General features: G+C 40.6%; 5 protein-coding genes across 8 annotated transcripts; 3 read left to right on the top strand and 2 right to left on the bottom strand.

Annotated features, from left to right (window-relative positions):
• Window positions 1-4,773: 4,773 nt before the first annotated feature.
• Window positions 4,774-17,059, top strand: slc26a5 (solute carrier family 26 member 5). Of its 2 annotated transcripts, XM_029494842.1 has the most exons (18): window positions 4,774-4,909; window positions 5,566-5,873; window positions 7,076-7,215; window positions 7,466-7,576; window positions 10,012-10,193; window positions 10,503-10,667; window positions 10,993-11,228; window positions 11,511-11,658; window positions 12,094-12,207; window positions 12,293-12,370; window positions 12,604-12,699; window positions 13,163-13,269; window positions 13,384-13,453; window positions 13,546-13,638; window positions 14,708-14,812; window positions 15,046-15,252; window positions 15,337-15,391; window positions 16,248-17,058. In XM_029494842.1, exons 2-18 carry the CDS (start codon window positions 5,716-5,718, stop codon window positions 16,412-16,414), a joined length of 2,232 nt encoding a protein of 743 aa, XP_029350702.1. In that variant the 5' UTR covers window positions 4,774-4,909; window positions 5,566-5,715; the 3' UTR covers window positions 16,415-17,058. The 2 variants fall into 2 exon arrangements, with proteins under 2 accessions (XP_029350702.1, XP_029350703.1); XM_029494843.1 differs by lacking the exon at window positions 10,503-10,667 and having other exon boundaries at window positions 16,248-17,059.
• psmc2 (proteasome 26S subunit, ATPase 2) lies at window positions 16,990-20,728 on the bottom strand. The gene is made up of 12 exons (XM_029494844.1): window positions 20,577-20,728; window positions 20,209-20,246; window positions 20,041-20,122; window positions 19,788-19,887; window positions 19,524-19,655; window positions 19,362-19,434; window positions 19,085-19,180; window positions 18,784-18,948; window positions 18,609-18,696; window positions 18,189-18,391; window positions 17,961-18,057; window positions 16,990-17,277 (listed from the first exon to the last, which is right to left on the bottom strand). The coding sequence occupies exons 1-12, from the start codon at window positions 20,644-20,646 to the stop codon at window positions 17,120-17,122; spliced, it is 1,302 nt and encodes a 433-aa protein (XP_029350704.1). The 5' UTR covers window positions 20,647-20,728; the 3' UTR covers window positions 16,990-17,119.
• A 260-nt stretch (window positions 20,729-20,988) lies between these two features.
• dnajc2 (DnaJ (Hsp40) homolog, subfamily C, member 2) lies at window positions 20,989-27,608 on the top strand. The gene is made up of 16 exons (XM_029495517.1): window positions 20,989-21,180; window positions 21,822-22,012; window positions 22,624-22,699; window positions 22,800-22,898; window positions 22,979-23,201; window positions 23,301-23,366; window positions 23,477-23,568; window positions 23,806-23,927; window positions 24,731-24,880; window positions 24,990-25,078; window positions 25,222-25,291; window positions 25,406-25,587; window positions 26,001-26,101; window positions 26,513-26,623; window positions 27,171-27,331; window positions 27,449-27,608. Exons 1-16 carry the CDS (start codon window positions 21,126-21,128, stop codon window positions 27,515-27,517), a joined length of 1,857 nt encoding a protein of 618 aa, XP_029351377.1. The 5' UTR covers window positions 20,989-21,125; the 3' UTR covers window positions 27,518-27,608.
• Window positions 27,536-34,286, bottom strand: pmpcb (peptidase, mitochondrial processing subunit beta). Its single transcript, XM_029495518.1, has 13 exons — window positions 34,203-34,286; window positions 33,809-33,946; window positions 33,104-33,190; window positions 32,852-32,981; window positions 31,814-32,012; window positions 31,620-31,699; window positions 31,361-31,473; window positions 29,645-29,788; window positions 28,665-28,825; window positions 28,476-28,561; window positions 28,317-28,405; window positions 28,011-28,086; window positions 27,536-27,733 (listed from the first exon to the last, which is right to left on the bottom strand). Exons 1-13 carry the CDS (start codon window positions 34,284-34,286, stop codon window positions 27,669-27,671), a joined length of 1,452 nt encoding a protein of 483 aa, XP_029351378.1. The 3' UTR covers window positions 27,536-27,668.
• A 403-nt stretch (window positions 34,287-34,689) lies between these two features.
• phax (phosphorylated adaptor for RNA export) lies at window positions 34,690-36,383 on the top strand. 3 transcript variants are annotated; one of them, XM_029495394.1, is made up of 2 exons: window positions 34,690-34,804; window positions 35,046-36,383. In XM_029495394.1, exon 2 carries the CDS (start codon window positions 35,053-35,055, stop codon window positions 36,268-36,270), a length of 1,218 nt encoding a protein of 405 aa, XP_029351254.1. In that variant the 5' UTR covers window positions 34,690-34,804; window positions 35,046-35,052; the 3' UTR covers window positions 36,271-36,383. The 3 variants fall into 3 exon arrangements, with proteins under 3 accessions (XP_029351254.1, XP_029351253.1, XP_029351255.1); XM_029495393.1 differs by having other exon boundaries at window positions 34,731-34,920; XM_029495395.1 differs by lacking the exon at window positions 34,690-34,804 and adding an exon at window positions 34,827-34,879.
• Window positions 36,384-60,948: the final 24,565 nt, after the last annotated feature.

Here is a 60,948-nt window from a genome sequence, read left to right as displayed (position 1 = left end):
AATTGTCCATAGGCCTGAGTGTGAGTGGTTGTTCTGTGTCTCTGTGTGTTCCTGTGCAGGGTGTACCCCACCCCTCACCCAGAGTGAGCTGGGATTAGCTAATTAGCCAATCTCAAGAAATAACACACGCCTTGCCATAGAATAGTTGAACAGCCAAGTGTTCGATTACTTTTGGTCCCTTAAAAGGTGGAGAGCACATGTAAAATGTGTTGTAATTCACCTGAATTGGATGTAATACCCTTAAGTTAAAGTTGAAAGTCCACACTTAAAGCACATCTTGATTGTTTGTCCATTGTAGTGTAGTGGTATACAGAGCTGAAATGCTGAAAATTGTGTCAGTGTCCAAATATTTATGGCCCTAATACTCATATAAACGTCATTGCATTATCTTATGTCATATAAAAATAGACCTTCCAATAAGTCATTATTTATCAGAAGTACGTTTTATACATGCAATTGATGATGGGTATTTTTTTAAGTCATAAATGTATATGTTCATGTATTTCAGGGACATGATGATAATATGTCATTACAGACATGGAAATGTAATTCTTGACAAAGGGAAACATGTGTTATATGCCATTACTGTATGGGGTCTTTGCAGCAATAAGTGTGGTGCACTGAAGCTGCATCTGGCATTCAAAATATTGTTAAGGCTTTTGGTCTTTTGTTGGGAACAGTGTTATTCCTTCTACATAAAGGCAGAGGTGGCCTGATGGAACCCTCTATCACATACTTCTCTTTGGTGTTAATTTAGCGCCACCCAAGTGTGGACGTCCATACAACTATCCTGCACTCACTCAGCTGACTCATAACTAACTAACTAAATGAGTAAAGTAGCTTCAGTGTTCTAATATTCTAGAATGGAAGTGTTCCTTCTTCCAATCTCAAGAATTAATTGTGTTGCTGTTTAAAGATAAGAAAACAATTTTTACAATGAGCTTTGAAACGTGAATCATAGTGAGATTGATTTTATAGACTCGGACCTGTTGTCAAAATAATCAGTGATGTCCCAGTCATAAAATTCAATCATAAAATTCCAGTGCACGCTGTTGCCAAGGCCAAACTGTTTTTACATGCGTACACTGTTTTGATAACTTTTCCATTGTGTTCTGCACTTAACCTGACTCCAAAACTGAATCCCCTTTCTTACAATCTGAATCCTACCAATAAGGTTACGTTTGCTAACAGAAAAAGCACTACAAATACTTTAAAGCTCAAACACAGTGAGTTTGTCTCTCTGTGTTCTCCTTTATTTTTGGCTTTAAGAGTCTCTACTTTTATTGTTTTGACCTTGAAAATTGAGAAAATTTATACAGAAACATTTTGGCCGATCCTTCTTTTAGACTGGACCTATAATAGCTCCAGTCTAGACTCAGGTTAAAGTGAGGGTGAGCTCCTTGATCTTTTCCTCCCAAAAAGCTTACTTCATCGTAGTATTACCATTTCCTTCAGAAAGTATACACTGGCCTTAAATTAGGGACAAAAAGATTTTTTTAAATTTGTGCCCATGCTGCCATGTTTGGCACAGATACAAATGTTGTTGCAGAGACATGACAAATGTTGTGTCCCAAATTCAGTTCATTCGTCAAACTTTTTATTACCATTTACTATTTGTTCATTATCCACACTTCCTTAATAATAACAATAGATTAACAATATTTCATGACTGAAACACAATATGAACCCATACATCCATGATCTAGAAGGCTTATCAGTGCAGAGTGATATCTGGCAAGGGCAGGGTACATCCAGGACAGGTCAACAACCTAACACAGGGCCAACAGATAGAGACAAACAGCCATTCAATGAACTTGCTTGTATTTGGACTGTAGGGTGAAGCTGGTGTACCCAGATGGAACCTGCACAGGGGCAACTCGCAAACTCAACACAGAAAGGCCTTAGGTCTGGGGTTCAAACCCAAAACCTTCTTGCTGTGAGGTGACAGTGCTAACCACTACCACCATGCCAGCCAATTCAAAATAGATATGCATGGATAGTAACATCACCACACAGTCTTACCCAACTAAATAAAATCAATTATCTATCAATTCTATACCATAATTGTATATGATGGAATTAGTTTGTTACTTTATACAATGGACTCAATTACTTCTTTAGCAGCACATGTGTGAACATGTCTGTTGTATTACTTAGCAGGTATTATACCAAGAGCAATTTAAGAAAAATAAACAAAGTGAGGAAAAGGAACAGGAAGTGCTCCAGACAATGCTGCAGAATGGTCGGTGTTCGCCCACGGCGCCATAGGAGCTAGAATCATCAATGACTGCTTGTATCATACCAAAGAATTAGGTCAGTAATGGACGTAACTGAAATAATAAAATAAAATAATAAAAAAGACACATTACAAAACTTTAAATGGTTCAAGACTTATTACATACTGCTATTGATGTCTTTATATTGTCGTAAATAGTTTTACCACCGTGATAGCAGGTCTTTGATTTCCAAAACAATTAGTAAGTAACTAGTAAACTATTAATGCCACAAGACGGCAGTCACCAGAATCAAAAGTCCGAAAAACACAACCACCAACCAAATCCATGAGGAAATATGAACTAAATTAGGACTTTGTGGCACAGAGCCATCATGACACAAATGATCTACTTCATGGAAATATAAATAAAATTTCTCACATTCCCATTAAACAAAACAAAACCATAGACTCATGACCAATCATCTGACTCAACCCCTACTTTATCAGATCTTATTTACCTTTGCGTTGTGTTTCCACAGACCCAGTGTTTAGCTGCTAGCGACTGAAACTTAATTTTTTCGCACATGACCTAGGAAAAACTATCACAGTACCAACTGCCCAACAGAAGTCTGGTAAAACAACTCATTAGAAATAGTTTTAGATCGCTGACAGAAGATGCAAGGCAGCAGAGAGAAAGGCAGTGAGCTGAAGCACACAGTTGTGACGGAAAACTGTATCAAAGTTCAACAAGACTTTTTACTACTGATGTTGAGGCTATTGACATCATCCAGCAAACAGCTGGCCTGCCAGTTACATTTTAAGGATGAACTGAATAGACTTTGGTCAAAGATAAAATGTTTTATCTATAACGTGGGACTTCACATTGGAGTTAAGTCAAAATTTCACATAAATTGTTCATATTCTATTTGTCTCTGGCAAACCAGAGATGACCCAACACAACAACAGAAAAGAGAATGACAAGGTGGAACATCTAATTTGTTGTTTATGTTTTCATGTGTCTGTTAATATTTTGGTATTTTTTCCATTTGCTTTACTTATTGTAGTTTCCTTTGTGGAGGACTTTAGTCAGATCAGTCTTTAAAACTGCCCTAGAAAATAAAGTTGCCTTGACTTGATCTCACTGCACTGTAGGAACTGATGGTGATATTGGTGCTTTCCAGTCTGACTCAATAAAGTTTCCTTTTTTCTTTATTTCATTTATTACATTTGGGGCTGACTTAAAAAGCATTTCTTTGTTCGTTTTTTTTTTTATTGATTCAAATTGAATTCATCCTTTATTTAGTTGTCTTTTATTTTTTAATGCATGTCTGTGCATTAAACACAGAAATATTATCTGAATGTGAACTTACTATGCATCATATCATGTTATCATGCATTACATGTATTACTCTTGTTAAATATAGTGTCACTGGGGGAAGGTTTTAAAGTAGCTGTAAGAAAAATGTGTGGAAATACAAACTGAAATAAACAAAAGACAAAACGATGATGATAATAATAACATGAATTAAAATTCTAAAGACAATTCCTACTGTAATAATAATTTTAAGATGGATTAATAATTATTTTAGCTCTTTTTATTTTTATGTTTTGTTGTTTTTTTGCTCGTGCAGTTAAAGGCTTAATCAAACTCTACTTTCTTCAAGAAGCTGGTTAACCCTTTGACTCTTATTGCCCCCTGATGGAAACAACATGTTAATACAAAGACAGGTGGCTTCAGTCTGGTCTGTTATTACACCATACTCATGACTAACTAGTTACGGATCATGTGCATATGGATTCGCCCATAAGCAAAACAAACTTTCCGGTCACCAGTGTAGTAAAAAATTCAGCAATTCAGCAAACATCATTCACTGAAACTTTATGAAGTCCTGTAGAGAACTGCAGAACTGTCAAACATTTTGTGTGAAGAGGCCCATCAGAGGCAGAATAAGGCAGCTAAGGCGGGTCTTGGCGTGGGATTCGTAGTAGGATTCGTAATATCGCCACTGGAGGGGGCACGTGACCGCTACATAGCAGACACGTGGCCTGGTTTCGTCATCCAGCTCTCTGCAAACACGCGCGCGCAAACACGCACGCACGCACACACACACGCACAGAGCCGCGAGAACAACGAGCTCTCACTCTAATACAAATTTTAAGAAAGTTACTCATTCCGGGTCTGCCATTGATTTGAGGCTCATCGCAACAGAAGTCATTCGTAAAACTTGAATAGAACTCAACCGAACATTTTCTTTTTTTGCTTCATTGAGCTGCTGTTTAAAAGCTGAAGTTGCTGAAGAACGACTGTTAAAGTCCATATTCAATATGTATATCTGGTATATATTGCTATTTTATTATATATGATGAATAATGAAAATGTATTCACTCCAAAAAATAAATTGATAAAAAAAATGATTACACAATATCCATTTAAGCCTCATGTTCAAGCCACAAGTGTTCGGACTACAAGCTAGTAGCACATGCGTCTCTGTACACCGGAACATGAATGGGAATTCCGCCATGGTGTAATTCATCTTTTCGGCCCCTACCATCTTTGCTGTATCAGTGAAGTAGCTACTGTGTGCAGTCTTTAAAGGTCGCTCCCGCCGTTAATGTTCAACTGAACGGATTCATCTCATAAAGTCAGTGTCGTCTCTTCAGCAGCATCCTCCCTGGAGCTGGAGGAGGAGAGAGGTAAGGGCTTTTAGCATTTCTGTGTTCAACATAAAAGCTGAACAACATGAGTGACGGTGTGTGTAGTCATTGCCAATACCTGGTTAATTCCGGTAGCTGGGCATTATCGTTATTATCTCTCTGACGTTTTTTCACGTATGTCCGAAGAACCCCCCCAATTCTTTGTGCTTATTTTTTGCCATGTTAGCAGCGCTATGTTAGCTTAGCACTGGAAACAAGTGGAAACGGGAAGGAGCTCGGGACTTAGACGTTTGCGTCAAAAAGTTGATCTGAAGCGAGATTGGTGATCAGCGAGACCAACAACTGTCACAACACAAGCGTTTCATTTTACAACACCATAGGATATATGTGTGTTTCAGACTGGGGCTGATGACAGGTCACATTGTAACATCATCAGAAGCAGCAGTGTGTGCAGTTTCTACAAGTCTCTGTCAGAAATAGGTTGTGTGTGATACCACGCATGCCCTTACATAGTGCCCAAAGACGAAAAAAATCACCAAATGTGCGAGAAAAATAAAAAATAAAAAAGCGGCAGCCTTAGAAATGGGTACTGGTTGGTTATCATCACACCTGCTGTTATTTAAATGCAATCTAGCAAAGTTCAAAACAGCGAGCGTTGCAGTGGTGACTGTTGTTTTCTCCTGTCTTCTGAGCAGAAGAAAAAAGGACGTGCCAACTGATTAACGTGGGAGCAGCCAAAGGAATGAGCATATACCAGTCAGAGCAATGACAGAGAAGTGAGTGTGGGGGGAGGTGATCAGCACGTCGACTCTGACTTGACAGCATCAGCCACCCTGTCTCTGGTGATGGAGCAAGAGGAAGCGGCAGTCAGGGTAGATGCAGACTCCCAGCTGATGTACAGGATCGAGCGTCCGGTTTATAACGAAGCCTTGATCCGGTCGCAGGTTCTTAACCGCAGAGACAAGTCCACCACCCTCCGAGAGAGAGTGGCTCACCAGTTCCGGTAGGTTTGCTCAGAGAACGCTGCCTCTTCATTAGTTCTGTGGAAGTTCTCTTTAGCACAGTGTTAAATCAGTTCAGGTATATTCAAAAGCGTAAAATATGCAATGCAACATTCAAACAGAAATCAGTTAACTCTATTTTCCCCAGGTAAGTCATTCCGTTGAATCCGATAGACAGCGCGGATATAGGATTCTGGATATAGATATAGATATAGATTTCTAAAATGCAATCGTTTGCTGCATTGTTAGGAATATGAAAGCTTTCCCTTTTTTTTTTCAATGTCACTGTAAAGGAAATGTCTTTAGACTGCGGGGTATAAAAAAGTTATAAAGCACACATAAAAAAGGGTGCATCAAGTTTGTATGTTGTCCAAGTTGTATGCCAGACATTTTTAGAGGTGTTGCTAATGAGCTGTTTCTTCTTATGTCACTGAACAAATTTTGTATTTAAGATCTGATATTTTGAACATAACCATGACTATTTCCCAGAACAACAGTGACATATAAAAAAAAAATTGATTGGTCCCACTGATTGGTGGGAATTTACTGCCTTGCCAAAAAACATACATTGGGACATTCGCCCATCTGGCTTTTATGGCTGAAATGTTATTAAAACATGTGTGTCTAGACGTAATTGATGCCATCACTGATTAGATTGAAGAGTTAATTGTCTGTAATAACATTTAAAAATCCAAGCAATTCAAACTCTGAGTGCATTGGGCCGAGCACATTGAGAAGTCTCCATAATTTAGTTTTCATCACTCGGGTGAATTTTTCGTCACAGCCGTTAAACCAGTAAGAGGCAGTAAAATCAACACCCTTTGCTGATGTGACTTATCTGGTTTATAGCTGTATTTGTCAAGTTTAATACCCTGGGAAACGTAATCCACCAATCACAAGCATGACGATTATCTGTTTCTGGCGGGATGTAAGAATTAAGAAATACCTCGTCTTTGTTTACCCATGAATATATGCTAACTTTATGTGTATACATGCGATTAGAAGTCAGGTGATTTGAGATATTTTAAAAGTTAAAGGAAATTTAACTTAGATAAATCATATGTTGTCTTTCCTAGCTGGAATTGAGAACTAGTGCCCGAAAACAGCATTGAACAACATTTGGGCTTCCTGTCTTTGATGGTGTAGTTGTAGTAAAAGCCTGAAAAATTGTTCCTTTAAAAATTAATCTTGTCTCTTTTCAAAGGTGTTCATCACAGAGGGCTAAGGCAGCAGTTCTAACCTTCCTTCCCATTCTAACATGGCTGCCATCCTATCCTGTCAAACAGTACTTGTTCTCAGATGTGGTCTCAGGTCTCAGCACAGGAGTTGTTCAACTTCCTCAAGGTCAGTGTGCTTCAGCCCCAGCAGCTCCACTGTGTTATACAGTAGCCATGAGCGACACCAGTAATCTGGAATGACATAAGGGTTAAATAGAGGGAAGGACCAGCTGCCAAACTCCTAAAGGGGCGTCAGTTGACTTCATGCTGTCTTTGTTTTGTTATACTGCTGGTCAGAGTTTGTGATGCAATAACTTTGCTGCTATTGGACTGTTCAGTGTCTTTCCAACTCTGTCTCTGTTTGCTCTCACCAACAGGTCTAGCCTATGCTATGCTGGCTGCTGTGCCTCCAGTTTATGGCCTGTACTCCTCATTCTATCCTGTTCTGCTTTACACCTTCTTCGGCACATCCAGGCACATATCAGTAGGTGAGAAATCAACTTCAAGATTCTTGTGTCTGGGATGCATAGTTCCTCCTGCCAGCTGTATTGGGTACCAGCAGCTGCGGAGGTGCCACTTTTGGGTGTTAATACCAATAGCAGGGCAGCAAATCTCACAGATCCTATTAACTTAATGCTGGCTTTTTGTTGTCATGTAATGTGGCATTTGATTATACGCTGCGCCGCACCGCAGAATTACTGTTGCTGTTCCTCTCCAGCTTTCCATTCTTATGTAATAACAGTTAAAAAAAAAATCGTCCTAATGTTTCAATGTTGATAAAAGCTACTTCTCACGACTAACTAAGATTTCTAACTCCTGACTTGAAGCTAAGTGTGACTTGGTTGCCAAGGCAGCACATATCGATCTCTAATGGACATGTTATGCCCAACTCATGAGAGAGCATAACAAAGAAAGGGAAGGTCCACACAGTCACAAATCAAGTATCACATAAGTTTAATAAAGATAACTAACCAATATTACTCAGGTGAAAAACATCAGTAATCAGTAATTGAAGTGTAGGGTGCATGGATGCATGAATAGTCAAAGTAACAAAAAGAACCAAACAAACATTACTAAAAACCAAACAGCCATGCTGGGAGCCCAGGTGGCACCAGCCCTGCAGCAGAGATAGACATCTTGCATTCCAGGACTCTTATACAGGGTCAGGGCAGGTGTCAATAATGAGAGGGGCAGAGCCAGCAGACAAAAAATGGAAAACAGGGACAAAATGGCCTATGGCCATCACAGACAAAATATTTCAGTACTTTCACTAAACACGTCGTCAACATGGGCTGTAGCCACAAAAAGAGACGTGTGGAGCATAGACTTTGTAGCATATTGATTTGTGGACAGCAGGTGCTCTTCTACCTGCCACTTGCCCTCTTTTGAGCCCATCTCTAGCCTTAAGATTTACAGGAGAAAAAAAACTACAATGACCCTCATTGTGACTCATGAACTCTGAGCTTGTGTAATAACATGAAGTAGTTTGGCGCTTTGTTAGATTGTTCTTATCTAGTGCTTCTATTGCTATTGACCAGTCAAAGCACATAAAGAAATTCATGCCCCATTCATCCATTCACTCACGCATTCATGGTTTACATCTATCCGCTGGCGGAACAGCCATACTGAGATATGTTGAGATGTGATAACGTCGTCAGCTGACTTGAGAAGTCAGGTTGTGAAATCATTGCCCCTCTGACACTTAACCGCTCAGCTACTTTACAAGAAGTGGCTCCAGCTCTTTTTAAATGTCAGCTCCAACCCATGAGTTTATCTAATGAAAGGGTATAATCAATCTGCCTATCCTTGTTCCAACAAAAAAGCTGATCTGAACTGAACAATGAGCTGCTGGTTGCACTGAAAAGTTTGTTCTACAGCAAGTTGCTTTTGAAATGATCCCCCAATTTTTGGCAGAGTGTGAGGGAATAACTGGGCTGCTGTTCAAATGCTGGGCAAGATGGCCTTTTCACTCAAAGGGATACACATACACACACTCTGAAGAGGTCATTGTAATGTATATGGCCAAGGCTGTATTTAAGTAGGACTAAGGTGAAATATGCCCATGATTCACACATAATGATGTTTGACCAAGGATGGTTGCATTTAGTGTGGTGCTTGCTTTTTCCTGCTGCCAAGCTCAACAAGCTCAAAAAAAAAAAAAAAAAGTTAGTCTGGTCGAGATGTGATAGTATACACAGTTTGACTGTACTTTATGCTTTCAGTTTATTCCTATTTCCTCCTAACTTAACCCAAGTGGATGTTGTGCCAGTGAAGGGGGGGGGGGGGATTCAGACCTAGAGACCTGTAGTTGTTCAAACTGCTATCTCTTTCACTCTTTACACAGACTTAGATGGCTAAATTATTTATTTGCCCACCACCCAAAAGTTCCTGTTCACTTTCTTTTGTGAAGCACAGTAGAGAAGTTATCTCAAATGCCCACTCTAACTTCCTCAATCTTCTGAATTTAAAACAGAGAGACTAAATGGGCTGCTGTTGAAGTGTACAAAGTCAAATGTTCATTCATTCATTCATCTTCTACTGCTCTGATTCCGGGTGGCGGGCTGCTGGAACTAATCCCTGCTCACCCTGGGCAAGGGCAGGGCCCACCCTGGACAGGCCACTAGTCCATTGCAGGGCCAACACACAGACAGACAGAGATGAACAACCGCTCACACTAACGGAGAATTTAGAGTCAACAATTAAGCTAAACATGTATGTCTGGACTGTGGGAGGAAACACACAGAAAGGCTCCAGGCCTGGCAACAGAAACTGACCGACTTGTTGTGGGACAACTACATTAACCACTATGCCGCATTGTTGCCCAAAAAGTAACAAAATCACAATAAGTTTTCACCTTTTATTTATTTATTTATTTATTTATTTATTTATTTATTTATTTTTAAGTTGTAACTGTTCTCTCCAGGCACCTTTGCTGTTATAAGTCTCATGATTGGGGGTGTTGCTGTGAGGGAAGCTCCAGACTCAATGTTTTATACCCTGCCTGCAAACGGGTCCAACATATCTGCTGTCTTGGATGTGGAGGCTCGTGATGCCAAGAGGGTCCAGGTGGCCATCGTGCTCACAACCATGGTGGGAATCATCCAGGTGAGTGTCAAAACAAAAAAGATGCTCAGTGAGAAGCTGAGAGCTGCTGCCGATCTTCTCTTAACCCCTATATAGTGATAATTTTAATGGAAAGTACATGCAATCTGATTACATGTGAGCTGAATCTAACCCAAAGTCTGACAGGGCACAATAAAATTTACTTTATATCTTCTCAAGCTCTGAAATTACTGTCTGGATTGGGATGTCAGAGTCAGTGTGGACATGTTCTTGATTTAATGTTTTTATTTTAAACAAAGCTGGGTAGTTCATTCCTTTCCCCTTACCTCTAACTGCCTTAATTACTTTCAGATCGCCTTAGGTCTGCTCCGGTTTGGCTTTGTGGCCATCTACCTAACAGAGCCTCTGGTACGAGGCTTCACCACAGCAGCATCTGTGCATGTTGTAATATCCCAGCTCAAGTATCTCCTGGGGGTGAAGACACAGCGTTTCAGTGGGCCACTCTCTGCTATTTATGTGAGTTTAGTCACTTCTGGAGGGTGTGTGACAGAATGGTCCGAATCTGAACCCAAATGCACGACTCGCAAGACAAAGTTGCAAGTTAATAAATGTTAATATAGAAAGTTCAACTCAAAATAACTCTTTGAAGAAACAAACTGGTCCGAAATTAAAAGCAAAAGTAGCAACAAAAGAGAGAAGCAAATGCTTGGAAGTCAGAATAGAAATAGAAACAAGACAACGCTTGGAAAAACTAGACAAGGTATCAACACAAATCATAAGGCTAAGCTTGACCCAAAAGATCAAAGTGTCAACATGCTCAAACTCTCTTCTTATTTCTCAGAGTGTCAAGGCAGTTTTCAGTGACATCACCAGCGCCAACATCACCACTCTCATCCTGGGCCTCGCATGTATTGTCTTCCTATATGGGGTCAAGGACATCAATGAGCGCTTCAAAAAGAAACTTCCTGTTCCCATTCCCGGAGAGATCATCGTTGTCATCGTGTCAACCGGGGTCTCGTATGGCCTATCTTTGTCAGAAGGCCACAAGGTGGATGTGGTGGGGAAGATACCAACTGGGTAAGCTGTGAGGTGTATTTCAGATTGGAATTTGCTGACTGTTAGATCTGAGTCTAACACAAAATGTAAGTTTCATAACTGGATCTGTTGGGTCTCTTTGAATCATTTTAAAAAGAGTTTGGTCTAGACCTGCTCAAATGTTAAGTGCCTTGATGTAACTTTGTTATGATTTGGCACTATACAAATAAACCTGATTTTATTTAATTTGATAACAATTTAAATGCATCTCAGCTGAAAGATATATGCTCACAGGGATGCAAATCTTTTCCTCTGTGTCGTCAGGCTTCTGCCACCTGCTGCCCCAGAGTTCTCTCTGTTACCCAATTTGGTCACAGATTCCTTTGCTGTAGCTATTGTAGGATTCTCAATGGGCATCTCACTTGCCAAGATCTTTGCCCTGAAACATGGGTACAGTGTGGACGGCAACCAGGTGAGTGGAAACATTTGAGAAGCTGCCGTCTATGTTACAGGTTAGTTCCAGGCCCCTCCGTGTGTTTATACATTTAGTGAGCAGATTTACTTTGGTACTAATTTAACTACAAATTTATGTGTGTACTTAGTGTTATTGTTCAAGTGGCATTCAGGTTTCATATAATCTAACATAGATCTAGGTTCTGTATTAATACTCTGAAAGTATTAAAGTGAAATAAAATTTTGCGCTTTGATGAAAACGAGACCTGTGCAGTTGATTGTGACATGTCCAGGATTCTTCTGTCTTTTGTCTGCCCCCTCTTGATCTACCAACTGCAAATTTTGCAATCATTAGTGCAAGTATTTTTTCACTTCCTCAGAAACTGCAGGATAGGTTTCTGTTTTTAATTCTGTTAAATAAGTTTGAAGCCACCTTCACTTGCTTTTCCCTCAGGAACTGATTGCCCTGGGCTTGTGTAACTTTGTTAGCTCGTTCTTCAAAACCTTTGCCATCACTTGTTCCATGTCAAGAAGCCTGGTGCAGGAAAGCACAGGAGGAAAAACACAGGTGACACAACTTCTTTAAAGTGAAAATGTAAAACCATAATAAGAATGAGAAAAATTTTTGACTCAGTTTGTGTGTGTTTGTTCAGATCGCAGGGCTGCTAGCGTCTCTCGTGGTGCTGCTGGTGGTGGTGGCCATTGGTTTTGTCTTTCAGCCACTCCCCCAGGTTGGTGAATCTTCCTCTTTAGCAGCTCCATGCCATAGACAGAGATGCAGACAACTTTATATTCTTCTGAGTCTGTTGAAATAAAAGCTGACAGCTCCGCTGACACAGATTTTTAAGTTACAAAAATGAGTCAGGGCACATTTCACTTAATGACATTGAAAAACCAATTTTTTTCGAGTGTGTCACAAATTTTTTTGTTCCCATGTTGTGTTTTCTTCTCTTCTACCTCTCAGACTGCGTTGGCCGCCATCATCATGGTTAACTTGTTGGGGATGTTCAAACAGTTCAGAGATATTCCTACCCTATGGAAGACCAGTAAGATCGAACTGGTCAGTGTATGAAATCAAACCCAAACCCACCCTAACATCGGAAATGGCACTCTGCAGCAACCTGCCTTATAGTTTACTATGGCTCTAAACTGATCTTATTTCAATGCTTTTATCCATCTTTTTTAACTTGCCATGAGCAACACATACCTGTGATGTTTGGAAAGAAAAGTAAAACACTCTGAGCTTGGGGTGGGTTTAAGGGAGGTGACAGCCTTGGTGTGACAACAAAGTTTATGAAGTACTTACATCTGGACACAGTATTACTTAAAATTGAATGCATCATATTAAACATCATTCAATCATTATCATCTTAGATCTCATGTCTCTCTACCATAGCTGAAGATAAATAAGATTTGCTGAGCATTTATCTTGTCCGTGGGTGACAGCTCTTTCCTTTTCAGAGCCTTAGATACTTTAGTAAATATTGTGTTGTTCTTTCTATTTTTTCCCTGTTCCCTTTCAGGCCATATGGTTCGTAGCTTTTGTGGCGTCTGTGCTTTTGGGCCTGGATTATGGCCTCCTGGTGGCAATCGCATTTGCTATACTAACAGTCATCTACAGAACACAAAGGTACTGATAAGAGGCAGCTGTTTGTCTTTTGCCTGAACGCCCAAATTTAATTTGTAAAATACTAGCCTCACATATCATAGCACCTGCAATCTGAACCCTCTCTTTATTTTTCAGCCCTAAAAGTGCCATCTTGGGCCACGTTCCAGGTACTGGGATGTACTGTGATTTGGAAGAATATGAAGAGGTGAATCTATCAAAAAACACCTCTGTTTGAACCCAGGAGAAAAAAGTCTGTTGATCTTAACACTGAATCTGGGATTTGTGTTTTGTTCCCAGGCTGTTGAATATGAGGGGATTAAGATTTTCCACTCCAACTCCTCAATCTACTTTGCCAACTGTGACCTTTATGTGAATGCCCTCAAGAAGAAGGTAATCCTAGTGTGTGTGTGTGTGTGTGTGTTTTACAAGAGTTAAGTTAAAAACAACAACAAAAAAAACTTATCCTATCTACATCTATAATCAATGGATTATGGATTTTAGCTTTTGAAAGGTGAAATTATGTTAGATTCATAAACATGTTGTCACCATCTAGGTCATCATTACTTTTAGACATGTAATTACATGGATTTGAAAATAATTTGGTGGCAGATTGACAGTTTCAGAGATGTTTTTTCTATGAAGGCTGAAGTTGTTGAGCTACATTGTGCTATATGGACATTATTTTCCACATCCCCTTCATGTGAAAGAAGGCTGGCTAGATAACAGATAAATAACTATCACAAATGACATCTTAAATCAAATATGATAGAGTTGAATCAACAGCTCTTTAATAGTTTAGATGAAAACTCAAGGAAATCCTAAACTTCATGAGGCAGGAGTTCATACTGGTATTTAACTGTTGTATTTTTTTTTTTATCTACATGGCATGAATACAGTTTGACTTAATCTGTGTACACAGCTGAGATTCAGAGTAAACATTTCTTATTCATAGGAATAATTACTCACTTTTGAGAACAGATTTATTTTCTTCCTTCCTGAGATATGAGGAAGTCAGTCCCTCTCACATGTCTCTTCTCAGGAAGCTGTATTATCTGTATGCAATACACAAGTAGTGATTGTCATAGATGATGTTAGAATCAACACAGCTCTGCCACTTCCGATTCAGCTATTTTACAGTTGTCACAACGTTTTAATCAATGTTTTTCACTATGACAGAGAGGACTCTATCTGGATTTGAATATCTTTTTTAAAAAATGAACATTTGTGGCAACTTATTGAAACAATGTACGTGACGAGTTTGACATGTGTAAGCAATGCCCTTTTATTTTAAAGGTCCCATGTTTTATCCCATGTGATGATGGTTTGTGGATTTAAGAAACAAAACCGTCTCCGTGTAGTTATGCATGTCCATGCTCTGCCATGTGTGCAGATTTTTTTGTTTGAGAAAGTATATCTGATTCAGATTTTACATGTCGCTTCATTGCTGATGTGTTTACAGACAGGTGTAAACCCTGAACACTTGCAAGCTGCCTTGAAAGCCAGAAAAAAACAGAAGGAGAAAGTGAACTATAATCATGCCTCTCCCTCAAAGATCTGTGTCAAGGTGAGTCCTGCTCTCATGTTCTCACTCCCTGCTTGACCTGTTGTGTATGTGTACTGTCAGATTTGTTGACATAGTCAATATAAAGCATGGGGCATTTGCACATCAGCATGTCAGGTGATTGTGTAGAAACTTGTTTCCACAGTGTGTCAAAATACAAATAAATAACCTCTGATAGTTTGAGCTCAAAATACCTGCTGGCTTCTTGAGATCTCAGTTTCTTTGATTGGTTCCAGTTTCAGAAGCAGGGAGTTACCTCTGAAATTGTGTCCAACAACCATCTGATGGAGGAGCAGAGGAACTGCCAGTCGGGAGAAGTTCACAGCGTTTCAGACTCAGAACAGTCAGTCTTCCTTAAACCTCCTGGGGATGTCACTTCCATTATTCTGGACTGGACGCCTGTTAATTTCATCGACACTGTGGGAGCCAAAGCCATCAAACAGGTTATTCTTTTTCCTCAGTGCAAGCTGCTTTCTATGTCAAAACAACAGAACAAGAGACCGTTGTCTTATTCTCTGTTTCAACAGGTAATGAAGGAATATGCTGCCGTGGATGTGCAGGTGGTTATCGCTGGCTGCAGCAGTAAGTATTATGATGACTCTACAAGGGAGGTTCTGAACTTCTGTTATGATTGAAACCACTTCCTGCAAGTTGGGTCTACGTGGTCTGGTCTTCAGGTGTGGCTGAGCACAGTGGCTGTTTCGTTGTAACATTATAAAGTTCCAAAGTCTTGATATCTAGATTTCAGGTTTCAGCTTCTGAATACAGAGTGCGATACTTTGCAAGCCTTATGAACTTAGACCTACTTTATAAACAATGAAGACAGTGACATCAACCTTCTTTGCTAAATGCACCTTTAAATGTTAAACATCAGTTAAACATCATTAGGCTTTAGTGTTCCCATCTTAACTTAGCCCATTAGCAAACATCCAAGATAAAGCCATGTGAACGCTGGATAAATATCAGTTTGAGATGATTGTTGCTACATCCTTCCAGAGACTAAAAAGAAAGCACAAACCATTTCAGAGATGTTTGTCCATCCCCAGGTTAGATTTCTGTGGATAGAGACACTTGTCGGTATAAAAAAAGGCTACCGCCTCCAGAAACACTATTCATTAGAATTAGCTTGTCTCTTCCAATATAAACTGAACACAATAAATGTAACAAAGAAGGATTATTGTATTAAAGTGAATTAGCTCCAGATGTTTGTTTCAAAAAAATTGTCAGTTCTTGGTGCATGACCCTCTAATCTCCACTGCAGTATTCAACTATTCTAAAAAAAATCTTTTTCATAGTTTTTGGAGAACTGTCATCAACTTTCTTCGTGGTACATGATACAACAAAGATTTGTGTACAAAGCTTCGGTTTGCCTTTAAAATAAATAAATAAATAAACAAATCAATCAATCAATCAATCAATCTTTGCTTTACTCTTCCAGGAAGCCTATTGGCTGAACTGGACACCTTACAGTTTTTCACTGGAGTCATGAACACAGACTTGGTGTTCCCCACTGTTCACGATGCTGTGCTCCACTGTCAACACTCCCATCCAGCAGCGGCTCCAGGCATTCAAATGACCAGAGAAGAGACGATACCTTCACCTTAAAACCAGCACAGCGCCAAAATGCTCCTAAATGGCAGCACGGAAACACTGTTCACATTGAACAGAAGCACTCCACATTTTGACTTCATGAAACAGTAAGTGCCAAGAGCAATGAGACAAAAGGTGGCTTTTAGCCTTTTATTCAAAATCAGGATTCCAGTGGATCCTTCAGCCTCTTCCTCAACACTAAGAGCTGCACTTTAACATATATTTGTAATTATGTTTTGTGTTGTAACTTATGTGCTGGGATATTTAAAGGCCAGGAGATATAAAGAGAGGCCAGTTTGTATCGTCATCATCACCATGCTGATACAGTGTTAATGGTTACTGAGATATTACTGTACTGATAGTTTCAGCTGCATTTCTGTGACATTGCGTATTTAAAGCAACAGCTAAAACTATAACTGGTCAATTTGCTGCATCATGTTTGTTGTTACTGTGTCAACTAGTCTGAGTGCAACACTATTGAAAAATGACATTTTATTGTGAAGCTGTTTTAGTATTTTTAAGGAAACTTTAGTTGTTAGGGTAAAACACAGGATGCCTTTCATGTTATAATGTGGTTATTGTCAACAGCATTGAGAATTAAATCTGGAATAAACTTTATTTAAGTGAGCAAATTGCAACAAGAAAGACAATGTTTACACAGCTTTTTGCACCTTGGATGGTGAAAAACCAAATGGGAAATTTTCTCACAAAGACACACACTCAATTGTAGGTCATGTATCTGGGGGTGGCGCTGAACTTGGCATAGGACTTGATGACCTTGTTAACAGCCTCCAGGAAGTCCTTCTCTGTGGCGATCTTCCTGCGGGCTCTGATGGCGAACATACCTGCCTCTGTGCACACACTGCGGATCTCAGCGCCTGGAAGGAAACATAGCAGATGTTCACTCCTGCTCACAGGATGCTTTTTTTATTTCTTAAACGTTAGACTTTTCATAGAAACAGGTGTTTTATCCCATAATCATCTACAGTTCACTGGGTTTTGTGAGTTTCTATCACAATGAAATTTTAATCTGTAAAAACTGAATCACTTGTTTGGGCAGCACAGCCAATAAGCGTTTAGAGCTCTTGCCTCACAGCAGGAAGAATGTGGGTTTGATTCCTGGGCCTAGGGCCCCCTGTGTGGAACCTGCATGCTCTCCGTAGGTTTGAGTATGTGTGGTGGTCTCTGTCTGTCTTTATGTGTTGGCCTTATGATAGACTGGCAACCTGTCCAGGGTGTAACCTGCCCTTGCCATGAACATTTGCTGGGATTGGCTCCAGTACTCTTCTCTTCTTTCTGACAGTGATAGAATCAAGTTGCAGTGCACCCTTATGGCCCTAACTGTCTACAACAGGACTGCAGACTGAACAGGGTTCTGAAGGCAGAGTTGAAATCCTATTCAAACTAACTGGGAATTGCTTTGCTGCCACTGAGACAAATTTCATCTGCTCTGTGATGCTGCCGAAAAAGAAGTGGAGCTACAGAAAAAAAAAAATGTAATGAGTTAAAATGTGATCTTCAGAAGACAAATGAGGACAAGGGGTGCTGCTGTGAGTCTTACCAGTGCTGTTGGGACAGAGACGAGCAAGCAACTCAAAGCGAATGTCTCTCTCCACACTCATAGAGCGGGCATGGATCTTGAAGATGTGCGTGCGACCCTGAAACACAAAATCAACAGAAGTGAGGTCCAGGGGCTCTTTAAAGAAAAATGGCATAATTAAAACCTGCCAATTTTCATGATTTGGATGCAGTAAGGTTGTTCTGGTTTCTGTATGTCAGTATCACTCACCTCCAGGTCAGGAAGGCTGAACTCGATCTTCCTGTCCAGACGTCCAGGTCTCATCAGGGCTGGGTCCAATGTGTCAGGTCTGTTGGTGGCCATCAAAACCTTGATGTTGCCACGGGGGTCGAAGCCATCCAGTTGGTTGATGAGCTCCAGCATTGTCCTTTGAACTTCGTTGTCTCCCCCGGCACCATCGTCAAAACGAGCCCCTGTCGGGTTCAAAAGCAGGACAAGGATCCACATTAACACAAATTTTGTGACAGAAACGGAATGATTGTTAGAATCACCAATGATCCTCGCCAATCTCACTTTTCATAATATGAGCACAGTTTTGGTCGTGAAGGATGTCACAACAGATATGCCATTACAAATGTACTATATGTACTATAAAGACTTTTTAAATACAGAAAATAATAAAAATCTTACCTCCAATGGCATCAATTTCATCAAAGAAGATCAGACAGGCTTTCTTAGTCCGGGCCATCTCAAAGAGCTCACGCACCATCCTAGCTCCCTGCAGATGAAGACAGAAGAATTAATCCTTCACTCCACATTCACACATCACCAGCTGCTGCTGTAGACTGGAGGCCTCTGCACTCACCTCTCCCACATACTTCTGCACCAGCTCAGAGCCGATGACTCTGATGAAGCAGGCATCTGTCCTGTTGGCCACAGCGCGGGCACACAGAGTCTTTCCTGTACCAGGGGGGCCAAACAGCAGCACGCCTTTTGGAGGCTCAATGCCCAGATTAACGAACCTCTCAGGCTATTGAGGAGAGTGAAGAAAGTGTTAATGATAAATCTGTAATTTTGGGCTCTTCCATATGGCAGAGAGAACCCATTTCTCACTCCACTCCAGATTGAGACTGGATTTCCAATAAATACTCTACTTGCATACTCACATGCAGCAGCGGTGTCTCAACCACTTCTCTCAGCTTCTCAATCTGCTCCTTACATCCACCAACATCACTGTAAGTCACATCAGGTTTCTCCTCCACCTACATTTGTACAAAGAGTCACTGACAGAACTGAAATGTTTCCTGCACAAAATGCTATTGCTTATTTTCATCTGCAGTAAAAAAATATGAATACATTTCAACTAATAAAATGTGAATGAGAGTTTTCATATTTCTAACTTCGGTTAAAAATGTCTCCTCAAGTCCTCCAGTGGATTCATACCTGCATCATTGTGACAGTGGGGTCAATCTTTGGAGGCAGAGGGATATGAATCTGGTACTTGTTTCTGTCGACACTGGGAGAGCAGAAGAGATTGCTTCACATAAATGCATTAATGATAAATGAAATAACATTTAATACTTTAAATGAATAATTATGCCTCACCCGACTCTCATGCCCTCTTCAATGTCAGTTGGAGCCACTTGGTCGCTCAGGTCCACCACAAACTTGGCAAACTGTTTGACGTTGATTATGTATTTTGGATCCTCTGAATCTGCATTGATGATTTTCGTGCATCTGTGGGGGACAATTATAACAGTTAACTTTAAGATTATGTTCTTGAGAAAATCTCCAGTTGAAAAGTCAGATCCAAAAAAATACAGCACATGAAACGTACAGTGTTTACAGTTAACACCCAGTTTGCTATACCTTGCCACTTGCAGCGGTTGCTCACTCTGCAGAGTCTGTTTGTCAGCCGCCAAATCCCACAGAGCTGGCGGGGCCAGACCAGTGTCCGACTCCTTGATACCTGAAAAAGCCAAAAATAAGCACATGGCACAAGTTAGAGCACCACTCAGTACCCAGTCAGTGGCTTCTCAGATCATTTCACACTGTCAAAAAAAAACAAAACACAAACAAGCAGCTTTATTGTGTGTTGTCATGCATTTATAACTTCGGTCACCTGTCAGCTCGTTGATCTTTTTGAGCAGCTGCTGGATGTCATCCTCCACTTGTTTAATCTGTCTGGAGTAAGTGCTTTGACCCTGGCAATAAACAGCAGGAGAAAAATGTAACGCGGCTTGAAAAACAATGTCACTATGGACCTCAGGTTTGCTAAGGCCATACTTACATAGGTTTTCAGCAGCGCGATGTCGCCTTCATCCAAAGCTGCGATGGGGATGAAAATAACATCAGTGATGTTGCACTCCACACAGTGTCGGCAGGCCGCTAGCATTGTTTAACCGAGTGCTGCAGTTTACTTCATAACATGATACACATTTCAAATTTGCGTTCGTTACTTTCACAGCAGATGCTTCAGAGTTGACCCCATACAGAGCCTCTGTTTAAACTTTCTTACCCATAGCTACACGGGGGCAGGCTGTTAAACGAGCCGAGCTAACTTTAGCCTCGAAGCTAACGCCGACGTTGATTTTCAAGCAAAGAAACCTCTCAAAACATTTTCGTTATTCGGCCGTTTTATTGCATTTTAACGGATACCTCTAATAGGCGAGTCATCCTTGTCCTCCTCCTTTGTCTTCCTCTGGTCGTCTCCCAGATAATCCGGCATATTTAATGTGAATAAACAGTTCCCAACAGAAAGGCTGAGCTGCTTCAGCAGCTAAACTGAACAATTACACAGCAGCTTTGAGTTTCCGCCGCTGTGGGCAACTCACCGGAAATACAGATCGAAGCTTTATTGAGATGTACCACAAAGAAACACGACGGAAAATTCTCATCGTATACATAATACTCGTATAGTATAAATTCGCATCATTAATATTACACTCTCTTTTTTTATTATTAATGATCGTACCTAAGGCGAATGTGTTCTGCAGAGTAAGAGCCTATTGCGGAACCTCCACTGATGTAGTACAGTTCCGACACGGAGCGGTTAGCGGCGGGACAGCGAGGCTTGCTCCCGAATTGGCACTTGTAAAAGGAGGCCCATGTGGTGTGTCAGTAAGCGGGCCACAAACTTTAGCACTTTACAAAGCGGTCACTTGTTGGTTTCAGCATCTGGATGTTCTCGTAGCCTGTGTTTCAAAGATGCTGTTAGAAGCGCTGGATGGACACGAAACGGTTGTGTTTACAGCTGCTGCCGGTAAGTGTGAAGCCAGGAGGAAGGGAGCTAGCTAAGCTACCACTGTTTCACCAGGGACTTGTTAGCATTCAGATAGGAAGCACACAGCAAGCACTGGGATAAGACCAGCAGTTCAAAACCCCGGGGGACATCTCTGGACTGTTATATCTGGGTGAATTCCAGCAGGTTTTACCGTGCTAGTATACTGTCAAATAGCATCTGCTTGCTCATTGTAGCACTGGCTGCAGTGATTTATTAGCTTCTGCCATTGGATTAAAAACAGTTTCCAGTTGTAATCGCTTGATATTGCATAATGTGTTGACACCTGTTGTACCCGGTGAAAGTCAGGCTTGTCAGTTTTCACCACTCAGAAAAATACAATACAATATTTTTTTTAGTCAGTTAAGCAAGTGTATATAGCGTTTGCGTCAAAGGAAAATAACTCCACGTTAACTAATTTGTGTGACCGTTATTTCTTAATCTGTAATTTGCAGGAATTCCGACTGTTGCTAGGTCACCATAGGTTTATAAGCATCATGACATATACATGCGAAAGTAATAGGTAGTTGGTTTACCTATTAATAAGGTGATAAATCACAACATGCACTTGTGTCAAGCCTGAATTATCCTGAGTTATCTCTCGTCTGTTTCTTGGCCTTCAGCCTCTGTGCAGGTACAGGTGGAGCCAGTGGGTCGCTGGTTCGAGGCCTATGTGAAGAGGAGGAACAGAAATGTGTCGGCCTCCTTCCAGGAGCTGGAGGAAGAGGAGGTGTCATCTGAGGAGTCGGATGATGAGGAGTTTCAGCTGGAGGAGTACCTGATGCTCCGAACACTCGACCCCAAAGACTGGAAGGTAATTGTCCAAATCAGAGATTCACACCACAGGCTTCCTCTCCAAAGCTGGGGGAGGTGACATGCTCAGGAAGCACTCACTGAACGTGGCAACATTGAAGCATGGCTTCAGCCAGCAATTTCCTTGGCTAGGTAGCTACTATGTTAAGAACAGTGTAACTCTGAATTGGCTAATGAAGAAGAGAGAAAATTTGCAAAATACAGTAGTTGACTTGAATATGAGGTCATCATAAGTTTGAGCAGTACAATATCTTTAAAGAGCAATTAAAGAGGTCTTTAGGTCTATTGAAATACAACACTTGTAAGAATAAATGGCTGCTATACTTCTTCCATCCTGTATAGGCAGTGCTGAAACCACTGAGGAGGTACTCTGACAAAGTCCATGAAGCTAAATAAGACATTTCACCAGTCTGACTTAGCTGAGTCATGTAGATGTTTTGAGTTAGCAGTTCTGTAAAATGATTGGTGGTGTTTTTGTTTTTTTTTTTTTTACTGATCACTGTTCATCAGCACATGTTAGTGCTCAGTGGCAATTCACATGCAAAACTGTTTCATTTATTTAATCAGTGTATGCAGGGTGTCTCTGAATCTCCCTGTCTTGTCACTTGTTAGAATCAAGATCACTATGCTGTCCTTGGGCTCCCTCACCTGAGGTACAAAGCTACACAGAAACAGATCAAAGCTGCCCGTAAGTGTTCCTTCTTCCTCCTCCTTCCTCCTCTTATAGATGAATTCCTCTTGCGGGAGTCAAAAACCTTTTGGTAACATTATCTGTTTTTTCTTTAAAGACAAAGCGATAGTGCTGAAGCACCATCCGGACAAAAGAAAAGCTGCAGGAGAGCAGATTGTAGAGGGAGACAATGACTACTTTACCTGTATAACTAAAGGTATATAATACTGTTAATACTGACATTATTTCTGGGGGCCTATTCTCACCTTACGATCCATGACTGTGTGTGAACTTCAGCTATAGAAATCCTGTCGGATCCTGTGAAGAGACGAGCCTTTGACAGTGTAGATCCAACCTTTGACAACGCTGTGCCTTCGAAGAGTGAAGGCAAAGAAAACTTCTACGAGGTATTTTCTCCTGTTTTTGAGAGAAATGCAAGATGGTCTTCCAAAAAGCACGTACCCAAACTGGGAACCGTGGAGTCATCTTTTGAAGAGGTCGATAATTTTTACTCTTTTTGGTAAGTGGTTGGTGTTTTGTTTTGTTTTGTTTTAACAACTTTCTAATAAATGGCTGAGAAATACGAACAGAAATGATTTAATTCTTTTTTTTTTTTAAGGTATAACTTTGACTCATGGAGGGAATTCTCATACTTGGATGAAGAAGAAAAGGAAAAGGCTGAATGGTGAGCTACTGCATGTCACCGCCATCCAAAGTACTGAAGAAATTTCAAGGTCTTTGTTGTCATGTCACTGCCAAGCTGATTTATTTATTTATTTATTTTCCTCCCTGCAGTCGAGATGAGAGGAGGTGGATTGAAAAGCAGAATCGAGCATCTAGAGCTCAGAGGAAGAAAGAGGAGATGAACAGAATACGAACACTAGTTGGTACAGTCCTCCAGAGCTAGCACACACAGTAACACATTTTATTCAAAGGTCCCATTTTATAAATAGTCTAAAGCTACACCTACATGTCTTATTCAATTTATAAATTGGGTGTGGGATCTTTAAGACCAAAAACTATTCAGTAATTTACGTAAAATTTCCACCAATGTTGAAATGATCCATCCTATATTGCATATACAGGCGACAATGAGAGTGATGAAATATTTTCCTTCACTGCAGATACTGCATACAGCTGTGACCCAAGAATAAAGAAATTCAAAGAAGAGGAAAAAGCCAGAAAGGAATCTGAGAAGAAAGCCAAAGCTGAAGCCAAGAAAAGAGAGCAGGAAGAGAAAGAGAGAGTAAGAGTTATTCAAAACACAACACCTTGACAACACTGCTACTTTAAAAAAAATGTTAGTCAGGTATATTTACACGCATTATCCTCACATCTTACGCTTAAGAAGAAACAGTAAAATGTCAAGATGTGTTATGGGAGCTATCTCTGTTTGTCCCAGATGGTAGGTTGTGTGGTTTGTCAGTCCTCTGCAGTGAGTCAAATATAGTTTTGACACTGCACCCAAACAAGCTTCTTAGTCAGTGTTGGTGTGGGAAATAGTTTTAAGCACGAACCAAATTTAAACATTGTCAAATATTTTCAGTTGATGATGAAACTGTGTTCTTAAAACTACAAATCTATCTTCTTATAGATAGATTTACTTCACATAAAAGACAGAGTAAGTGTAAAATCTGAGACCTTTAAATATAGGTCTGAATAGAGCTGGTCTATCGATCAATACTTTCTGACTTCATGAAAAACTACTGTCCCTAAAATTAATAGATATATATTTTAAAAAGAAGGGGAATGAGTTCCAGGAAGAGCTGGATGCTGTAGTTTTAGTAAATATTACCCAGAAGGGAACAATGACATTGTTGGTTACTGTTTAAAGTAGGTTACTCCATTTGTTTCTCTAGTATTTCCAGCAACAGGATGCTGAATGTGGGATTAACCCTGTTTAAACTAGAGCAGTGGTAGACACATGGCAGCTCATGGCCAAATGTGGTCCTTCAAATTCAGTTGAAGGACTCCAGGTTCAGTTTGCTTTTGACTCTGAACATTTGTCAAAGTGATGAGTTTTGCACTTGCTTTTGTACTGTTTGACAGGCCCGACAGGCAGAGCTGGAGGCTGCTCGTTTGGCTAAAGAGAAGGAAGAAGAGGAGGCCAAGCAGGCGGCCCAGCAGGCCAAGAAGGAGAAGGAGATCCAGAAGAAGGCTATCAAGAAGGAGAGGCAGAAACTCAGGACCACCTGCAAGGTTAATCCTCATCAGTCTCAAACTTGGAATGTTTCTGGAAAGTTAACACATGACATCTGAAATCTCCAGTCTGCCTCAGTTAATCTCATCTCCACCTGTTTGGTCACAGAACTGGAGTTACTTTGCAGACAATGAAGCTGACAGCGTGAAAATGATGGAGGAAGTAGAGAAGCTCTGTGATAGGCTTGAGCTGACGAGGTACAGTCAACTCGGATGATGAGTTTTATGTATTTCTGCACAGTGAGCCCCAAATGCATCTTCCACAGTCATACTTGGAACTATAGAAACCGCAGTCACCCTGAGGAGATGTGTATCAGTATTTACGGTCCTGTATGTTTCAGTCTGCAGTCGCTGAATGAAATCCTGGCCTCAGGCTCAAAAGAGGAAAGCAAGGCAGCTGTGGAGAAGCAGGTAAGAAATACAACCTTTTGTTTGTCTGTATTTAAGTTCGCACCAATGCACAGATACCAGGTGTGTCAGTGTGAAGGCATGTTCTCATAACCGTTTGTGCATTTTCCCTGTCAGGTGCAGGAAGTGAATGCTCAGCTGCAGAGAGAGAGGGAAGCCGAGGTGCAGGCGAGGCAGGCAGCCCGCAGTGCTGAGCAGGCCAGCGGAGGGGGAGGAGCTGGGGGGAAGGGCTGGAATGAGGACGACCTCCAGTTGCTCATCAAAGCTGTCAACCTGTTCCCTGCTGGAACCAACGCCAGGTAGACAGCCTGTCCAAGCCGCTAGCAATGCACAGGATAATAGAGGACGAAGGAGAAGCAAGCACTTAGAACCAGGAGCAGCAGGCTTCTCATGCTCACACTCTTATTTCAAAGTTTCTGCTTTGAATGTTCCTCCTCCCTTTTTCCATCAATTCATTGATTTCTGGTTGTCCTGTGATGCAAGACTTCATTTGTTCAAGTATCTTTAGAAATTGGTAGCTGATGGTGTGATGCAATATATTAATTGGTGCCAACTGTTGGCCCACCAGTCAAAAACTTTTTCTTTAGATTATATCAGTTAACGTTGAGTGACTGACCGACGTGCGTGTTTTTTTCCCCTGAGTAAATCATGTTGTGCTGTTTTGAGGTTCCAGAGTTCTATCAGAGGGATAACAAAGTGATCTTGATTTCAGATGGGAAGTTATTGCCAACTATATGAACTTGCACTCCACCAGTGGCATGAAGAGGACAGCTAAAGACGTCATCAACAAAGCCAAGAATCTACAGCGACTAGGTGAGTAAGACAAGCTTCAGGGTCACATTCAGTTTGTTCATGAAGTCATAATTAGAGTACAAGTCTGATTAATATTCATTAAAACCTGCGCTAGATTAGTTTCCATTTCACTTGAAAAATGTTTCAACTAAAATGTTGCACGTACTCCTGAACAGAATTTCCTTTCAGTAAGATAACCTTTATTAGTCAGTCTTTTATTATTATTTTTTTGCCTTTCATGCCTTTTATTCTGACAGTAATTGGCAGAGATGCCAACAGGAAGTAGGGAGAGAGAAAGAGGGGGTATGACATGCAGCAGGTTAAAGGGTTGGAGGTGAACCCAAGACACCACTGCCTATATACCCTGTCTTTTGAAATCTACCGTATGATGCACTTTGTGTTTACTAATAGGCAATTTTGCTGTCTCCTCAGATCCACTGCAGAAAGATGAGATCAACAAAAAAGCCTTTGAGAAGTTTAAGAAGGAGCATGCTGCAGTGGCACCATCCATAGACAATGCTGTGCCCTCAGAGAGATTTGACGGTGAGTGTGCAGCCACAGAGTGACTGAATGGAAGAGCCTCTTCGGTGGAAGTACTTCAGTGTAGTGTAGCACAGTGACACACTGTTCTTATTGGCTGACAGCAGAGGGGGGGGGGCACTCAGGTGTTTCTGAGTACAGACTTTCTCTGATACTTACAGCATTAATATAGAACCTAGAACTGGTCTACCTTTTAAACTGTATCAGACCTTTGGGTCACAAGTCAGTGTTGTATGTTTTACCGTGCAAGAAAATCATTCCTTTAGCTAAATGAGTCACTATATTGTCAAAGTCATTCAGCTCTACTCCCCAAAGCATGTGCCAGTACTGTTACTTTGTTGTGTAGCTGACCATATTGCAGTTTTTACTGCACTGTACTGTGATATCACTGAATAGTTTAGTTTAGTACCATGATAACTCTGGAAGGTTCTGCAGCATCTAATTGTAGACGTTTCATTCATGAACCCGTTCAATTTTGCTGCTAATGTAACAGTAATCATCAGAAATCAACACAACAACAGCTGTGTATCTGTCCCGTTTGTCCCCCTAGCCTCTGGTAGTGATGGTAACGCAGCACCCTGGACCACTGAGGAACAGAAACTGTTGGAACAGGCTCTGAAGACCTACCCAGTCAGCACGCCAGAACGGTGGGAGAAGATTGCTGCCACTGTCCCAGGACGAAACAAGAAAGACTGTATGAAGCGGTACAAGGTAAGACCTTGTATGTTGTAATGTTGCATTTACAGCTACCCAGTTTATTAGATACACTGAGGTTGAATTTTTTGGTTTCAACACATCCTGATAATCTATCAACTGTGTCTCTGACAGGAACTGGTGGAGATGGTTAAGGCCAAGAAAGCTGCTCAAGAACAAGTTGCAGCGAAGAGTAAAAAATGACAAGAACCACAAAAAAAACAATAGTATCTGTTATTTTAACATTATTGTGTTGCTCTTTATTTTATAATAAAAATGTAAAGGGGGGAAAATACTACAGAAATGACTTAAATACTGTGTTTGTTAATATGTACAGGTGAACAGTAACCTGTCCTCAAGTTCTCATCCAGAACATTCCACTGCGAATCTGGTTGTAGTCTGGCAGCTGTTCAATTGGACCTGAGACAAGAGACAAGTTGTATTTAAATGGGCTTTTTCTGGAGCTCTGCAATCATTTTTCACAATAACTGTGGACTCTAAGTAACTGTCAGCAGAGCAGTCAGTTTGACCTCTGCTGAGAGTTTCAACAGAGTTTCAGACTTGTAATCATAAAACTGTTGTTAATCTGTTACATGGAAATCCAATCACAGAGAGAGCATCTTGACACTGAGATCTGACCACCAAATTATTTAAGTGTATGTATGATTTTAAAAACAAATTCGGAAAATCAACATACCAACTGCTGCGATGGCAGGAGCCTTGTTGTAGATGTATTTGGTACACACATCCTTAATGGTCGTAGCATCAATGGCCTATAAAAATAAATAAATATAAAACACTGCAACCAATACTTATATGGAAAGGGTCAAGGAGTGCAGCAAAAAAAACAAACCCTTAATAAAGCATATGACACTGACACTGCAGGAAAACAACAAATCACAATGTTTAGAAGGAATATTGACAAGTCTTATGTAGTCAGTGTAGCTAAAGGATTTTTTTTTTTCCCTTCAGTAAGCAATAACACAAAGCAGTGTCCGCTCACATCGATTCTGGTCTCCAGCTCATTCAGAGGGATCCGGCGGCTGTAGCACAACATCTGTCTGCCGATGTCCTCACAGATCGGGGTGGAACCTGGGAAACAGCAAATGATTTGACATCGATAACCGTGTGGTTATCTGATCACCCATGCTGTCTGTCTTACCGTCCAGGTGTAGCAGCATGTTGGTTTTGAGCAGATTCTTCGCCCGAGCCACTTCGCTCTCCGTCACACTCGTACACAGAGACATCCTGACAGGAGGCAAGAACAATCCGTTTGTTTACATCTAGACCTGTATCTGCACAGACAGCGTTGGAAGCTTGGAACGTCCACAGCAAACTTGGATGTACTCACCACTCCATCTGAGTGAAGTGCATCATGTCCTTGATTGTACCAGGCTCACACACCATGTACAGCCCCCACAGGCCTGTGTCTGTGTAGCAAGTGTTGAAGGACTGGAAGCTGTGGCACAGGTTTCCCTGACAAGCCATCTGAGCCAGTTTACTGGACAAGTTCTGAGATCACAAAGGGATATGAGGACACTGTTGTAGGACCTGTGTGTGCTAGACTTTTATTTTAAGAAAATATTTAAGATTTTCCAGTAAAGCCTGAACGAATTCATTCCAACAGTCCTGAGCAACACATAACACATTTTCTTTTATTCAACAGATTTCATTTGACTTCAAATGAAAACAGCTTCTCAATTCACACTCTCAAAACTATTTTACCTTTACTCTGACATAAGTGTTAATCACTTTATTTTTTCCATTTGTCAACTCAACGTTATGACCACCAGGAAAAAATGTCAGGGTGCTCTTTATCGTCCCATTAGAGAAATTTTCCTTGGACTCAACACTGTGCCAAACGGCCACAATAACAGTTACAAACCTCAAGACAATAAAACCAAACAATGCATCACTAGCTGTTCCATATGCAGTAAATTGCACATCATTATTGCACACATCCCATACACCCTCTGGCAGGAACACTTCACTACTAAAACCATCATATTACAGACACAAAAAAAAATACACCATGGTTGTCTCAATCAACATCTATCTAAAAAATTATGCCAGTAATAACAAATGAGCTTTTAGGACAGTTGAATTTACAGCTGGGGACTCAGTATCAGAAGCTCACATTTTCTGTGTTAAGAATATGAGATAGCCTCACTATCCTTTGGACCTGCCTATTTGTCTGTGTGCAATAAATCTACTGGGGAAAAACAGAAGATAAAGTCTGGCATCACTTTACACTAAAAGTAATAGCAGTCCAGTGCAGCTTGAAGGAAGAAACCAACAATGCATCACTCTGCCAATTTTACCAGTACTCACCACACCTCCACCAAAGGAGCGGTCCCAGTTCCCGATGAGTGTGTTTGCCACCATGAGGGGGATGGTGTCAGGGTGAGACCACCCAACTGCCTCCACAGCAATGGCAATATGAGCCAGTGGCATCTTGTCATCACGCACACGGATCTGAAGCAATGAGCCAGACACTGGATTAAAAAATTATTTCAATACCGTGCTTCCTTCACATTTTCATTATCATTAAAAAAGAAAATAAAGTATACAAGAAGTAACAAAAAAGTGAGTGACCCAACCAGTTGAGGCAGATAGCTGCCCTCTCTGAGCCCAGTTCTGCCACTTAGAGGAAGCTTTCCTTGGCATTGTTGCTAAGTGCTTGCTCTCTGAGGGACTTGTTTGGTCTCTTTAACGACTCAATTAAGGTTTGGTCAACGCCTGTTCTATATGATCAATTATAGTGCAAGGGAAATTTGGATCAAATTACTATTAACGTGACATTTGTATTTTGATGCAAACGGTATTATTTTATCCTGTATATGCTGTAGTTATGAGTCTATTACCTGTTGCAGGCTGAAACTCTTGCTCTCTCTCTCTCACGTTTCATTCAACCCAAAGGCAAGATTGTACCAGCAGGTCTTGTTGTGTGTGTTGAGTAGATAAATCAATGCTAAGCAGCTTAAACTGGTCAAATAATACATAATGTAAACATGTCAAGTGATTTTGTGGATGCAGGATTCATTCAATCCAGAATATCTAAATGTGTTCTGGTACAGTATATTTAAGGCTAATTAATGTCTGAGAGTTGAGTTCACAATATTCAACGTTTTTTTAAGATGCATGATATTCATGCAATATTCCAATTGGGGAAATATTTCCCGGAATTAAATTACTCCACCAAATGCTAAGCAAGAACATTTAGAGAACCACCTGTGTAGATTTCATTCCCTCTACCGTGAATGGAACTTGTCCACAAGTCAAAAAACGGTACTCACAATTTGCGTTGCATTTACATCAGTGCCAACTGGCCAGAAGTGATTAATTGAAAAGGGACTAGTGCGTGTGGGAGCTACTCTAATATATACTGCAATGTTTTGCTGTGATCTCACGTTGACTTTGACTGATTAAACATTTTAGTAGAATTAAACCCGTTTAATGTCTCTCATTTTCCCTCAGGGGGCTGGGTTGTGATAATTTCCCCATGTGGTATTCTATACAATATAATATAATATTTTGAGCTGACAGGCTAACCCTGACTTTGCAGACCTCCTGCTTTCTTGGACACACATTCCAAAGATTGATGTATAAGACTTTCCACAGAACAAGAACAGTGAACAAGAGAAGCTGCCCCTTAAACCATTTGAAGCACAATTAACAGCCCCAACTCCAAATAACAAAATAAAGCCAAAGAAGATAAACTCAGTGTCAGATCAAGTCAATTATGTGCCAGTGCCTTTATCCTATCAAGAGATATACGACTTGAAATTCCAGTACTTGTGGAAGTGTTAACCTACCTCATATGTCCTTGTCACACTAAGTTTCATTTCAAGTGATGGGGATGATTAAGCTTTTGATCGTTCTTGTTATTACTAAATAAAAAGACATATGTTTGTGTGTAATTTGTCATCTTAATTATGTATTAATTAAGTCTAAAAGCAGCTCCTAACTCACTAATTTAGGAGAAACACCTAAAAAACAATGGTTACATCAGTCCTAAATGTAGGACCGCAGACCACTCAGCCTTACCTCACTTCCTGTGAAGAGGCAAGGAGGAAGGGCTGGTGCTTCACCTTGATATCTGCCAGGAAGTTTTCCAAAGTGATACTTGGCCAAATCGATGAGTTCATCATGTGAAACTCCTAACAACACACAAAGAACAGTAATCACCCAAAGACCAGGGACTCCGTCTCCTCAATATCCAGAGGGTCAAATCCATTTTGTTTTGTATGTCTATAACCAACAAACACATTTAACCTGATAAATGTTGGAAATAAAAAGGTCTGACCTCCAGCAGCCGCCAGCACTATTCTGGGGCCTTTGTAGTGAGTGGTGATATATTCAACCAGGTCTCCTCTGTTGATGGTCCTGCATCAGACAAAGACATGCACAGAACATTTCTTAACCAAGTTTCTAGCAGACCAGCCATACTTTATTAGCAAAAAACCAAAGCAGTCGTGCATTAAAAATGAATGCACTTACTTGATATTCTCTGTGGGGCCAAGGATTGTCCGGCCCAGAGCTGTGTTCTGATATGCTGTAGCGTGCAGGTAGTCAAAGACCACTTCCTGCAAATTGGTCTCCACTTCCTGCATCTCTCTCAGGATGACGCCGCGCTCCCTCTCAATCTCTGCCTCACCCAGCATACTGTTTTGGATGATGTCAGCCAGAATCTCAACAGCTTGGTACAAAAAAAAGAAAATATTAGAATGGAATATCACATTTTTTGTCATTAGTCAAATACCGTATTTTGCAGACCATAAGGCGCACCGCATTATAAGGCGCAATATCAATGAACTTGTCTATTTTTATACATAAGGCACACAGGATTATAAGGCGCATGATAAAACATATATAAAGTGAAGCACAGTGTGTACGGGTATTACAAAAAGTGGCGGAGGTAAGCGTACTGCGTTCTGTTCTCTGATTGGTTTATCGTTGCCAGCTACAGCAAACACCTGAAGTTAATGTGATGTTGGAACTACGTTGTATCCCAAAATTTGATTATAATTGGATTATGATATGGATTTGAAAATTGGGTTTATGTTAAAAACCTAATTTTGGCTTGACGTCTAATTATAATAAGGTAACACTGACTAAATGTTGGGTGATGGTTGCTTGCCAGCACTACATAATTAGTTATCCAGCGTTGTCGTTGCAAACCATATCCAACCAAACCAGACCATGTCCTGGTCTTGTTAAAATTTTGGTTATCAGAGGCACAACAGGTTTTGTAGCTACTTGGTGGTCTGGTCAATAGCGGGGCCTAATATGTTGATATATATTTGTATGTCTCTGCCTCATCTTAAATGAATGAGACAAAAATGGAAACATGGTTGTTGGATGTCCATAACTGGTGAATCTGATAGGAAGTTTTCAACCTAGGAATATCAAATCTGTTCACAATTCTGTGAAAAAAATTTACCTGGATTATCTTCATTGTTATCTAATTTAATTATCATTGTGAAGATCAATGGATCCTGACTCTCACTCTTTCAATCAGCTCCTCTTGTAATGTACCTCTGGGAAGATCCTTAGAGAAAGCTTTGGCGTAATACACAGTCTGCTCCCTTGATGTGTAGGCATTCAGGTGAGCCCCCATGTTCTCAATCTCCAGCTCCAGGTCAAGCTGGGAGCGTTTCCTGGTGCCCTGACATTCGTACACACATGATAACAAATAATTACAGAAAAAGACATTAGTAAATGTCCCCAAAACTACAATAAACAATGTTCATTAGACATAGTAAAGACAAACTAGTAAGTACATCTCACCTTAAAGGCCATATGTTCCAGGAAATGTGCTGTACCATTATTTCTCTCGTTCTCATAGCGACTGCCAGCATCTATCCAGAGTCCCACCTATAAGATGTCATTAATTAAGACTCACATATTCTCACAAAACTCTAGAAGTAAAGTTGAAGGCCCTGAAATAATAATTTCAATTGTATAGGTATCATGGCAGGAAGGGGTCCTTTAACATAAAATCAATGTAGTTCACAGAAAACTTATTTCTTTATGACCTTGGACTGGACATCTAACTAAAGACAAAACTAACGCACATCCAATGAATGCACTTTTTGAATTGTAATCAATAGTCTAATCGTTTCTGATGAAAAAATAAATAGATTGTTGGTCAATGTTTACGGACACTGCTGTCGTCTCATCATCTCCTTTTAATCATGAAAAAGAAAAAAAATGTTAATTGAAAAATATATAACGTCTAGTCTTGTTTGACAAGATTAACACTATTCTGGACCATGACCTCAACTCCAGAGTCACAGAGGATGTTCAGCAGCAAAAAGAATAAGAAACTCTGATCCCTAAGTAGACATGAGTTCAACGCGAAATCAAGATTGGATTTAATGGCAATGGACAAGACACTACGAATAACCGGAAACCATTGAGAGACTGTTGGACTAAATAAACAATCTCTTTTCTGATGTGTTTGCTTAGTGCGAGGTCACCTTCACGACTCACTGTGCATGTGGTCAAACCAGCATCCTCAGAGGCCACCCGGAGTCCGTTCTCCAGAGTGGCCACCTTCGTCTCAGGAACATTTAGAGCCACATGCTGAACAGCCTGGGTCGCCAACAGTCTGTGTGGTCCAGCTGAAAGCTGCAGGAGCACAGACAGGGCACATCAACTTTAATCACGTCGTCAGTAGTGTTACAGCTTTCACGCAGCCCCTACTTCCACTGTTACTTTTAAGAACTTCCATTTCAGTGGCTGTTAGCTAATATTAGGAAACACTGAGCCACACAGGCCATGCTCAGAACTTCCCTGTGGTTTAACTGTACACTGACTGTTTAAGAAACTATCCAGGAAGTATAGTATCAACAACGTGACTGTTGAAAAGAAAAATCCACCTTACCCTACTTGTAGAATTTATCCTTAATACACGTCTTTGAAGAAGATATCTCCCAGCAGACGCGAGACGCTGAATGGAAACCGCCATATTGTTTATGTAACACACTGCGCAAGTGCAATTTTTCGTTGACCCAACATCAGCCGGAAATGGCAACATGATTTTTCATTTACGAGTATAAAAATCCTATGTATATTTATCTTACATATCCTACTAAATATACATATCCAATGTATATTTAGTCTTAATCTTTGTTTTTCGTTTTCTCCTTTTCTTACGGTTCTGAATGTCGGTAAGACTACTGCAACACCACATTTTCACTATTTTCAAATCACTGATCTACGTGCTAAATAGTCAAATCGCTCCACAGTTGTATTAAAATTGCGACCATTCAGCTTTGCTTGGTTTAAAAATAACGTGATGTGATATTATATGTCTGAGATTTTTTTACCGAACCAAAAGCAGCTGAGGCACCCTTGCCTCCCCTTCGTTTATTTTGAAAGGGTCTGACAGTTTTAAAGCGGAAGTGTGGCTTTAGCTTAGCGCGAATTTTCTTCAGGGGATCTCTGAAGTTCGTCTTCGGAGAGACGCGATCGTTGTAGTTGACGGTGAGTGTGAGAGCCGAAGAGGACTAAAATAGAGGCGGACACAGAGCAGAGTCCGCTGCTTTTGGACACCCGGCAGTGCGTCTCGTTTAGCCCGCAGTTGTTCCACTCTTCCACAGGTTTAATATCACTTCTGTGACATCGTTAGCAGTGTTGTTTAGTTAGCCATGGCTGCTAATTGGTATCCTTGAGTGGAGCTGATGCATTAAAAACCGCGTTCATCTGACGTCTCGTTGGTTTCCAGGCAAGAAATGGCGGGTGGCGGAGATCTAATGGACGGAGATCTGGAGGACGGGGAGATCTCCGGGTCCGGCTCGGACACAGAAATGGGAACCGCAGCAGCAGGACAAGGCCGTCTTCAGGTTCATCCGGCTTTCAGCGCCCAGTCCTTCCAGAGCAGAGCCGCTTCCCAGCTTCCTAACACCGCCTACCGCACGGTGGAGTCCAGCGACAGTGAGCCGGAGTCGTCGGACGAGGAGGCTGCTGTTTGGCGCAAGAAGCGCCAGAAAGTGTTCAGCGCTCCCCAGCTGCCTGCCTGCGCAGCCCGGCCAGGGCCGACACGCCTGCCGGCCCCCAGCGTCTTGGGAGGCCGCAAGGTGAACAACATTTGGGGCTCAGTGGTCCAGGAGCAGTGCCAAGATGCCATAACTGCAGAGCTCGGCATATTTGGCATGGAGGGTGAAATTAGCATGTCCAGTAGAAATGTAGAGACTTATAACTTTGTCCTGGCCCGCAAGCTAATGGAGAAGGAGAGGAAGATGGAGAGGCAATGTAAAGACGAAGGAGAGGTGAATATGCTGGACGCTCAGATGGAGGAGTACATGAAGGGCCGGGGGTCAGATGAGGGGGCAGGAGGTGATGCAAAAAGGAAGAGGCCTGCTAAAGAGAGACTGGGCCCCAGAGCTGAGATGGACATCAAGGGTCGATATGAGATTACAGAGGATGACCCTGAGGATAAAGTGATAGATGAGATAGCGCACAGGCTGCAAGAGCCTAAAAAGGAACTGATAGAGCGAGTTGTGAAAGTAATTGGAAAGAAAAAAGCCATAGAACTGCTTGGAGAGACTGCCACACTAGAGGAAAATGGTGGCGTATACACCATGGACGGCAGCAGGCGACGAACACCTGGCGGGGTGTATCTCAACCTGCTGAAGAATATGCCCAGCATCACTAAGGCCCAGATCAGGGAGATATTCTTTGAGGAACATCAGAAAGAGTACAAGTGCAAGAAAGCTGCTCAGAAGAGGAGGCGACACATGGTGGCCAAGAAGATGAAGCAGGCCATCGGCACGCTGAACTTACAGGAGCATGACGACGTGTCCAGGGAGACTTTTGCCAGTGATACGAACGAGGCCTTGGAGTCACTAGAGGAGGCTGCAGGGGAGGAAGAGGAGGCCCAGGAGGAAACTGCTGTGGGGACTGAGGAAACGGCAGTGGTCTACAACTCTGCAGACCTGGAGATCTTCTGAGACCTGCCTGCTGGTGGAACCCACAAAAAAAAAAATAAATAGTGAAGAAATAAATAAATGCAACACTGAAAGTGCTGAATAAGTGATGACTAAAGAATCGCACATGAGTGTCCTTTTCTACTTTAGCAATAAAAGTGAAATTTAATATGTATTTTCTGGTTGGTACAGCTTGTTTCATTTCAGCTCACATAAACTGACTCCTTTATCTGATTTATTATTCAAATCCAAATTTAAGTGATTGAAGATTGTATGTTAATGTTGCAGCACATATGTTGTATTTTGAAACCTGATCTTATACTTGTTGGATTCATTTATTCATATTTAACTGTATCTGGAATGAAAATAAAGGCAACTTGGGTAAAACAATAAAATATGTACAGTTAGTGGTTCGTAAACTTGTACCTGCCATTAAAAAATATTAAATTTACCACCATCTTTACAATCAATTCAAGTTGTGTCTAAATTGCAGTGCTTAGTGCTATAATTGATAAAGTTTTTTTGAACAGGCGTTGTAATGTAGCAGTTTGTCCACTAGATGACAGACAATTTACTTAGAAAAGAGAAAAATCACTGCCAGGACACTTATGTACAATACAGATACAATATTGATCCCATACAATAAAAATGAAAGAACGCAGTCTCTAGTTTTTTTTTTAGTATATGGTAGAGGAAATGTTGCTCACCTAATCTGATGAAGGCCAAATGGTTCATTACACATTAAAGTGTATTTTAATACCAAAAACAGGCTGACCCAGAATTCAATTTAAAAGGTAAAGTCACATTTCAAATATCAAAAAGTAGGGTTCATGTAACAAAGATAAATCAGGATCAGCCCTTTAGCCATGTTAGAGGGGAAAACAGTCAGATGTTTGTCCCTCAGACAGACCCAGAGTTAAATCTGTAATCTGATGAAATCAGAATAAGCGACTAGCAGACATAATAGAGCAGTTAGTATATTTAGTATCTTTTATTTGTTTGGCTGTTTGTTACTTTGTAAGTGATGGACAAAGCATCAGTGGGCTGTGCTAATGCTCACTCTGGCTCTGTGTACTGATGAAGTGTGAAGGTGTATTTAGCCTCACCCCTTGTCCACACAAGTTGACAGGATTGGATTTTTTATGTTTGTGACATATGAATATGAAACATGTCTTTGCTGTTAAAGCTGAAAATTGCCATGGTGTTAACATATGTCACTCATCACACGACTGTGTTATTTGAACATATTTATTTACCACAAAAAATATACTGGGCTTGAATCAGAATAATGTTTTCTCAACTGATAATTAAACAAATGGCAACTTAGCATGTATGAGTGACAGGAGATAAAAAGGGTAAAAGACAATTAATGCTCTGTCTACTCTGCATAATCCAGAGACCAAACAAACAAATCCCATGGGAACCACTGAGTGTGTTTCGTGGAGTATAAATATACAATGTGGGTGAATCTACCCATTAACAATCAAGGCAAATTAGTGTTTCAAAAATGGTCTATAATAAGTCACGAAGATCTGTAATAATAGGTGAATTCATGACTGAATTTAAGGATTATCTGAATTTATCTGCCCACCCGCATGTCAAATTCATCTACAATGATACCATACAGGAGTTCCTATTGGAATTTGGTTTGGTCAACGATGGCCCCAAGTACTGGCTGCAATAAACCATTACATCACAGTCTCACTTGTCTCCATCTTTTCCAACACTTTACTCTTGCACTAACCAGACACAATAGGTGGATGGCAGCAACGGTCTGACTATGGGGGTAACACAGGGCACTTTAGCGAAAATTTACTTCATGTACATTCCATCCCATCATGTATACTAAATCTGGAGAAATTCATATAATTTTTTTTATATCAGAAAAGACATTTATATTTTTTCACAATGTCCCGCTTACTGGCATGAATTGTTATAATAATTATTGGGAAAACAAACTCAAAATGCAGTTAATTAAATTAACATATTCCCTGGGTTATAAGCAATTTCCAGAAGAAGTCCTCAATTTAAACCAAGGTAAATATTTATCATTAATTTGTTATTGCTAACTTTATTCTCCATTTATGTCATATTCAAGGTTTTTACCAACTTGTTGCTGTCCACTGACTAATACACTTCCTTGCTTATGTGATTAATTGCAATTAAACAAGGGGAGGATAATTTAACAGTGCTAATGTACACTTACTGGGAATTATTAAGATCTGCATCATTTGATTTATATTTACAAGAGGAACAAGGTGTGAACACATTTGACCTAACTGTTACTACAAAATAAACAAGACAGCGAATAGTTTTTCTGCTGAAAAGTAGAACTCCAGCTCTTTGACGCATCTGAGAAAAGTTTCATGTTGCATGAATAACAGGAACATTAAACTGACATGCATTTTAGTTCTTAGACACACGTACACCACCCCACTGAAAGAGCTGCATCAAAATAAAAACCTACAGTCATACCAAAACGCTAGGGGAGAATTAAAGTCTTTAATGGAGCCAGTGGATTTGTCAGCCAAAGCACCTTGGAAATGATCATTATCTCTGCTCAAGGATGCCACAATAAAGGCCTGGCATTCTTGCAGAAATATGTTTGATAACCCCACCACTTATGTCTGTTTTCATATTTGCTGGCGAATATGTTGAATATATTGTTATTCCTCGTGGCACCTAGGCAAGCTGCTCATCTGCTCATGTGCATCATTTGTGTTGTGTAATGACTGAAAAAGCAGAAGGTCGTTTCCTGTTCCTATGATGAGAAACAGGCCCATATTGTTTGCTTTAGTGATAAAAGCGATCAAAGCACAATTATCAAAGACGTGAGTTGAAGGAGGCGTCTGATGTCCTGCCTCCTCTTATTCATGTGGAATTGGTACGCGTCTCTGGTCTGAGGACCTCTGTATCTGTCACCGGGCAACAAACCTGTTGCCTGGATACAACACGTTGTTTCATATTTCCATTGAACAAAATAGGAGCAGGTTTCAAAGACCTGCATCTTTGGACATGGGAGGTTTGCATGATGTTAGCATTCAGGGATGTTCTCAACAAATATCACTCAAGAAACCAAAATGTCTATGTGGTGTTTTTCTGACACAATTTGTCATTACCTTGAAAAATATTACTGTTCAACATTTATGTTCTTTAGGATCGCTAGATAGATAGATAGATAGATAGATAGGTGAGTGCCCATGCTGACCCAGAGCTAATTTTGAAGATGTTAACAGAGAGAAGAATGCCTCCACAATTATCAATCAGATCCCTGACTGGGCAGAGATTCCCATTTTCAATGCATCTCTCTCACAGTGTCTCATTCTTTGAGCTGCTGCAATTGGCCAAAAGAACAGCAGTAAATGTAGGCAAGTATCATATAAGTCTGAGAAGTAGATTACATTATCAGAGGATTATTGAGAAGAATCAGTGACTCGTCACTTTCTCCGTTAAAGAGATGATGGATCATGTTCATAAAGTGTGTGGCCTCAGGGGATGATGCCATTTCAGTCCACAGACCTTCTTTGACATGTGCTAAGGCAATATCCCTGTGGCATATATCTCAAAAACACACCTTGCTTTTGGCCGTTCTGACCACAATGTTATTTTTTTACTTCCCACATACAGATCAAAACTGAGGACAGGTGAACCCACTACAAAAACCATAAGGGTCTGGAATGATGAAACAAATGAAGCACACAGAGGTTTTCTTTGAGCTGACAGACTGGGACTTGTTTTTGATGCCCGTGGTTGTGATTTTACCATGCTGACTGATGTGCTGACCTCCTATGTTTTATTTTGTGAGGATACAGTCACACAGACCAAACAGATAACTCGTCACCCAAATAATAATAATAAAAAAAAGGGTCACAAAGGACATGAAAATCTGTGTAGTCCAAAAGAAAGCAGCATTCCCACCAGGCAACATGCTCAGAACAAGGGAGCTGGAGAAAGAAAATAGGCTAAATAGGCCAGGCATAAAGAGACAAAAAGATGTCCTTTTGTTTATCAATAAATGACTGATAAATGATTGATAGTATCTTTCTTAATCCCACCTCCATAAGCTCCTCTCATGTGTTTCATGAAGCGTCTAGACTTGTGACCCAGTTTGATTTGGATGGCCAACAGCATCAAGGTCATCCTGCGCAACAGACAGGTGTGGATTTGCATCCCTCAACTCAGATGTGTGTTAAGGCCTTAAAGAACCATGCCTTAAAGGGCTCAAACATTTGAATAGTCTGAAATGTTGGCGTGATATTGCTCACGCACACGTTTGTAAGCCACCCCCTTTCCGTCCCACTCCTATCTAAATTCCTGTCTGAAGAACGGACAGTAAGAATTTCATGGTGTAGTTTAACTACCAAGTTTTTACTGTGCATATGAAAAAATAAAGCATCTTGAATATTGAATCTTCATTTCCAGTCATAGTCAGCAGCGCCATCATGTGATTGTGCTTTATCACATGCTCTCACAATGTATGTATAGAGCTGCTGGAGAGTGTGCGTGAATGAGTATAAATCGGAATTGAGCTGCTTGCTTTTACCTGAAGACCACTCACAGTGATCAGAGCTACAACATCTCTGTGAAAGAGACAAAAAGCTGTGACAGTGCAGGACATGTCACTGAATGAAAAGGCCTTGTCAAGTGCATGGAGTGACAGATTGCCCCGAAAACACCATTAACTGCCCATTCAGAGCTGAGTGAGGGATCATTTGCATACAAATAGCGTGCCTATATAAATCAGTGATGGCTGACCACACCAGTACAGACTCCATCGCAGTTGCCACTTTTTTCCACATGAAGGACACAACCCCAGGAGAGGCGTATGACAGAGTTCAAAGTTCAAAGAAAAAGGCGGATTGATACAAATCTTTCTCTGAGGCAGAAATTATTTCATCACTCCGCATCGAAAACATCTCTTGGTGATAAAATTCTTCTCAAATGCCACTTTTATTCATCCCATTTGCCCAGATTCTCCTTTGCTATATTAAACAACTTTGTGAAGAAATAAACCATTGTATCTTTGACTATGAGGGCTTGCTGAACATGTAAAACATAGTAAAACTGTCTTTTTTTTTTTTTAGATAATTTATTTGTCTACCTGTGAATTCGTTGTGCAGCACGGCAGCAAGAAGCTCTTGGTTCGATTCCTTTCTGTGTGGAGATAAACAAATCTGAGATCATGTCAAATAATTGATTGCTAAGATTGGCAGCCTGATTAATTGACCAGGTGTCTGAGCCCATTGATGTCGTGATTCCACCCCAATTACTGGCTCCAAATGATGGTAACGCATCATTCATTTCAATATCATTGGTGTCCATCATCATTCTTAAATGATCCTGAAAAATTTTTGCGGATGTCTCAGCCAATATTCTCGACACTTGTTCATTTGTCATTTTGAATGTCAATTCTCTTCTTCCCCTTGCATCCCTGGAGTCATTTAATAATTCTTAGAAACTACAAATCTTCAGCAGTTGCCCAAAAGCACTGGGAGATGGGGGATACTGTTGGTGCCATGACCAAGTGCTGAAGGTCATTGCAGAGGTCATCAACAAAGGGATCAGTCGACAACGGCAATCAGCAAGGCAGACCATCGCCTTTGTCAAGGCTGGGGTGAAGCCACAGCAGTGACTCACTCAACCAGGGGGTTGAGCTGGCTTCAGCACAGTACCAGCAGCTCAAGGTCGACCTCAGGAAACAGCTCAAATTCCCAGTGACCACACTCAGGCCAGACGTCGTCCTGGTGTTGGAAATGACAAACCAAGTTGTCCTGCTGGAGTTGACTGTTTTGACTAATTTTATAAAGAGTTTGGTCTAGACCTGCTCTATACGTAAAGTGGCTTGATGTTACTTTGTTATGATTTGGCGCTATACAAATGAATCTGATTTGATTTGATTTGATTTGATTTGTTCCCTGGGATGATCGGACGGAGGAGGCCTACGAGAGGAAAAGGGCCAAGTACAAGGAGCTGAGAGGCGAACATCGTAGCAGAGGGGTGGAGGACCTGGTGAAACCCTATTGAGGTTGGGTACAGAGGATTCGCTGTCACTCATCAGGCTACTCAAGGCTACGAATGAAGGGACTGCACAGTGGAAAGGCAACATGATGGGTCGCTTGGGCAACGGTGATTGATGTGGCGAGACCCAAAACATCTGTTACGATACATCACTGACGATATGTCTGAGTTGCACCCAAAGGTGTATGTTAAGAACTGTTTTTGAATATGAAAACATAGATTTGGAGCACTTTGCAAATCACTCAATCTCCTCAGTTGGATTACTACAGCTGTTGACTCTGGTAGATTACTAAAATGAAGTGTCAGATAGAATTATTGCCTCACATTTATAGATATTCCCTCCAGGGATAACTGAGATTTAGCATACATCTGTCCATAAACACAGATGGACAACTTGACAAGGTGCCTTTGGAACTTGCTGTCCACATTGACCATTCTATTCTGCAGGACTAAAACTCATGGTTGCTTCTATTAAAAAAAAAAAAAAAAAAAAACTTTTTTAAGTCATCACCACTTTCTAACTACATTCAGATGTTCTTCACTTTCACGCATTTTATATGATTCCCATGTTTTACCATTTAGCCTGTCTTTCAAGTGATTTGCTGTTTTCTGAGTATATGCATAGGTTGGATGGTGAGTCTGGGTACGTTGGGCTTGAGGCATGGCTAAGTCCGGTGACTGCTTTGTTGGGACATCGCAAAGTCCCAGAAGTCCTGACAGCTGGTTTTAAGGCTGGGTTTCAGATTACAGTATGCATGCATTTATCTATGGACTGAGTCCTTTGATACTTTTGCTGAATTAATGTCGAACTTAGACTTGATTTATAATCAAAGACCGCATGGACGCCTACTTTTAGACTGTATGGACCTTTAAATGTCTGGGGACCTGATCCAAAGCCCAGTTACATCTCTCTGCTAAATGTTTTGGCTTGGACCAAGTGCTATTCTCTAACTGGGTGGTAATCTTCCAGTTGACTTTCCACCCATGTCATTAATCTCTGGCCTTGGATAATTGGCTTCTATTATGTTGACCAATGTGTAATCACTCAGACTCAGAGATCACCAGGATTGCTTTGGACTCATTGTGGCCCTGCTCTCAGAATGTCACACACATTTGTCTCTTTTTTGTCTGGCATTTGTATCCCACCTCAGTGTGTAATGCATGCTGTGATGTGGAGAATGTGGAGTTGACTGTGACCTATAAAACAATGCCTCCACTTTCTGCCGCTCTGACATCTTTTGTTGTTTCTAATATATTGGTATTAACTTATCTCCAGTGCCTGCAACCTAGCTCTGTTCTAAACGACTCATATCTCAAACTTTCAAATGCACCATGTCTGTCTTTTCTACACTCTCAGGTGTTTCCAAAGTGAGAAAAGCAACTTAGCCAATTAAAGCTTTGCAGAAAATTTGGCATTTTCTTCTTCTCCTGTCAGAGTGAGATGAATGTCAGAACTTTTGTAAACTGACAAAATGAAATCTTTGGTTTCTACATTAAATCTATTTGGTTAGCTAATCTAAAAATCTTCCTTTCTCTCACTCAAAATAACCACAGCATTGACAATATCATCAATGTATGAACTATTTACAAAGTTATTATGAAACAATTTTCCACACCCAACACACAAGAGAAATTACTGTTAGTTTTGTATTGTGTTTTTGCCTATATGAATTTGTATTTATTCATATGCAGTATTTTAGGAAAGTTAACAGCTACTAGTCGGTGTTGTATTTTTTGTTTATTGCTGAGTTAACGGTTAACAAGAAACCTAGTGCTTGCTGTTTCACATTTGCTTTGAACACAGGAAAGCTTCAGGTGCTATTGAAGATAAGAAAGTTATTCAGGTACTCATTATGCACTGAGAGTCACAGAGGAAAACTATTACATAGAGATTATTCAACTAAATGCCGTGACAAATTTCCTGATCAGTAGAATTTATTATTTGCAGTCTAGACTTTTTAATTTATAACTTCTATGTTTAATTCATTTTGTACTTTGTTTTCTTTATCTTTTTAAATAATTTTCTCTGTTCTTCTCTATTCTCCACCTTATTTTCTTTGGTTCTATGTCACACCACCGAGGACAAAAGAGCAAACGTAATTTTGATTCCTCTGTGTATTTTGCATGTACAGAAGAACTGACAATGAAGTTGGATTTGACTGACTACTTTTTACTTCTTTATTATTATTATTTTGAGGGAGTACTTGCAAATGAAATAGTTTTCTTTACTCATTAATTCCCTGGGCTTTGTAGGTATCCAGGAAAAACTAGTTACTGGGCTTTGGGGCTGCTCTTTTTAATCTCTCATCTGGAATATGAACTAGTATTTCTAGAAAATCCCTTAGAATCCTTTTGAAAGTTAACATCAACAGCTCTGAAATGGCAAGAAATCTTGTGTCTTCATAACCACTGCTGCCAGATTTTCCCCTAGTTCAACTTCCTCCAGGTAAAATAATTGGTTGGGTAGAGAGGAGCGTGTTACGCATATTTAAGAATAATTTTTTATATAAATTACACCTAATCTGTACAAATCCTCTTTTAGCATTAATTGGCTCATTAAATCACTGCCAGCAGCCGGACGTCAGTTGGAGATTAATACAGTCCATCTCTGTGGTGACGAATTCTCACAGTGTTACTGGAACTGCAGTTAGACTGTAATTAAACAAACTTTTTTTAAACACTGAAAGTGTCAGGTCAGAGAAATTTTGTCTTTTTCCACAAACGACTCCTTGCTCCACTGGCTAAATATAGCCAGTGGAGCAGGCACATCACTCTGTGAGGAAGCCAGATTAGGTACTTTAGTAGTCCATGGGTCTCAAATACCACTGATTGCTTTTTTTCTGACCACACCCCCTGAAAATGACTTAAAACCACAATTGTCTAAATGTCAGTATAGTTCAAATGTCGCTCTTTTCCAACACAGGGGAATGTTAATCATGGTTCAGGTTTTTATTTTTATTATCTATTTAAGTTTCTTGATTTTTCTAAACTGAAAAATGCGATCAGTTATCAGTGTACTTATCATGAAGCGAACTACTCAGATCATGTCAATCTCCACTGGATACACTGGATTCAGCTTGAGGTGGCATTTGATTGTAAGAAAGAAATTCCTGTATTTGGAAGTTGACCTCGCCATAATTAATAATTAATATGCAATTATGAATATAGCCTTAGTGATGCCACCCTCAAGCTTCTGAAGAGACGGTTATAATACAAATAAAAAATGACAAGGAAGTTCAGCATGTGTGGAGCTGAGAATTTAATTAATGCCAGTTTTGGCAACTGCATACACAGCCACCTGTTACTGAGCCTTTAATTGTGTAGAATTTTAAGATCTAATCTAAGATCTTTTACCCTAACCCCCACTGCACAGTCAGAGGAAAGACTAAAGCTGCTTTTGTACCAGACTGTAAACAAGTTGATCACTTTAAGATTGGCGTGCATGGAGATTAACTAAGTTTTGATGCCAGACTCTGATAGTCATTTGAGGCAGTGCAGTGTTTCGATCTTCAGTGTTGCCTTAATTTTCATCCTTTTCCTTGCAAGTATATATTCATATTGTGTTCTTGCACTTGAACATGAATCTACATTTTTCTAGAAGTGAATTATGACTTAATTCAAGTTGAGCTCAGAAATGCGATGAGGCTATGACACAGCCTGTGATGTTATTTGCGCAACAACAACATCTCCCATACCAACCACTGCACTTTTCAGTTGGTGAGGTAAATATATATAAGTGTGGTTGAGTTAGGGGAAATCTGGCCATGGGTTTGGAGGTAATCCGGTATTTGGCAAGTTAGAGACCAAGGAGAACCGAAGACTGAAGGAAACACGGCTGGGCAGACGTGCAGATAAGGGACCAGGACAACAAATGGAAGCTGGATGTGGCTGAAACTGAGCTGGTGAGTACTGGAGGACCACTGTGGGTGCAACAGTGTGGGCTAAGCTTGAAAAGGAGAATCAGGTGTTTGAGCAGCAGGAGGTGCCTTGCAGAATCGGTGGGATCCATGTCATGTATGGAGGTGAGCTGGCGGGAGAGAGGCAGTGGGTCATCCAGGCCCAGTCCAAGTTGTTCAGACAGTCTCAGGGCAATAAAATGGGGACTGACACAAAACAGAAAAGGAGCAAAAAAAAAAAAAAAGGAAAATGCTTGAAAAGTGGACAGTCCTACATGGTTTTATAACATAGCTAAAATGGCAGCTTTCAACTGTGCACACAGAGCCTGTCAATGCTGCGCTGTGATTGGATGAGCCTTGTTAAACCTGTGCTACTAATGCAGCCCCCTTGGTGTCGAGGAGCAGAGAGGAAAATCCAAAGTGACTGGAAATATGTAAAAGTAACACACTACTGGCTTCATATAGAAAAGGACTACACCCCGTTGGCATGGCAACTAGCTGTCATAATTGGCCCCCCAGAAAAACTGGTGTGAATTGAGACATTTCTCCTTTTAACTATCTTGCATGTGTGGCTCTGGATAAGTGAAGTGGTGACAGATTCACTTACGGCTGCACAACAGCCTCCTCAGCAAAAACACAAACACATATTTACTTGTGTTGTGATACAACTTACACGGGGCACCATTTGATGGGGCCGGGTAGTTCCCTGGAGATTGGCTGTCAAAAATGTTGACAAAACTATTCATGTGAAAAATATTAATGCTAACTGATAATAACTGGTAACTTTAGTTAATATCAAAGTTAACCTCGGCCACCAGCCTAAAAAGGGAAACAATAGACTAACAGCCAATTCATTCTTATGAAATACTATTAATTTGGAAATTACCATATTAAGAGAAGGGAGAAGAGGTTGGCAATATTCCTTCCTTTCCAGCATCAAATAGACCAGCTGATGTATATAATTATTATAAACTAATAAACAAACGCACAGGCACCATTCTAATATGGACTTCTGTAATTCCCGGACTATAGAGCGCACCTGAATATAAGCCATACCCACTAAATTTAAAGAGAAAAACAGTTTTGTACATATATAGGTCGCACTTGCTTATAAGCCGCAGGTGTCGGAAATATGGGAGGAAATGGCATATGGCAGGAATTATTTTACATAGAAAGCTTTCGTCTTTTTGCCAAATCGATCGCCTGCCATGCCTTTGTGTGTGTGTGTGTTTGTGTGACAGTGGCCAAATGGCAGAAAATGAAACTACAAACAAGATGGCTGCTGGGACCACATGTCTCCTGTGGTGGTTAAAGCCAGCTGAAATAGTTCCAAGGTGCCAGGGTAAGAAGGAGGAGGGTTAGCATGTGTGAATATACAACAATCGACATCAACTCCTGCTGTGGCTAACCATTAACCTAAACACAAGAAAGCCTAACAGAGAAAAAGAATGGAAAGGGAGGTCAGCGTCAACCTCTGCGCGAGGAGCGCTAATCCAAGGGAGGCCTCAGAGGATTCGGAAGGACTCCAAGAAGGCGTGAGGGACCTGGGTCACATGCCATACAGTTACCACTAACAGCTGGACTTACACTTTGCGGTTGTCATACAGTACAGGCCAAAGGTTTGGACACACCTTCTCATTCAGACGAATAGGGAGGTGTGTCTGAAGTTTTGGCCTGTACTGTCGGTGTGAAAAGATTGGCATTGTTGGGGGAACTGGCACAGCACAGCACAACTCAAAGCGCCCCAGATTTAATTTTTAACGATGTGACACAGACATCACGAGGAAATACTGATTCGGGGACATGGGACTCCTCAAGTTGAAGCACCTACACGACACGTGTATTTTAAATAGAATACTAGCGAAACCCCTGACACCTAGTGTTATCCTCACCGGCTTGCGGAGCTCTGCTGTCAGGTCCCATTGGTTCCACACACAGGATATAAGGTGTGAACGCAGCTGTATTCACACTTATTCCGCTCTCTACAGCACGTGTCTGAATCCAGCTTTGATTTACACAATTAGGGAGGGAGAGAACTTGCTATACACACGGACACACAGGTGATAAAACCCTTGCTGCTTGTACAGCAGGCACAGGCGATTTCATCAGAGCCCTCAGTAATCCCACCTGCCTGCTGCTCTGCACACACTCATTACTGCGCTGAGCTCCTGGTAACTCAACACCGATGCACAACAGTCCCTGTTTATTTGCACTGACAAGATAATACGCGAGCCTATGAAGATTAAATGTGTCATTCAGCAACTGAAACTGAACTGAAAAACATCCCTTCTGTAAAATACCTCGTCAACAGGTGAGGAACTCTTCATCAACAGGTATGAGTGCTTCAGCTCTCAGACGCTACGCTCCTTGACAGAAGACAGCAGCTGTTGAACCATCAGTGACTCGTGCTGCATCCTCATTCACACACATTATTTTCTCCATAATAAGCACCACTCTGCGACTGAGCAATAATTGACACTTAAGGGATTTGGAATTGCATTATGGGATGTATAGGAAAGTCCACTTGCCTCCACAACATTGACAGCCAGAGTTCTTTTCAGGTCGTCAGTCCCAGTGTCTCAGGGTCATCTTTGCACCATCTGGGGTCAGATCTGGTTAATGTCTGGACTTGGCATTTTGGCTTCGTTGTACAGTGGACTGTTGAAAGGGAGAAGAAGAGAAGGGGAAAAAGCAACATTTATAATTAGTGTCTGAAAACTTTTTGGAGCCACGCTGCGAATGTCAAAACACTAAACAGTTGTCTGACAGTGCAATGGTTCTCTCTTAGATGTAAACATTGTTTTATCCAGGGAAACAGCATGAATACAACGATCCACATTATTATTTAAACAATTTGAATTTAGCAGAGTAAAGGATCGTTGAGCATCTCGATTTAAAAACAGCCTTTTCGCCCTTTACCCTTCCAGACACCCTTATTGTAAATTAAGAGCTGCTGACGCTTGTTGAATCACGCTCTCTGATAACTGGAGTCATCTGGAGGTTAGAACAGATGGAGTCGGCAGTTGATGAGCTCGACATGGATCATCCGGGACACATCAAAGGCTGAAATGAACTTTTAGCTCTCTTTCAGACTGCTGATTTGGAGGAGAGTGAAAAACTTTACAGCTTTGTTTTTTCACCAGCAGCACCAATCTGAAGACTTCAGCGATACCTGAAGCGCAAACTATTCTCACTCTCAGTAACTGAGAGCTGAGGTCAAAGAGTCAGCTGTCTTTAATTCTTTTTCATTCTTTGATTATGTATCTTAGGAGTAACTCTTACAGGAAACAGGACTATAGGGTTTTCTCATCTCTGTCATACAGGGCAGTCTTTTTGCTAGGGAACATCTAGATAGATTTTCCATCTTGTGAAGCACTTTGTTGCTGCGAGTGTTGCTTATCTGTGTTGTCCAAAATTTGTCTGTTTGCTGCTGTCAGGCTGGCCTCAAAAACTTCCTGCATCTTCAAAGCATCACATTATCTCTGCGGATTTGTCAGCTGAACACTCAAGCTGCCAATCGCCCGTTTCACCACACCCCAAAGGTGGTCTGCTGAATCTAGATCTGGAGATTGGGGCTGGATTGGTCCTCTGCTGTTAGTGTAAATATGACATACAGTCTGAGAGGCTTTTCCTGAAAACTGCAGTCACCCCAAGGCCTAATCTACTGAGGTCCCATTTTTCCCATCCTGATGTGGCTGATGAGCAGCAGCTAAAGTCCTGACCTGTGTCTGCAGGGGTCTATCTATTGTACTGGTGCCAAAGTATTGGACAATTATTGGACAATTGCACAGATATGGTAATTTATTATGGTAAAAAACGAATATGTGACATTGACATTCTAAATTTAGAAACATTTAAACAGATATATGATTGCTTAAATGAGCATCTTTAAAAACAATCTAAAACAGCAGCTCATCACTGAGCCAACACTTTTCCTGTTTCTCTTCACGCTCTTTGAATTCAGCTACTATTTTTCACTGAGGCTCACTGAAGGCCTTTTGTCCCTTATGGTTTCTATGGTTTCTAGGATGAAACTAAAATCAAACAGAAGCTAACGCTGCATTGAAAAGACTAGATTCTTTGATTCTAACCCTAACCCTTTCTTTTCAATTATTACAGAATGAAATAATTCGACAGTCTCACGCATGCAAAATATTTTTTTCTTTGAAAAGTAATTCTCCCTTTTTTTTTATTTTTTCAAATGTTAAACTGTGAAAAAAACCAAACTATTAAATATCAAATATCACTCCTTTATAATAAAAAACATATAATGCACATGTTTATTCTGAATTGGTATATACACATTGATTCTAATAGAGGTAACTTTTGACCTTGTAAGGGTTAACAGGTTCTAGTGCCATTGTTATTTCTTTACTGAATCTGAGCTTTGGACCTGGAAATGGATGTTATTGTCTATAAAGTGAATAAAAAGCCTTTGCTTAACACAGTGATAATCTGTGTTGTGCTCTGCTCTCTCCATCATTCAGTGTGTTTGGGTAGTAGCTTTGGTGGGATAGCTGAGGGGACTAGGCTTGTCTTTTCTTTCAGCAGTTTAAGTACCACCAGCTTCATTCCCTGCTGAAGTCGATGGTGAGATCACTCCCTTAGACTCAGAGCTCTGATTCAGTTACAATAATGTGGACCGATGATCAGTGATGTGATTAGATGAGCTGCATCTGTTTCCACATGATGAGGGGGGGTTGCCATGCGTGTAGACCAGCGTGATGCCAACCCATTCATAGCCGAACAGAGAAGCACAAGTCCCAAAGTGATCCATCTCCTGAACACGGAGGAGATAGAAATTTCAAAGTGTCGGCAGTTTGGCAGCAGCTTCCTCTCGTCAACTCCCCCAAATTTTTCTGTAGCTCAAAATTGAAAAGAGCCTCAGCCCCCCTCTGGGATGGGCTGGGTGTCACATTACCAAGTCTGGTTCATATGATCACAGAAAAACTGTGATCAGGCTCTAATCTATCTTGGGATAATGTACAAGTGGTTGTTTTCTTTTTTTTTTTTTGGAGGGGGGGGGGGGGTGTTGTATCCTAATGAGACTCTTCCATGCTTCTCTTTTAAACTAGTCTCCTACCCAAACCCACTCATGCCCCTTCAATCGCCCCTTAGATTTACTTTTGCTCAAGGCAAAAATTAAGTCCAGCTCTATTGGTGATGCTAACATATGATTTATGTGTCTCTATCTAATAAAACATTGATAATCCAAAGCAAGAAAGTTGAAGACCTGAAGTCAAACACAGGACTCAAACATCTGGCTCAGTGATCATCAGGTGATGTTTTCTCATCCCAGTTAATCCTGTGTGTGCTTGTGTGATAACCTGGGTGGAAAGCCAGAATTGAAATTGAGAAGAATAGCGTCCACCTGGCTTGCCAGGTGTTCAGCCGCTTAGCCATCCTTAATTACTCCAGATTTAGACAAGGACAGGATTAGCGGCCCCCTTGGTTAAGTGAGTGGCAGAGATAAACCACAGAACTAGGCACATAGAGATAGGAAACACAAAGTTAAAAAACGCCACCAGTGAAATGGCATAGCGTGCTTACTGCAGCATACGGCCAGAGTTATGTATGAAATGTGGAACGTATTCGAGACGAAGCAGCCCTTCTCTTTAGCAGGTTTAGCAGGTCACAGAGACATACAGCCAGGTTGTGGGTCAACAAAGACAACCCGACCAGTCATTTAAGCTGCATAGTGCTGGTTAGTTTTCAGAACTTCTACAGAAGCAGTGAAACTTCACACAGTTAGGTTCAACAGAGGCCCAACAACATCTTTTTGCCTCAGGGCGCCATGACCAACACCAACCTTGTCATGCTTACAAGTGGTTTAATTATTGACAACACATATTATATTGCTAATATATGGTGGAGTGGCAGCTCAAAGGACGGATCTAAGAACAAAAAAATAACTGCCATTCAGACACATCACGAAGTCTGAGTGCTCCTGAGTCAGCATTTTGTCACAGATGGGCAAAGCTGCATTGATCAAGACAACAGCGTCGATGGGTCCCAGCTGGTTTCCTACTGCCATAACTGATCTGGTCTGGTGTTGGTCTGCCTTCCACACAATGTTGGTCAATGCCCTGCTAAACAAGAAAAGCCACGGCCATGAGCTGCACTTCCTTTCCTTTCCCTCGGTATGTCACCAACTGTCAGTCAAAACGCAAGAAAACATCATGCCATATCCCTGCAAAGGAAAATATTCACAGTAAGGGATTGGATAGTATATCTAGTAATTTACTGCAATTCTAAGTTGCGGTGACAAAATGGAAAAGGATAGTGAGCTGAGGCAGCAAAACCGTTCCAGGAAGTTACTGTAAATATACAGTGAAAAGTTTTAAAGTGAGAATTTGAATTTTCAATCATTTTTGAAGAAACCAACACACATGTAAATATACTCTTTGTTCAGCCTCACTCTGCACTGTATTACATCCTATTTATTTTTACAAAAATCCATCACTGCAACAAGAAACCAACATTTCCACCTACACACATTAGCACACGTTCGCATGGTGACCTTGCTTTCCCTTCCCGCCTCCTCACTCCTCACTTCTCTTCTCCAGATTGTTTACCTCCTATCGGCAGCTCACAAACCTCAGTTGTAATCTCAGTTTTTTCCTTTTCCTTTGGCTTGAAGGCTGTCGATGCATGATTGATAAATGCTGAATTGGAGCAGAGTAATAAAGATGCACTGCAAAAAGGACAAAGCTCCCCTGTAATGCCACAATGTCTTCACGTCTTTGCCTTATCTCATTTCCACGTTTACAGCTACTTTTTACAAAGTGATCACTTTTTAAAGGAAAACAAAACACTTTCACTCACACGGTGAGTCAAATACAATGAAAAAAAGAACCACGCTCAAAGAAAATGGGTAAACTTTTATTGTTCTTGCTTTTCTTTGCTTCTGTCTAGTTCTAATCCACTTCAATTACGCCCATGATACTTCCACATCAAATCAGATCAAATCAGATTTATTTGTATAGCGCCAAATCATAACAAAGTTATATCAAGCAGGTCTAGGCCAAACTCTTTATGAAATTATTTAAAGAGACCCAACAGATCCCCCGATGAGCAAGCACTTGGTGAGAGTGGCAAGGAAAACTTCCTGTTATTCTACATGTGAAATAAAAATGTTTTAAATTCTTTAGTGAAGCTCATTTGTCATCCAGGAAACAACCACTATTTTCTTTGTTACAGAATATTTGATAAGTAGATTAACTTAATCTGATCACATCATTCACTCATTTGAAATTCTAAATATGAAACGTCACAGCTCTGCTGAATAATTTTACAGAAGTGAATAATTTGCATGAAATTAGGGATTCATCTAGACCAATTCCAGCATCGGCTATCAGGCCCAATACTGTCCCATACTCATACTTGTAATCATAGAATTTCTCAGATACACGATGATACCACTAGCATCAACCCCTCAGCAGAGCAGGGAGGCAGCGAGAGAGGAGCAATGTCAGCTGTGGGGAGATTTTTCAAGATAAATGACAGCGACAATGGCAAAAGTAAATCCGACTGCAAATTATGCTCTGCCAAACTGTCAGCAGTAAGGGGTGAAAAGCAGCTTTGAAAACATGAACAGCTTCATAAAATACCACAAGAACCAACAGACGCTGAGTTCACAGTGATCGCTGCTGTTAGCAGCGAGAAGCAGCAACAACCAAGTGTTAGAAAAACTGGAGAAAATGTCCAGAGACGCTGCATTATTTCAGGGTGATAACCTGCTGCATTGCTGGGGGCTAATAAAGTACGGTTTCTCACCCTGGCTCAGATGTCACAGAGAATCAGAAGTGAAGGATAATGTCAGTATTATATTGCAATTTTTTCAGTTCAGTGTTGGTGCTGAATGTTTTGTGTTACAAATTATTGAACTGTGTGGCAAGGCTAGGTTTGTTCAGAAAAAAAATGCAGTAACTCCATGTTCATACAACTGCAGTACATGTGAATGCTAACGTGCCAGTGATGATGATTTGGAATGGCGATGACGATGTTAAAGAAAAACGGTGAATGTGTGACTCGGTAATGAAAATTTACTACAATCAATGGAAGGGTTAGGGTTAGCATGTGCTGAAAATAAAAGTTTTTAAAGTAATTGAAATAATTATCGTTGCATTATTTGTTATTGTTATCTGTTTTCCAGTCTGTGTCCATTTTCAGAAAATATGAAAGAGCATCAAAGTGCATTAACTTCAGCAAAGTTAAATCTTTGTAAACCTCAGTCAAGATGAATGGGAATGCTGCATCAATCTCCAGGAAATAAGTTCTAAAACAAACTTACAACAACTGCTTGAACCATTTGTTCCTGCAAAATAAACTTCAAAAGAACGAATAAATAATAATAAATACAATTTATCAGCATCGTCACCTCAGGAGAACAAGAGATAAAACACTTTAACCTGCAAAAAGAAAATGACTAAAAGAAATTGTGCTGATTTTTTGAACAAAATGATTAAATCTTTCACAGGATTAAAGGCAAAACTCAAGCTGTTTATCATTGTGACTGGGGCGTAATCTCTCTAAGTGCTGCCTTAATCTGCAATGGCTTTTAGACACAAAACGCACACCGGTCTTTCTTCATCCCCTTCGGTTTAATATCTCGCCACACGAACGCGCCACTGCCAATTACTGATGGCGCTTGCTTTATTTGAGAAACACAGATTTAGCACAATCCTACATGAGAGTTGCATGAAGTAAGGAAAATCAGTGTCTGACCTGTTTTGTAACCAACATTGTCCGACTATTTCTTCACAAATATAATGCACCGACCATCTGTAAAATACAAGTGATTGGTTTTTGAGCTACTGCTTTGAAGCCACAAATCCATCATGTGTCTTTCACCGTTTTTCTTTTTTTTTTTTTTTTTTTTTTTTTTTACAGTAGGAACTATATATGGAAGAGCTGAGGAGGAGTGAGAGCTGGATCTGGCCACACCCTAAACCATCCCCTGCTTAATGCCTATTTTCCTCTAAATGTGCCCGTCATTAACAGATAAACATCAAGTTTATTGAAGTGGAAGAAACTGGAGACTAAGACCATAAGTTCATTAGGAAAACATCTACTGAACGAAACCATTGATTGAAAGTGCAGGTTTCAGAAACTTTCCAGTCCCTCATGGCTTCAACATCAGCATTGCACTGATTGATGCCTATAATTAACTGGGCAGCACTGCTGTACAGCCATAGATCTCCAACACCAACCGGCAAAATTCAGCGTCCAGCCAATATGCTCACACAAATCCGCCATTCCGTCTGACCTTTGGTGCAAGGGATAGACGTGTGGCCAGAGCAAGCTTCTCCTCATCATTATCCCTGCACCTGCAGCGATGACAGTGACGTGTGATAAGTTACTAGGTTTTCAACTAGTTCACAGAGCAGCTGCACAAAAAAAAAAATCTTTCATGATCAGAAATAAAATGTAGAAAGATCACCAAATGTTAGATTAAGAAATGTCTACTTGGACACACTATCATTACAATTAATAATCGTCCTTTGTACTCACATTTGGCTATGACAGCCTTGCTCTTTCTGTGAGCTTAAAGGACAAGAGCCCTCAGAACTCCAGTCTGGTGTTGTAAAGTTGTTTTTGGCTATGTTTAAACTGTTTGAAGACCACTGTTCTTTTTAGTCATCATTTCATATCAGCCGTAAGCGTAATATTTTTGTGATCTTTTATTCTGGACTGGAGGACATTGAGAGGAAGCTGACCTGACAGACATTTTGGACGTGTCCGAGGAATAAGGCGTATTAATACAGACACTCAGATTGTACCCAATGACAGCCGTGAACCATGGGAAAGCGTAGGTGACATTAAGGCCAGGCTATGTTCGAAACACACTGACCTGTCATCACAGAGAAACAATACTGTTCCAATGGTGAGAAGTCAGTACTTTTGGACAGTCTCTTCTTCAGTAAAGTCATAGTGTTTCACTTGGCTGTTCAAAGATTTTCAGTATTTTTAAATTTCCAAAGAATCCAAAATCACTTAGTTTCACGGTTAGTAAACCACTTCATGCCAATTAAAAGCTACAACTAGTTGTTGTTTTCATTATCACTCTTCCGATTGTTTCTCAGTTAAACGGCTATTCTAGAGAGTTCATTTTGGACTTCTGTAAAGCAGCAGAGGCAGAGACATACAGTACAGGCCAAAAGTTTGGACACACCTTCTCATTCAAATGAATAGAAAAGTGTGTCCAAACTTTTGGCCTGTACTGTATGTACTTTCAATTTAAGCATGAGTCAGGCTAAAAGCAGGCACTTCATTTTACTTTTCCCATAACGCAACTCAATAATGCCTTCGTTTAGAAACTCTACCTACCAACCTATGTCCAACTCCATGTATGTCCATATGGAGGCTTTCTCTCAAAAACCTGTGAACAGAACCCTGCTGATCCCTATGAAGTAATCACAGTCATGCTTGGGAATACACAGTTTGTCACAGTCATCATAGATCCAAAAGGCCCAAGTAAAAACGGTCTGGAGGTTTTTCTCTGTACATCACATTATGGGCCAACTATTTCCACTGCCATGTGAAGTGCAGCTCTTGTCGCCCAGCAGCTCATAGTTCCTTTTTTTTTTTTTTTTTGCAAAAGCTTTTATGACCCTTAAAATCACAACCCTGTAGTTTTTAGGATCTCTGTCAGGGTTGTGGATTGGACACAGCTTTGATACACCTGTTTTTACAGGCTGAGACCTACACAAAATAACCGGTAAACAATTCTTCATCTTTGAAATCCCTGGTGTGCATTTTTCAACAAATTATTGTTTGTTCAATAAATTTTCAAGAGCCCAAGGGGGTACAATCAGACTTTGTGTTGCAAATCTACTGATCAGTGTGTTAGGACGGCTGCTGACTGTCTTTTTCTTTTTGTCTCTCTTTTTAATCATATTGTGAGATATTAAAAGGGCTTAATGTGTGTATTTGTATGTGTTTAACTGGGTTAACAATGCTGTTTCTAATGTACCAATTTAAATAAGATTAAATTCGCCCTGTAAGAAATGAACAACAGAAACAACATTGATATTCATTGTGCCGATCTCCTGCTGCTCCCTTAAACACAGTGGTTGGCCCCAACCTGCATCACCAAACCCAAGCTGTGATGTGGAAACAGTCAGTGGAGCAATATTGGAAGCAGCCACCAGAACGGAGCTGCCGCTAAATTTTGTACGGCAAATGGTTCAGGCTTAACTATGATCTATTGGGTTTGGTCGTCACATGAAAGCTCCAAGTAATGAAGAGGAGAGATTTAAAGAAGACCTTCAGATGACTTCCACAGCCGGATACGGGCTGTATGGAGGTACACAGAGTAATAAAACAAAAGCTTGTGCAGTGCAAAGGGACTGGTGGAATGTGTTTACATACACAAGTCAGGCAACTTTCAATGCAAGCTTATTAGACTATACAGTTATAGAATTCTCTTCTATCATACAATACAATAAGTGAAGAAAGCCTTGCTGGGCCAAAATGGTTTTTGCACCCTCACAGCACTAAAATTGATCTAATATGAATCTAATATTCAAATATTTGAAACAGTAAGTCAATATATCCTGGGGCCGTGTAGTACACTACACTTTTTACACTTTGGCAAGTTTTGCTGAAGAAGACATACCATGTATGTAAATCTTGAGCGTGTTCAGTTTTGACCTCCACAGTGTGTAGATCAAATTATGCCACTTCAGTCTCAATTTTGATTCATAAACGTATTTTCATATATCTACAGGATGGATGAACTCGTCATCCTGGCCAATAAGTCTCAACATCATCTTCATTCCTTATCCCAGCCAGGATGCAACTGTTGCAACTCTGTTCTGGGGAGCTTTCGGTTGTTCTCAGTGAAATCCTCAGAATCCTCAGAACTCAACCTATGTTCTTTCTTGACTACTGTGTTACTCCAAGGAATGTGACTGCAAAAAGACCATCTTAGTCCACACTGCTGTGGTTTGTTGTTCCCTAATGAAGGAACTAACTGCTGAATCCTATTAGAGCATTCATGTCCCTCTCGCTTCAAGATCTTGAGAGCTCAGAGAGAGATAACCTGTCCTCCTCAAAATCTTACATGTTTAACTGACTTTGCTGTTGGCTTTATAATCTGATTTCCTGCATTGATTTAATAATTTTAGCACTCACTCACTCAGATGTGAATCACTTCGAATAAACATTTCTGCCAAATTAGTAAAAATAAATGTAACTGTAGATCTGTATTTGTGCTAGTAATATTTTCCCTTTTAGGTGTAATATGTTAACAAGCCTCCTGACATAGTGACTTATTTGATACATTACATTTGTGCTTTCTCTGTTTCTCTGCTCCGCGAGGAGACCAGTAACAGGTCTGTTCACTCCACTGGTCTGGATGAGGTGAATGTGATCACGTATTAAAATTCTTTTGCCCCATAATCACTGAAACAAATACAGGATTACAATTTCACAAACCATCTTCAGAGCAATCTGACATTATCTTGACATTTTGGACAGATAAAAAAAACAAAGAGGAAATATACTTTAATGCCAACCTGTCCTTGTGTCAGTAACAAACTCTCTCTTTTCTGATGTGGTTCACTGTTGAATATTGATATTATCATTGAACAGAGCTTCATAATAAAAAATCATGTTTGTTTTTCTCCTGTGCAGGGGAGTGAGGTTTCTCTAGCTCCTCTCTATCCCCTTTTTTGTGAGTAATGACTGGCCGCTTGCAGAGTGAGGATTGGTTCCTGAAATTGGAAGTGGGCTTTATTGCCCGTTGTAGTGAAGTTACGTTCTGTTGAACCAACCAATCGCCATTTGCTTTATTTTGTAACCATTCTTATTCCATCCATCTTCTACTGAATTTCTGTTTCTGGGTCACTGGGTTTCTGGAACCAATCCCAGCTCACTCTGGGCCACCAGTCCATCACAGGTCTGTAACCATTGTAAATAGGGCTAATATAGAGTCACCGCACAACCACTAGCCAGTAGGAGTGAGAGGCCCTTGTTCCTTTTAATACAAATTTGTTCTCCTGTTTAATGTTACTGTAGGACTTCAGGGTAATTATGTGTCTTATTTCTTTCAGCAAGGAAGCATAAGGCTGCCAGAGTGTTTTGTTTGGTGTTTTGGCGCTACTCTCTCTCAGTGAAAAATAAAAAAGATGCTGTGTAAATCTGAAAAAGTCAAATTCAACCTTGAGTGTTGAGTTCTTTATTTATTAATTTATTTTTTTAGTTCTGACTCCATCTTATGTTTTCCCATGTTCATTTATGAGGCACACTGGTACCGCAGCATCTTTGAGGCCACCATAGCTAAAGGGAACAAAGTAACAGTGGTGTGGGTCAATGTCAGAAAATGTACCGGAGGACAAGTATGAGCTGAATGGACGGTAATCAGGTTGTATAACACAAGACATTTCTGTTCTCTAATCGCAAACAAAGTCACACTACGAGATTAGATAATAACACAATTACTGTGTCAGAGGAGGTTACGCACACGCACACACCACTTAGCTGTATACACAGATAGCTGTCTCAGACCTTTCTGTCCTCAAGGACAGGACACATTGTAATGAGCCTTTTCCCTCTGTCACATTTTAAAGAGATCCTCTTCTGCTCAGCTGGCAAAACATTCTTTGTATTTACCAAAACTACTTTAAAAAAAAAAAAAAAATCTGTTTCTTACCATTATCTTTGTTCTTTTCCTTTTTTGCTGAGAAAGTCAGCCGTGAGTTGAATCAGTATTCAAAACTTTTCATATGAGCCAAAACACTCCTGTAACTCAAGTTCAGTGTCACATTGTTGTATCTCTACATGACCCGAAATGATGAGTGGATTCCATGTGTTGAATATTTATGAAGCTAATCACAAATGCTTTGCTCTGTAATTATGAGTATCAGACTGTTTCAGGAAACACAGCATAATTAATTAATAATTAATCCACTTTGCCTCCAATTATTTGGCCCCTATTCTAACACATCATTAATTCTGTATGTTACTATAGCATCCCACACTGTCCAAGTAATTATTTTATAATAAATCCAATTAATTTACAAGGAAAACAACCATATCAGTCTGAGTAGAACCTAGTTTTGCTGGGAAGTTTTTGTTTGATGGTACCCTGGACATTAAGCGGAAGAAAACTGAAAATGTCTTCAGTAGGAGTCAGGACAATGTGCTGTATTTTTTTTCTCTGTTTTTCTTTGTTCTGCTTAGTTTTTCCACATGATTATTGCTGCACTGTTCTTACCCAGTCACAATCTACTGCCCAGGTTCTGCATTTCTTGTCCTGGTCCTTGATGGAGGTTAGTAGAGGTCAGGGTCATAAGGTGGCTACTGAATAAATATGTCACGGAGCTCAGTTTTAATCCTGAGACGGTACTTGTTGCCCTGACAAAAATAGGGGCTGCATTCATAATGGAGGGAATTTCTCGGGCCCAACCCAACAGGGCATGACTTGAGCCCAGTGCATAACTGATTCTATCATTTCATTATATTTTAACTTCATAAAAAAGGAAAATAATTTAACCCACCTGTATTTTTTGATGTGGTCGCACATGGACAAGTTGGTGAAACAAGCTGTCTCTATATTTCCCCATTAAGTCCTCCCAGTGTGGCCCACTGTGTAAGCAGCTAACAGCTGGCATAGTTATCAGCTCACACAGCAAGGAGAGGAGATAGCAATGACATCGCACCAACCTTTGCCCTCTGGGAACCCCTGCAGTCCTGATGCCTGATCACTTTGGGTGGCTCCTGGAAGCACAGCTCTGTACTCAGTTGCAGTTTTCTGCCCATACTTAGCATCATTTATGTTTTG

Source organism: Echeneis naucrates, chromosome 23 (assembly GCF_900963305.1).
Source record: "Echeneis naucrates chromosome 23, fEcheNa1.1, whole genome shotgun sequence".
NCBI classification, from domain to species: Eukaryota; Metazoa; Chordata; class Actinopteri; order Carangiformes; family Echeneidae; genus Echeneis; species Echeneis naucrates.
The sequence above is the reverse complement of the archived record's forward strand: the minus strand, read 5'-3'. Positions and strand labels throughout refer to the sequence as shown.

Coding starts and splice junctions, on each gene's coding strand:
- dnajc2 (XM_029495517.1), top strand. CDS start 21,126: ATGCTGTTAGAAGCGCTGGATGGACACGAAACGGTTGTGTTTACAGCT. Junction 22,899..22,978: donor CTTTACCTGTATAACTAAAG/GTATATAATACT, acceptor TGTGAACTTCAG/CTATAGAAATCCTGTCGGAT. Junction 27,332..27,448: donor ACTGTATGAAGCGGTACAAG/GTAAGACCTTGT, acceptor TGTCTCTGACAG/GAACTGGTGGAGATGGTTAA.
- phax (XM_029495394.1), top strand. CDS start 35,053: ATGGCGGGTGGCGGAGATCTAATGGACGGAGATCTGGAGGACGGGGAG.
- pmpcb (XM_029495518.1), bottom strand. CDS start 34,286: ATGGCGGTTTCCATTCAGCGTCTCGCGTCTGCTGGGAGATATCTTCTT. Junction 32,013..32,851: donor CTCTAAGGATCTTCCCAGAG/GTACATTACAAG, acceptor TTTTGTACCAAG/CTGTTGAGATTCTGGCTGAC. Junction 28,087..28,316: donor AGCTGGAGACCAGAATCGAT/GTGAGCGGACAC, acceptor TTATTTTTATAG/GCCATTGATGCTACGACCAT.
- slc26a5 (XM_029494842.1), top strand. CDS start 5,716: ATGGAGCAAGAGGAAGCGGCAGTCAGGGTAGATGCAGACTCCCAGCTG. Junction 10,194..10,502: donor CCATGGTGGGAATCATCCAG/GTGAGTGTCAAA, acceptor AATTACTTTCAG/ATCGCCTTAGGTCTGCTCCG. Junction 12,700..13,162: donor AGACCAGTAAGATCGAACTG/GTCAGTGTATGA, acceptor GTTCCCTTTCAG/GCCATATGGTTCGTAGCTTT.
- psmc2 (XM_029494844.1), bottom strand. CDS start 20,646: ATGCCGGATTATCTGGGAGACGACCAGAGGAAGACAAAGGAGGAGGAC. Junction 20,123..20,208: donor TCGCGCTGCTGAAAACCTAT/GTAAGTATGGCC, acceptor GTTTATTGCCAG/GGTCAAAGCACTTACTCCAG. Junction 19,435..19,523: donor GAAGAGGGCATGAGAGTCGG/GTGAGGCATAAT, acceptor CTGCTCTCCCAG/TGTCGACAGAAACAAGTACC.